The 71,430-nt window shown below is 44.4% G+C and overlaps 3 protein-coding genes and 1 long non-coding RNA gene across 24 annotated transcripts in view; 2 read left to right on the top strand and 2 right to left on the bottom strand.

Moving 5' to 3' along the window:
- LOC118366452 (probable serpin E3) overlaps positions 1 to 6,356 on the top strand; it is a 9,088-nt gene extending 2,732 nt beyond the window's left edge. For 2 of the 3 annotated variants that reach the window (XM_052477379.1, XM_035749083.2), the window contains exons 3-7: positions 3,073 to 3,540; positions 4,939 to 5,137; positions 5,287 to 5,387; positions 5,631 to 5,801; positions 5,961 to 6,356. In XM_052477379.1, the coding sequence (XP_052333339.1) occupies positions 3,073 to 3,540; positions 4,939 to 5,137; positions 5,287 to 5,387; positions 5,631 to 5,801; positions 5,961 to 6,013 (992 nt within the window). In that variant the 3' untranslated portion in view covers positions 6,014 to 6,356. The remainder of the gene's footprint in view (positions 1 to 3,072; positions 3,541 to 4,938; positions 5,138 to 5,286; positions 5,388 to 5,630; positions 5,802 to 5,960) is intronic. The other variant, XM_035749084.2, reaches the window with a different exon arrangement.
- Positions 6,357 to 22,158: 15,802 nt separating this feature from the next.
- On the top strand, positions 22,159 to 26,193 carry LOC127911087 (nucleoporin NUP35-like). The gene is made up of 6 exons (XM_052477356.1): positions 22,159 to 22,277; positions 23,620 to 23,677; positions 23,784 to 23,925; positions 25,368 to 25,437; positions 25,535 to 25,663; positions 25,981 to 26,193. Exons 1-6 carry the CDS (start codon positions 22,245 to 22,247, stop codon positions 26,191 to 26,193), a joined length of 645 nt encoding a protein of 214 aa, XP_052333316.1. The 5' UTR covers positions 22,159 to 22,244.
- Positions 26,194 to 26,290: 97 nt separating this feature from the next.
- Positions 26,291 to 27,286, bottom strand: LOC127911086 (uncharacterized). The gene is made up of 2 exons (XM_052477355.1): positions 27,272 to 27,286; positions 26,291 to 27,115 (listed from the first exon to the last, which is right to left on the bottom strand). The coding sequence occupies exons 1-2, from the start codon at positions 27,284 to 27,286 to the stop codon at positions 26,291 to 26,293; spliced, it is 840 nt and encodes a 279-aa protein (XP_052333315.1).
- Positions 27,287 to 28,482: 1,196 nt separating this feature from the next.
- LOC127911044 (uncharacterized) lies at positions 28,483 to 36,292 on the bottom strand. Of its 19 annotated transcripts, none has more exons than XR_008077460.1 (6): positions 36,043 to 36,185; positions 35,730 to 35,877; positions 33,368 to 33,648; positions 32,491 to 32,710; positions 30,710 to 30,857; positions 28,483 to 28,777 (listed from the first exon to the last, which is right to left on the bottom strand). It is a non-coding gene; the product is annotated as an uncharacterized LOC127911044 (long non-coding RNA). The 19 variants fall into 19 exon arrangements; XR_008077458.1 differs by lacking the exon at positions 28,483 to 28,777 and adding an exon at positions 30,351 to 30,605; XR_008077457.1 differs by lacking the exon at positions 28,483 to 28,777 and adding an exon at positions 30,351 to 30,538.
- Between the last annotated feature and the right edge of the window lie 35,138 nt (positions 36,293 to 71,430).

The following is a 71,430-nucleotide window of genomic DNA, read 5'->3' as shown; positions in this document are numbered from 1 at the left end:
ACAATGTACTATACTTTCAATCAAATAGAACCTATTATAAAAGGAGTGGGACTTCCCCAGAACCCACCACCAAGCAGAGCCCCTAAGAGTTCAAAAGGCATCCTGAGGAGTGCAGTAGGTTACTGGTTGGTCAGACTACTGGGTGGTCAGGTTACTGGGTGGTCAGGGTACTGGGCGGTCAGGCTACTGGGTGGTCAGGTTACTGGGTGGTCAGACTACTGGGTGGTCAGGTTACTGGGTGGTCAGGGTACTGGGCGGTCAGGCTACTGGGTGGTCAGGTTACTGGGTGGTCAGGCTACTGGGTGGTCAGGTTACTGGGTGGTCAGGTTACTGGGTGGTCAGGGTACTGGGCGGTCAGGCTACTGGGTGGTCAGGTTACTGGGCGGTCAGGCTACTGGGTGGTCAGACTACTGGGTGGTCAGGTTACTGGGCGGTCAGGCTACTGGGTGGTCAGACTACTGGGTGGTCAGACTACTGGGTGGTCAGACTACTCGGTGGTCAGGCTACTGGGTGGTCAGACTACTGGGTGGTCAGGTTACTGGGTGGTCAGGTTACTGGGTGGTCAGGGTACTGGGTGGTCAGACTACTGGGTGGTCAGATTACTGGGTGGTCAGGGTACTGGGTTGTCAGGCTACTGGGTGGTCAGACTACTGGGTGGTCAGGTTACTGGGTGGTCAGGTTACTGGGCGGTCAGGCTACTGGGTGGTCAGACTACTGGGTGGTCAGACTACTGGGTGGTCAGGCTACTGGGTGGTCAGGTTACTGGGTGGTCAGGTTACTGGGCGGTCAGGCTACTGGGTGGTCAGTGTACTGGGTGGTCAGGTTACTGGGTGGTCAGGTTACTGGGCGGTCAGGCTACTGGGTGGTCAGACTACTGGGTGGTCAGGTTACTGGGTGGTCAGACTACTGGGTGGTCAGGTTACTGGGTGGTCAGGTTACTGGGCGGTCAGGTTACTGGGCGGTCAGGCTACTGGGTGGTCAGACTACTGGGTGGTCAGACTACTGGGTGGTCAGGTTACTGGGTGGTCAGACTACTGGGTGGTCAGGTTACTGGGTGGTCAGGTTACTGGGCGGTCAGGCTACTGGGTGGTCAGGGTACTGGGTGGTCAGGTTACTGGGTGGTCAGACTACTGGGTGGTCAGGTTACTGGGCGGTCAGGTTACTATGCGGTCAGACTACTGGGTGGTCAGGTTACTGGGCGGTCAGACTACTGGGTGGTCAGGTTACTGGGTGGTCAGGTTACTGGGCGGTCAGACTACTGGGTGGTCAGGTTACTGGGTGGTCAGGTTACTGGGCGGTCAGGCTACTGGGTGGTCAGACTACTGGGTGGTCAGACTACTGGGTGGTCAGGCTACTGGGTGGTCAGACTACTGGGTGGTCAGGTTACTGGGTGGTCAGGTTACTGGGCGGTCAGGCTACTGGGTGGTCAGGGTACTGGGTGGTCAGGTTACTGGGTGGTCAGACTACTGGGTGGTCAGGTTACTGGGCGGTCAGGTTACTATGTGGTCAGACTACTGGGTGGTCAGGTTACTGGGCGGTCAGACTACTGGGTGGTCAGGTTACTGGGTGGTCAGGTTACTGGGCGGTCAGACTACTGTGTGGTCAGGCTACTGGGTGGTCAGGTCACTGGGTGGTCAGGGTACAGGGTGGTCAGACTACTGGGTGGTCAGGTCACTGGGTGGTCAGGTCACTGGATGGTCAGGTCACTGGGTGGTCAGACTACTGGGTGGTCAGGTCACTGGGTGGGCAGACTGCTGGGTGGTCAGGATGCTGGGTGGTCAGGTTACTGGGTGGTCAGGTCACTGGGTGGTCAGGTCACTGGGTGGTCAGGTCACTGGGTGGTCAGAATACTGGGTGGTCAGACTGCTGGGTGGTCAGGTCACTGGGTGGTCAGACTACTGGGTGGTCAGGTGACTGGGTGGTCAGGTCACTGGGTGGTCAGGTCACTGGGTGGTCAGGTTACTCGGTGGTCAGGTCACTGGGTGGTCAGGTTACTGGGTGGTCAGACTGCTGGGTGGTCAGACTGCTGGGTGGTCAGGTCACTGGGTGGTCAGGTTACTGGGTGGTCAGGATGTTGGGTGGTCAGGTTACTGGGTGGCCAGGTCTGGGTGGTCAGAATACTGGGTGGTCAGGTCACTGTGTGGTCAGGTCACTGGGTGGTCAGGTCACTGGGTGGTCAGGATGCTGGGTGTGTAGGCTTGTGTTCAAAGCCCATTACCAACACACCTTGTTCAACGAATCATGGTCTTAATGAGAAGTCGATTCTAAAGCAGTTTTAGTGCTGGGGTGGAACGAAACCCTGCATTTGTTTGCATACCCCTATTACTCTCCGGGACCAGTCAGTGGGGATGGGTGCCACAGCTGTTGATTGTTGGTATAACATGCTGTGCTGGTACAAAGACAGAGCACTTTAAGTAACATCTAAGTGTGGGGTTTATTGTGCTCTCTATTATTGTTAGTTCAAGTGTTTCTGGGTGTGTGCATACCATTCCTTTAAACTGGTGCTGGGCTATACCGTTGCTACGGGGCCCTGTGGGCCGGCTGGCCCAGGCAAGGTAGAGTAGAGTGGTGTCTGGAGCTCTAATACCTGCCCCTGCTCTATAATCTGATTATTCAGAGGGTAATACTGAGACTCTGGGGTCGAAAGGCCACCGTGTTACACTGCAATAGTGACAGGAGACACTAAACAAGTAGAGTTCACAAGTCATGGGAAGGACTTACTCCAGGCAGGGACATAATAACCTTTTCTCTTGATTTATTTAGCATACTTGATTGAACAACACAAAAAAAGGTGCAGGTGGTAAGGTGTCAGAGTGAAGAAAACCAAGGGTGTTATACATGTGGTATGGATCTGGTGCCTCAAGGGTGTTATACATGTGGTATGGATCTGGTGCCTCAAGGGTGTTATACATGTGGTATGAATCTGATGCCTCAAGTAGACCGAAATGAATTTACCAATGCAGACCTGGATTAAATTGGCTTGGCTGTGCCCTGGTCTCTTTTTCACTCATTGATTCTAGCGGGAACCTTTCCACTTGGCCTAGCCACTGATTCCACTTCCTGTCACTCCAGACATGCAGGTGCAGGACTTCCTGTTGCGGTCGCAGAGGGACGTGGGTAACTCCAGTCAAGGGGTGCGGCTCCAGCAGGCCTGCGCCCTATTCATCCAGACCGGCGTCCAGCTCCTTCCTGTTTTTACCCAGCATGCAGCAGCCCTGAGCAACAGCAGTCTGGTCCGAGCCAACTTCAGTCAGCACAACCAAACCCGCAGCCAGCTGCAACAGTGGGGACGTAACCACGGCACCGGTGAGCCGCTCCAGTCCGGTGGCAGCGGGGAGCTGTTTGGGTCTGGCGAGGCCCAGGGAGAGACCTCGTTGTGGGCCAAGCGGCTGCAGATGGCCCTGGTCAACACTGTAAACTTCCGGGGAGTGTGGCAGAAGCAGTTCCTCTTCACTGATACCCAGAACCTTCCCTTCACCCTGTCGGACGGCAGCACCATCAAGGTGCCCATGATGCACCAGGCCACAGAGGTCAACTTTGGTAAGTAGTAGTTTATTTTAAAGGGACCATGTGCAATTAAAAGCACAGTTCAGACAGTGAAATATGCACCAGTGTTCATTTTCACCCACAGTCCCTAGTGAGTACAGTACAGCAATAGCTTTCTGTCTGGACTTTTTTTGCTCTAGTTGAACTTGTCGGTTCATCCCTTACATACTTATTGATTCATTATCTTCATACTTATCAGTTCAACACTTACATACTTATCGATTCATTACCTACATACTTATCGGTTCATCCCTTACATACTTATTGATTCCTTATCTTCATACTTATCAGTTCAACACTTACATACTTATCGATTCATTACCTACATACTTATCGGTTCAACACTTACATACTTATTGATTCATTATCTACATACTTATCGGTTCAACACTTACATACTTATCGATTCATTATCTACATACTTATCGGTTCAACACTTACATACTTATCGATTCATTACCTACATACTTATCGGTTCAACACTTACATACGTATCGATTCATTACCTACATACTTATCGGTTCAACACTTACATACTTATCGATTCATTACCTACATACGTATCAGTTCATCACTTAGATACTTGTTGGTTCATCACTTAGATACTTGTTGGTTCATCACTTAGATACTTGTTGGTTCATCACTTAGATACTTGTTGGTTCATCACTTAGATACTTGTCAGTTCATCACTTAGATACTTGTCAGTTCATCACTTAGATACTTGTTGGTTCATCACTTAGATACTTGTCAGTTCATCACTTAGATACTTGTTGGTTCATCACTTAGATACTTGTCAGTTCATCACTTAGATACTTGTTGGTTCATCACTTAGATACTTGTCGGTTCATCACTTAGATACTTGTTGGTTCATCACTTAGATACTTGTCAGTTTATCACTTAGATACTTGTTGGTTCATCACTTAGATACTTGTTGGTTCATCACTTAGATACTTGTCAGTTCATCACTTAGATACTTGTCGGTTCATCACTTAGATACTTGTTGGTTCATCACTTAGATACTTGTCAGTTCATCACTTAGATACTTGTCAGTTCATCACTTAGATACTTGTCGGTTCATCACTTAGATACTTGTTGGTTCATCACTTAGATACTTGTCAGTTCATCACTTAGATACTTGTCAGTTCATCACTTACATACAGTCAAATAAAATCATCAAGCACAAAACAACACAATTAGAGTTTTGATTCATAGTATAGTAGACATTGTAAAGTGTTGATGTTTAGTGCTTCTGCCTGTGCATTGCTTCCTCTCTGGAGTTTTAGCCTGGGTATCTGTAAAGCACCTTGTGACAACTGATTATGTAAAAAGGGCTTTATAAAATAAATTATTTTATTTAAAACGGTCCATCCCTTGGTTTCCCTCTATGTGCAGGGCAGTTCCGCACCTTGTCAGACCAGCGTTACACAGTCCTGGAACTGCCGTACCTGGGCCGCTCCCTCAGTCTGCTGGTGGCCCTGCCCAGTGACAGGAAGACACCTCTGTCCTCGCTGGAATCCCAGATAACACCCCGCGCTGTAGCCACTTGGGACACTGGCCTCCGCAGAACAAAGATGGATGTCTTCCTCCCCAGGTGCACGTTGATCTCAATATGTATTTATCTGAACTTTAGTTATACCAGGGTAGTCGCTAAATAGATTTCCTAATCTTCATGATGTCTGATCTACTGTAGCATGGCAAAACAGGTGAATGGTAGAGTAATGGACTGGCTTTTACTTACAGGTTTAAAATGCAGAGTAGGTTCAACCTGAGGTTGGTTCTGCCGTCAATGGGGGTCAGAGACGCCTTCAACCCAATGGCAGCAGACTTCACCGGCATCTCAGGTACAGTACCCTCATTCAACTGCCTTATTCTGGGTTTTTATATGAGGTCCTGGTCCTAAGATCAGTTTGTGCATTTGCCTACTCCATTGTCAAGCCAATGTTGTTGTTTTTTGCATGATAATTCCCTAAGGATACTGGCTGTTGGCCAGCTAACAGACTGGCACCCAGGCTAGAGAGCCATGTCATCCTCAGGACAGATGACGGTCCAGGACTTACAGCATTGTGTTTGTTATCTCTCCACAGCAGAGGAAGGCCTGTATGTGTCAGATGCCTTTCATGAGGCCAGGATAGAGGTAACAGAGGACGGGACCAAGGCAGCGGCAGCAACCGCTATGGTGCTACTCAAACGATCCCGAGCTCCCGTCTTCAAAGCAGACAGACCTTTCTTCTTCCTCCTGCGACAAGTCAGCACAGGTAGGAGGCCTACCATACAAAAAATGGACAGATAGCTGACATGATCTACGTGATCACTGACGTCACAGGAAAAGGAGGGCACTATTTGGGCGTTTTATTGCCGTTACAACATCACCTTGTTAGTTTGGTCTTCTATTTATCATCTCTTTCTCTCTCCAGGATCTGTTCTATTTATGGGGCGTGTGATGAATCCAGCTGAACAGGCACCCTAGGACCTCCTCTACCACCCTAGGACCTCCTCAACCACCCTAGGACCTCCTCAACCACCCTAGGACCTCCTCAACCACCCTGGGACCCCCTCAACCACCCTGGGACCCCCTCCACCACCCTGGGACCCCCTCAACCACCCTAGGACCCCCTCCACCACCCTGGGACCCCCTCCACCACCCTAGGACCCCCTCAACCACCCTAGGACCCCCTCAACCACCCTAGGACCCGCTCCACCACCCTGGGACCTCCTCAACCACCCTGGGATCCCCTCCACCACCCTAGGACCCCCTCCACCACCCTATGACCCCCTCCACCACCCTAGGACCCCCTCCACCACCCTGGGACCCCCTCACCACCCTGGGACCCCTCAACCACCCTATGACCCCCCCACCCACCCCTATGACCCCCTCCACCACCCTGGGACCCCCTCCACCACCCTGGGACCTCCTCTACCACCCTGGGACCCCTCACCACCCTATGACCCCCCACCACCCTAGGACCTCCTCCCCCACCCTAGGACCTCCTCCACCACCCTATGACCTCCTCAACCACCCTGGGATCCCCTTACCCCCTCAACCACCCTGGAACCATACCTTACCTCATATTCAACCTCAACCATTCTAAAGATCTACTTTGACTGTATATAACAATATGAATATGTATATATGAATAGTGTGTAAATAGTATTTTTGTTGTCTCTTGGTGTCTTTATAAAACTATTCAATGTAACATCTCCTGTTGTTCTGTTCTATAACGGTTCTGTACTTTGTCATGTATTCGTACTCTTTATGTGGACCCCGGGAAGAGTAGCTGCTGCGTCTGCAGTAGCTAATGGGGATCCTAATAAACTAAACTACCTGTATTTATTGGTGACCAACAAGAGGGTCAAGACACTTCAGGAAGAGGAACAATATTTTTGTACATTGTAAATAAAATGTTAAAACTTTGTGTTTTGCACCAAAATGTTTTGGTCCATTTTTTTCCTGCAGCTGTATTATAGGCCTTCCACTTCCTGTCTGATGCATGGTGTCACTTCCTGTCTGATGCATGGTGCCACTTCCTGTCTGATGCATGGTGCCACTTCCTGTCTGATGCATGGTGCCACTTCCTGTCTGATGCATGGTGTCACTTCCTGTCTGATGCATGGTGCCACTTCCTGTCTGATGCATGGTGTCACTTCCTGGCTGATGCATGGTGTCACTTCCTGGCTGATGCATAGTGTCACTTCCCGGAACTGATGTGTGAGGGTTAAATCCAGTATTGCTAAGGTAACTGATGTGTGAGGGCTAAATCTACTACTGCTAAGGTAACTGATGTGTGAGGGCTAAATCTACTACTGCTAAGGTAACTGACGTGTGAGGGCTAAATCCAGTATTGCTAAGGTAACCGACGTGTGAGGGCTAAATCCAGTATTGCTAAGGTAACCGACGTGTGGGGGGCTAAATCTACTACTGCTAAGGATAACCGACGTGTGAGGGCTAAATCCAGTATTGCTAAGGTAACCGACGTGTGGGGCTAAATCTACTGCTGCTAAGATAAAACACACGTATCTACTCTTTGTAACGTTTCTGAGGTAGAAATATAGATTTTTTTAGACTGAAATCTAAACTGTGAAACACAAGCACAAACACTTGCCTCCAAATATGGAGTTGCATGAGAGTGAAATGTGGGCTTCAGTTTGGTTGTACAGATGCAGTATAGTTTAGATGCCAAGGGCCATGCCAGGCGCAGGAAGTCAAGAGTGAGGAAGATGGCCAACTCTTTCTATTGGTGAACACAGTAACATAGTGTGTTTCTATTGGTGAACACAGTAACAGAGTGTGTTTCTATTGGTGAACACAGTAACAGAGTGTGTTTCTATTGGTGATTACAGTAAAGTAGTAGGTTTATTGGTGGAGTGGAGTGGCCTATCACAATTCTCAGGGAATTGAGACCAAACAGGGACGTCCCCACATAGCAAAAATACATCAGAGAGACACAGAGAGACAGAGAGAGAGAGAGAGAGAGAGAGAGAGAGAGAGAGAGAGAGAGAGAGAGAGACAGAGACAGAGACAGAGGGATAAATATAAAGAGAGAGAGACAGAGAGACAGAGGGATGAATATAAAGAGAGAGAGACTGAGAGAGAGACAGAGGGATAAATATAAAGAGAGAGAGACAGAGAGAGAGAGAGACAGAGAGAGAGACAGAGAGAGAGACAGAGAGAGAGAGAGAGAGAGAGAGAGAGAGAGAGAGAGAGAGAGAGAGAGAGAGAGAGAGACAGAGGGATAAATATAAAGAGACAGAGACAGAGAGACAGAGGGATGAATATAAAGAGAGAGAGACAGAGAGAGAGACAGAGAGACAGAGGGATAAATATAAAGAGAGAGAGACAGAGAGAGAGAGAGAGAGAGAGAGAGAGAGAGAGAGAGAGAGAGAGAGAGGATGAATATAAAGAGACAGAGAGACAGAGGGATAAATATAAAGAGAGAGACAGAGACAGAGAGAGAGAGAGAGAGACAGAGAGAGAGAGAGAGAGAGAGAGAGAGAGAGAGAGAGAGAGAGAGAGAGAGAGAGAGAGAGAGAGAGAGACAGAGACAGAGAGACAGAGAGACAGAGGGATGAATATAAAGAGAGAGAAAAAAGGAAAGAAGACATTTCAAATCAGCCTTTCAAAGCACTTCATGGTTACAGACTTGAGTGCTACGGGATCGGTAGTCATTTAGGCAGGTTACCTTAAGTGTTCTTGGGCACAGGGACTGATACAGAAATAGTAGACAGACACACAGGATAGAGAGTCTAGTTGAACTAAACAGAGCAGAGAGGTTTTTCGTTGTAATCACGTCGTGGAGTTCAGGAGTCATGTAAAGTGACAAAGGTATAAATTGTAAACACATGCACACACACAATCTGTAAACACGGGCACCCTCATAGATATCCTTACAAACCTGCCTTCTAAATACACCTCTGCTGTCTTCAACCAGGGTCTCAGCGATCACTGCCTCATTGCCTGCCTCCGTAATGGGTCTGCGGTCAAACGACCACCCCTCATCACTGTCAAACGCTCCCTAAAACACTTCAGCGAGCAGGCCTTTCAAATCGACCTGGCCCGGGTATCCTGAAAGGATATTGACCTCATCTCGTCAGAAGAGGATGCCTGGTTGTTCTTAAAAGTGCTTTCCTCACCATTTTAAATAAGCATGCCCCATTAAAAAAAATGTAGAACCAGGAAAAGATATAGCCCTTGGTTCACTCCAAACTTGCCTGCCCTTGACCAGCACAAAAACATCCTGTGGCGTTCTGCATTAGCATCAAATAGCCCCCGTGATATGCAACTTTTCAGGGAAGTTAGGAACCAATATACACGGGCAGTTAGGAAAGCAAAGGCTAGCTTTTTTAAACAGAAATGTGCATCCTGTAGCACAAACTCCGAAAAGTTCCGGGACACTGTAAAGTCCATGGAGAATAAGAACACCTCCTCCCAGCTGCCCACTGCACTGAGACTAGGAAACACGGTCACCACCGATAAATCCATGATAATCGAGATTTTCAATAAGCATTTTTTTCTAAGGCTGGCCATGCTTTCCACCTGGCAACCTGTACCCCGGTCAACAGCTCTGCGCCCCCCGCAGCAACTTTCCCAAGCCTCCCCATTTCTCCTTCACCCAAATCCAGATAGCTGATCTTCTGAAAGAGCTGCAAAATCTGGACCCCTACAAAACAGCTAGGCGAGACAATCTGGACACTCTCTAAAATGATCCGCCACAAATGATTGCCTTCTTTTAGCTGCTAAGATAAGTTTAAAGGCTAGACACCCTAGACCCAAACTGTTACAGATCTATTGGCTTCTTACTGCATTTGCGTAACAAACAGATCCCGTGGATTACAATGAGAGGCAGATGGTGGTTAGACTGGTCACCTCAGAGCTGACAAGGTAAAAATCTGTAACTCGATAAAAGGCAGTTAACCCACCGTTCCTAGGCGGTCATTGAAAATAAGAATTTGTTCTTAGATCAAATTAAAACATTTAAAACAAATTAGGGGATACTTGAGGCCTGGAGCTGAAATAACAACAGGAATACGCGAAGAGATATTATACAGTTAACCTACTGGAGATCTATTTTAAGAATGTCAATTAGGAGAGAGGGTGAGGGGGCAGGGGGATGAGGAGAGGGAGAGAAACAGAGGGAGGGAGAGACAGATTCACCCCTTTGTGGGTACAGGAAATGGTTTTGATAGGGGTCGCGGTAATTAGTGTCAAGGGATGGGAGAGGGATTTTGTGTATTACACCATTTTTTCCCTTCATGCTGCATGTGTGTACATTACACACATTCCAATATACTTGTGGCTAACGTTAGCGAGGTGGCTAACTTTAAGGTTGGGGATTAGGTAACATGCTAGCTAAGTAGCTAAGGTTAGCAGTTAGGTTAGGCTTTGTTAACACGCAGTAGTAACCCACTGGGAAAACAATGGTAGAATTAATGTTGTGGCTAAAAGCTAGGTGGATAACTTTAAGGTTAGGGATTAGGTAACATGCTAGCTAAGTAGCTAAGGTTAGCAGTTAGGTTAGGGTTTGTTAATTAACATGCAAAGTAATTGAAAACTAACTCAACAAGTAGTAAACCACTGGGAAAACAATGGTAGAATTAATGTTGTTTCCCTTGACCCAAAGTGGAATAAATGTTGAATTGAAGCCTGTGCAGTGAGATGTCGTTGAATTGAAGTCTGTGCAGTGAGATGTCGTTGAATTGAAGCCTGTGCAGTGGAATGTCGTTGAATTGAAGCCTGTGCAGTGGAATAAATGTTGAATTGAAGTCTGTGCAGTGGAATAAATGTTGAATTGAAGCCTGTGCAGTGAGATGTCGTTGAATTGAAGTCTGTGCAGTGGAATAAACGTTGAATTGAAGCCTGTGCAGTGGAATGTTGTTGAATTGAAGCCTGTGCAGTGGAATAAATGTTGAATTGAAGCCTGTGCAGTGGAATGTCATTGAATTGAAGTCTGTGCAGTGGAATGTCATTGAATTGAAGCCTGTGCAGTGGAATGTTGTTGAATTGAAGCCTGTGCAGTGAGATGTCGTTGAATTGAAGTCTGTGCAGTGGAATAAACATTGAATTGAAGCCTGTGCAGTGGAACCTGTTGTTGAATTGAAGCCTGTGCAGTGGAATAAATGTTGAATTGAAGCCTGTGCAGTGGAATGTCATTGAATTGAAGTCTGTGCAGTGGAATGTTGTTGAATTGAAGTCTGTGCAGTGGAATAAATGTTGAATTGAAGCCTGTGCAGTGGAATGTCGTTGAATTGAAGCCTGTGCAGTGGAATGTCGTTGAATTGAAGTCTGTGCAGTGGAATGTCGTTGAATTGAAGCCTGTGCAGTGGAATGTTGTTGAATTGAAGTCTGTGCAGTGGAATAAATGTTGAATTGAAGCCTGTGCAGTGGAATGTCGTTGAATTGAAGCCTGTGCAGTGGAATGTTGTTGAATTGAAGCCTGTGTAGTGGAATAAATGTTGAATTGAAGTCTGTGCAGTGGAATAAATGTTGAATTGAAGTCTGTGCAGTGAGATGTAAATGTTGAATTGAAGTCTGTGCAGTGAGATGTTGTTGAATTGATTGTGTCTGTGCAGTGGAATACATGTTGAATTGAAGCCTGTGCAGTGGAATGTCGTTGAATTGAAGCCTGTGCAGTGGAATGTTTTGAATTGAAGTCTGTGCAGTGGAATAAATGTTGAATTGAAGCCTGTGCAGTGGAATGTCGTTGAATTGAAGCCTGTGCAGTGGAATGTCGTTGAATTGAAGCCTGTGCAGTGGAATGTCGTTGAATTGAAGCCTGTGCAGTGGAATAAATGTTGAATTGAAGTCTGTGCAGTGGAATAAATGTTGAATTGAAGTCTGTGCAGTGGAATGTCATTGAATTGAAGCCTGTGCAGTGGAATAAATGTTGAATTGAAGTCTGTGCAGTGGAATAAATGTTGAATTGAAGTCTGTGCAGTGGAATGTCGTTGAATTGAAGTCTGTGCAGTGGAATGTTGTTGAATTGAAGAGCCTGCGCAGTGGAATAAATGTTGAATTGAAGCCTGTGCAGTGGAATAAATGTTGAATTGAAGTCTGTGCAGTGGAATAAATGTTGAATTGAAGTCTGTGCAGTGGAATGTCGTTGAATTGAAGTCTGTGCAGTGGAATAAATGTTGAATTGAAGTCTGTGCAGTGGAATGTCGTTGAATTGAAGCCTGTGCAGTGGAATGTCGTTGAATTGAAGTCTGTGCAGTGAGATGTCGTTGAATTGAAGCCTGTGCAGTGGAATGTTGTTGAATTGAAGTCTGTGCAGTGGAATAAATGTTGAATTGAAGCCTGTGCAGTGGAATGTTGTTGAATTGAAGTCTGTGCAGTGAGATGTTGTTGAATTGAAGTCTGTGCAGTGGAATACATGTTGAATTGAAGCCTGTGCAGTGGAATAAGTGTTGAATTGAAGTCTGTGCAGTGGAATGTCGTTGAATTGAAGTCTGTGCAGTGGAATAAATGTTGAATTGAAGTCTGTGCAGTGGAATGTCGTTGAATTGAAGCCTGTGCAGTGGAATAAATGTTGAATTGAAGTCTGTGCAGTGGAATGTCGTTGAATTGAAGCCTGTGCAGTGGAATAAATGTTGAATTGAAGTCTGTGCAGTGGAATAAATGTTGAATTGAAGTCTGTGCAGTGGAATGTCATTGAATTGAAGCCTGTGCAGTGGAATAGATGTTGAATTGAAGTCTGTGCAGTGGAATAAATGTTGAATTGAAGCCTGTGCAGTGGAATAAATGTTGAATTGAAGTCTGTGCAGTGGAATGTTGTTGAATTGAAGTCTGTGCAGTGGAATGTTGTTGAATTGAAGCCTGCGCAGTGGAATAAATCTTGAATTGAAGCCTGTGCAGTGGAATAAATGTTGAATTGAAGCCTGTGCAGTGGAATAGATGTTGAATTGAAGCCTGCGCAGTGGAATGTTGTTGAATTGAAGCCTGTGCAGTGGAATAAATGTTGAATTGAAGCCTGTGCAGTGAGATGTCGTTGAATTGAAGTCTGTGCAGTGGAATGTCGTTGAATTGAAGCCTGTGCAGTGGAATAAATGTTGAATTGAAGCCTGTGCAGTGGAATAAATGTTGAATTGAAGTCTGTGCAGTGGAATGTCGTTGAATTGAAGCCTGTGCAGTGGAATAAATGTTGAATTGAAGTCTGTGCAGTGGAATGTCGTTGAATTGAAGCCTGTGCAGTGGAATAAATGTTGAATTGAAGTCTGTGCAGTGGAATGTCGTTGAATTGAAGTCTGTGCAGTGGAATGTTGTTGAATTGAAGCCTGTGCAGTGGAATAAATGTTGAATTGAAGTCTGTGCAGTGGAATGTTGTTGAATTGAAGCCTGTGCAGTGGAATGTCGTTGAATTGAAGCCTGTGCAGTGGAATAAATGTTGAATTGAAGCCTGTGCAGTGGAATAAATGTTGAATTGAAGCCTGTGCAGTGGAATAAATGTTGAATTGAAGTCTGTGCAGTGGAATGTCGTTGAATTGAAGCCTGTGCAGTGGAATGTTGTTGAATTGAAGCCTGTGCAGTGGAATAAATGTTGAATTGAAGCCTGTGCAGTGGAATAAATGTTGAATTGAAGTCTGTGCAGTGGAATGTCGTTGAATTGAAGTCTGTGCAGTGGAATAAATGTTGAATTGAAGTCTGTGCAGTGGAATAAATGTTGAATTGAAGCCTGTGCAGTGGAATAAATGTTGAATTGAAGTCTGTGCAGTGGAATAAATGTTGAATTGAAGTCTGTGCAGTGGAATGTCGTTGAATTGAAGCCTGTGCAGTGGAATGTTGTTGAATTGAAGTCTGTGCAGTGGAATAAATGTTGAATTGAAGCCTGTGCAGTGGAATAAATGTTGAATTGAAGCCTGTGCAGTGGAATGTGTTGAATTGAAGCCTGTGCAGTGGAATGTTGTTGAATTGAAGCCTGTGCAGTGGAATAAATGTTGAATTGAAGCCTGTGCAGTGGAATAAATGTTGAATTGAAGCCTGCGCAGTGGAATGTCGTTGAATTGAAGTCTGTGCAGTGGAATGTTGTTGAATTGAAGTCTGTGCAGTGGAATGTTGTTGCAGAGTTGCTAAAATGCAAAAAAGTTGTCCGTGATAAGATTCGAACAGGAAAAAATACACTTTTCCATGTGCATGTCACACATTTCCAATATAACAATTTGTGCCAGTGGGTTGAAATAGCGACAGCAGTCTGTAGGTACAGTCAGAGACTTACACCAACACCGGACTAAAACAAAAGGCTGTGATACTCTCCATTCACATAGAGCTGGGTAGTATACTGCATTTCGGTCGTGTATAATGTTTGTTTTTAATAGTTTACTCGTTTTCTACTTCAGTCGTCTTTCTCCCTCTCCTCCTGCTGTTGGCAGGCCCCTTGCCCCTTGTCACTCAAGGACAGAGCAGTTGCTCGACTACGGAGTCACGGGCATTTTCTTGTCATTCACTACAAGATGTTGGTGACATGCTTCTTTCCACAAGCGTTCTATAATTACACTATTAGTTAGTCTATTTTTAGTGTCTGCAAACAACCAACTAGTTTATATTCTTAGCACAGTGTGGCTAAAATAAATCTGGCTAGCCACCAATTCTAATTAGTTGGCTAGCTAGTTTGCTAAATGTTTAAGAGTGAGAGCAAATGTAGCTAGGTAATACAGCCCGGTACAATGCCCTGATGTAAAAATCAGAGAAGAAGAGGTGAAGCATGAATATGCTAGCTAGCTACATGCAGTGGCTATATGAGGTAAGAAAACATGTAATGTAACATGGTCCTTCTGTAGCTCAGTTGGTAGAGCATGGCGCTTGTAACGCCAGGGTAGTGGGTTCGATTCCCGGCACCACCCATACGTAGAATGTATGCACACATGACTGTAAGTCGCTTTGGATAAAAGCGTCTGCTAAATGGCATATATTATTATTATTATCTAATTAGGGTCACCTGGAAACATACCAACACTTTGGTTCCTATCCGGTCAATAATTCCTCCATTGGTTTACTCATTTGATATGTCAAACAATGTATTCAAGGTGCTGCCCACTATATTTCAACTATATAATTAGAATAGTCATTCTATTTCCATGATTCCAACAGTTCAACAATGAATTATGCCCTTTGAATTTTTTGCCCATATTATGCAGCCCTGCGTGGCACAGTGTGGAAATTATGAAAATAATATTCGTTTGAAGTTGGATTGATCAGTATAAAGCAATCCAAATGGAGAATGACCCGATTTAAATCTCTTATGTTTTAACCACCCGAGGGTGATGAACTACTCAAAGCATATTTACAACTTGTATGATTACCAAAAAAAACATGTAAAAAAAAAAAAATACTGTCAAATGTGAAAAATATTGTGATATGATATTTTGGTCATATCGACTCAGCGCTACCTATACATTGTAACGGCGTTCGTTTGTTGAAGGAGAAGCGGACCAAAATGCAGCGTGGTGGTTACTCATGTTCTTTTAATGAAGAATAGCGATACATGAAATAACTATAAATATTACAAAACAACAAACGGACCGTGAAAACCTATACAGCCTGTCTGGTGAATAACTAACACAGAGACAGGAACAATCACCCACAAAATACACAGTGAAACCCAGGCTACCTAAATATGGTTCCCAATCAGAGACAACGAGAATCACCTGACTCTGATTGAGAACCGCCTCAGGCAGCCAAGCCTATGCTAGACACACCCCTAATCAACCACAATCCCAATGCCTACAAAAACCCCAATACGACAATACAATAAGCCCATGTCACACCCTGGCCTGAACAAATAATTAAAGAAAACACAAAATACTAAGACCCCCCTTCTCCCCCAACAAGATTTAGATGCAAGTGGCTGTTCCACTGGTTGTCATAAGGTGTATGCACCAATTTGTAAGTCGCTCTGGATAAGAGCGTCTGCTAAATGACAAATGTAAAATGTAAATGTAAGGCGTGACATACATTATATAAACCACTCACTATGTCCTCTACTTAGCAAAACACATAACACTGTCTTGGCAAATCTAGGGGAACGATTTGTCCATTTATATAGAATGGCAAACTGCAGCCTCTAACACACTGCATAAGCCGGACAGCACGGACAACATGGATACTTGTTGGCGTTTACTGCTCTTTCCCCACTGGTGACTGTTCCCATCAACAGATCTATTCCTTTCTAACTCTTCATTCAGGCCAGACAGGGATTTTGTTGTTGTTGTTGTTGTTGTTGATGATGTTGTTGTGGTTGTTGTTGTTATTGTTGTTGATGATGTTGTTATTGTTGTTGATGATGTTGTTGTTGTTGTTGTTGTTATTGATGATGTTGTTGTTGTTGCTCAGTGATAAATTGGGAGTCTATAAACAGAGTTTAAAAAAACATAGCCGCAAACCCAGATGGACGAGTGAGGGTATCCATGACAACCTGGAGTTTTCCTTCAGAACGGTACTAATGATATCCTATTCAATCCCCTCCCTGCTGATCTGACTGAATAAGAAGTAGCAGCCAGAGACAACCCTGCAGGACGGATTTAGACTTAAACCAATATATTCATTAGAAAACACAAATATTAAAACAGAAGAACTTGGATGCCAGAGAAGATACATATTTACTCAGATCCTCATTGGAATCACTGTAAGTGTCCACAGCATGGAAATGGCTTCAGCTTGACACACTTCTAGACTTCAGCTTGACTGATGTAAATCCACTGGCCTGGCAGGGCAGGTGTGGGTGGTGAAGTGTTCCCTATGGGGTTGGCTCTCCGTCTATGTGCGTTGGCACGTTGCCTTGTCTACTAACATGTATAGACAGAGGTCATTAGATCTCAACGAGATGGGTTGCCATTTGTGCTCTCTCCCCCTCTCTCCTTCCTTCTCCCTCCCTCCCTCCCCCTCTGCCTCTCTCTCCCCTCCCCCTCTCCACTTCTCTCCTTCCCTCTCCATCTAGTGAAAATCAGTTCAGGTCCTGGATTACCCCCAGTTGGTTACGTCTCCTCCCACCCTCCCTCCCTCTCTCTAACACTCAATCTATCCTGGGAAGACTCGCTCAGACACCTGGCAACCTGAAGGGTGTTTCATCCCTGCACACAGTGTCTCCCACCACACCTCATCTCTCTTTCTCTCCTCTCTTTCCCCTCCTGTCTTTCTCTCCTCTATCTTTCCCTCCTCTCTCTTCCTCCTCTTCCTCCTGTCTTTCCCTCTCCTTCCCTTATCTTCTCATCTCTCTCTTTCCCTCCTGTCTTTCTCTTCCCTTTCCTGTCTTCTCTCCTCTTTCCTCCTGTCTTTCCCTCCTCTCTTTCTCCTCCTCTTTCCCTCCTGTCTTTCTCATCGTCTCTCTTTCCCTCCTGTCTTTCTCTCCTCTCTCTTTCCTCCTGTCTTTCTCATTGTCTCTTTCCCTCCTCTCTTCCCTCCTCTTTCCTCCTGTCTTTCTCACCTCTCTCTTTCCCTCCTGTCTTTCTCTCCTCTCTCTTTCCCTCCTCTCTTTCCCTCCTCTTTCTCTCCTCTCATTCCCTCCCTCTGCATTTGTCCAGCTCCCCCTCAGTGTGCATCTTTTGAGGTGGCTGAGTGCTAACAACGGCTCAACTTCACACAGCCTTGTCACCACCTCTGCTCCCAGGGTTACACACTAGTGTATGATATAAAGGACCAATGAGATAGGATAGGACTGAGTCACGCTAAGTATCTATTCTGTGATGATCCATTAAGTTGTTCCCTCATAGCGTTTACACATTCAGTATCGTTAACAGCTAGCTGACTGAGGCTTCGTTCACCCAGGCAGCCCTATTCTTTAAAAAAAAATTCCCCCAGTAATTGCTCTTTTGACCAATCACATCAGATCTTTTTTCAGAGATTTATTTGATTGGTCAAAAGACAAAATGAGTGAAAACATTTCAGATTTGGGATGCCTGTCTAAAGGAAGCCCAACTGCCATTCCACCCCGTTCTATCAAATCACAAATCAAATCAAATTGTGATAGTCACATGCGCTGAATACAACAGGTCTGTAGACCTCACAGTGAAATGCTGAATACAACAGGTGTAGTAGACCTTACAGTGAAATGCTGAATACAACAGGTGTAGTAGACCTTACAGTGAAATGCTGAATACAACGGGTGTAGTAGACCTTACAGTGAAATGCTGAATACAACAGGTGTAGGTAGACCTTACAGTGAAATGCTGAATACAACAGGTGTAGTAGACCTCACAGTGAAATGCTGAATACAACAGGTGTAGTAGACCTTACAGTGAAATGCTGAATACAACAGGTGTAGGTAGACCTCACAGTGAAATGCTTAATACAACAGGTGTAGTAGACCTTACAGTGAAATGCTGAATACAACAGGTGTAGTAGACCTCACAGTGAAATGCTGAATACAACAGGTGTAGTAGACCTCACAGTGAAATGCTGAATACAACAGGTGTAGTAGACCTTACAGTGAAATGCTGAATACAACGGGTGTAGTAGACCTTACAGTGAAATGCTGAATACAACAGGTGTAGTAGATCTCACAGTAAAATGCTGAATACAACAGGTGTAGTAGACCTCACAGTGAAATGCTGAATACAACAGGTCTGTAGACCTCACAGTGAAATGCAGAATACAACAGGTGTAGTAGACCTTACAGTGAAATGCTGAATACAACAGGTATAGTAGACCTTACAGTGAAATGCTGCATACAACAGGTGTAGTAGACCTTACAGTGAAATGCTGAATACAACAGGTGTAGTAGACCTTACAGTGAAATGCTGAATACAACAGGTATAGTAGACCTCACAGTGAAATGCTGAATACAACAGGTGTAGTAGACCTTACAGTGAAATGCTGAATACAACAGGTGTAGTAGACCTTACAGTGAAATGCTGAATACAACAGGTGTAGTAGACCTTACAGTGAAATGCTGAATACAACAGGTATAGTAGACCTTACAGTGAAATGCTGAATACAACAGGTGTAGTAGACCTTACAGTGAAATGCTGAATACAACAGGTATAGTAGACCTTACAGTGAAATGCTGAATACAACAGGTGTAGTAGTGTGAATACAACAGGTGTAGTAGACCTTACAGTGAAATGCTGAATACAACAGGTGTAGTAGACCTCACAGTGAAATGCTGAATACAACAGGTGTAGTAGACCTCACAGTGAAATGCTGAATACAACAGGTGTAGTAGACCTTACAGTGAAATGCTGAATACAACAGGTCTCGGGGCGGCAGGGTAGCCTAGTGGTTAGAGTGTAAAGGTGGCAGGGTAGCCTAGTGGTTAGAGTGTAGAGGCGGCAGGGTAGCCTAGTGGTTAGAGTGTAGAGGCGGCAGGGTAGCCTGGTGGTTAGAGTGTAGAGGCGGCAGGGTAGCCTAGTGGTTAGAGTGTAGAGGCGGCAGGGTAGCCTGGTGGTTAGAGTGTAGAGGCGGCAGGGTAGCCTGGTGGTTAGAGTGTAGAGGCGGCAGGGTAGCCTGGTGGTTAGAGTGTAGAGGCGGCAGGGTAGCCTGGTGGTTAGAGTGTAGAGGCGGCAGGGTAGCCTGGTGGTTAGAGTGTAGAGGCGGCAGGGTAGCCTGGTGGTTAGAGTGTAGAGGCGGCAGGGTAGCCTGGTGGTTAGAGTGTAGAGGCGGCAGGGTAGCCTGGTGGTTAGAGGTAGAGGCGGCAGGGTAGCCTGGTGGTTAGGTTAGAGGCGGCAGGGTAGAGTGGTTAGAGTGTAGAGGGGGCAGGGTAGCCTGGTGGTTAGAGTGTAGAGGCGGCAGGGTAGCCTAGTGGTTAGAGTGTAGAGGCGGCAGGGTAGCCTGGTGGTTAGAGTGTAGAGGCGGCAGGGTAGCCTGGTGGTTAGAGTGTAGAGGCGGCAGGGTAGCCTAGTGGTTAGAGTGTAGAGGCGGCAGGGTAGCCTAGTGGTTAGAGTGTAGAGGCGGCAGGGTAGCCTAGTGGATAGAGCGTTGGACTAGTAACTGGAAGGTTGCAAGTTCAAACCCCTGAGCTGACAAGGTACAAATCTGTCGTTCTTCCCCTGAACAAGCAGTTAACCCACTGTTCCTAGGCCGTCATTGAAAATAAGAGTTTGTTCTTAACTGACTTGCCTGGTTAAATAAAGGTAAAATAAAATAAAAATAAACAATAGGTCTGTAGACCTCACAGTGAAATGCTTTATTTACAAGCTCTTAACCAACAATGTAGTTTAAAAACAAAATACAGATAAGAGATAAAAGTAACAAGTAATTAAAGAGCAGCAGTGAAATAACAATAGCAAGACTGTATACAAAAGGTTACAGGTACAGAGTCAATGTGTGGGGGCACTGGTTAGTTGAGGTAGTATGTACATGTAGGTAGAGTTATTAAAGTGACTATGCATACATGATAACAACAGAGAACTAAACTGAACTAACAACACATTTCTTGATTTTAGAAATTACAAGCGGCGAGTTTAATAGCACAGCGTTTCAAAACGCAGCCACGGGAGGTTAGTGGCACCTTAATTGAGGACACCGGAACCAGTGGAACGGTATCATATACATGGTTTTCAAGTGTTTCCGTTTGCTCCTTTATAAAGAGACATTCTCCCCTCAGCAACCTCCTGTGCCAGATGGCAACATCGAGAGACTTCCAGGAACACTTGTCAAACACCAGGTTTGAGAAGTCAACGAGAGAAGTTAAACATTTCCCTTGGTTCATAATGTTATTACTCCAAACTCTTGAAAGTTACAAACTGACACGTTTTAAAACATTTCGCCTGCCTACAGAGGGACAATATCGGTCCGCTAATACAGGACAAGTAAAGGCCCAATGCACAACTTTTATAAAGAAAAAAATCAAATATATATATTTTTCTCCAATTTGTCAGGGGTTACTGCAGCACACCTACTTCCAGCGGCTTTAAACTTTCTAAAAATGACTAGTTTCTAGATAATAAATCAATGTTGCTTTTCCTGCCCTGAAGAAGGAAACAGTCCACCACGTGTGTCTGAATTACAGAACCAGATATCGTGAAACGCAGCTGCCGAACTAACGCGAGATTTCAGAATTCCGACCGTTTGAAAACTTGAGTTGGGGTCTTCAACTTTATTAGCTTCTCTGGTGTCTAGCTGTTCACCAGGTTTTGTATAATCGGTGGTCTTTAAGTTTAGGATGGAATTTCAAGGTGGGTAAATAATTCATTTTTTTCTCTCTCTCTCTCAATCTAACAAGCTAAACAGATACAGAAACATTGCACGTTAGTTCTAAGCTAGCTAGCTAGCTAACGACGTTAGCATGGTCACATGAGTTAGCCAACTAGTTGGTTTTCTGTACCACTAACGTTAGTGTCTTAGAGTAAGTACAATGTTTACTTTTGAGCCCAACATTCAGAGAATGTCAACAAACAAAAGCCATCTCTGGTGGCCAAAGTTAAGTTAGCCAGTGAAGCGAACCAACTAACGTTAGCTAGCTAACACGTTTGACATGGTGACTGGTCAGTTAGCTACATTAGCTAGCTAGTTATTGTTGGAATGTTTTTATAGTTAGCTCAAAGTCAGCAACTAAGGTTGCCAGTTAGTGACTTTGATTATTAGCTAAAAGCAGAGTTTTGAAATCAGCATCTGATCTATTTTGCTAACCGTGTGGAGGAAGGCAAGGGTATAGACTAAGTAAGTAGTTAGCTAATAACAAAAGAGCCATAGCGAGGTACCTGTATGCTAACAACTAGCTAGCTTACTTATTCATTAACTTCTCTATCTAACGTTATCTGCCATCTGTCCCTAGGCACGGAACCAATGACTCTGGGTTCCCCGACATCACCCAAGCCCGGCCCGGGTGCCCAGTTTCTCCCGGGTTTTGATGGGGATCTGCCAGCGCCTATCACACCCCAGCCTCGGTCATTTGGAGTCATGGATATGAGGTCACCACTTCAAACAGGTGAGTGATGTTTTACTTTTGGGGGTAATTTATCATTCACTACTACAATTAAATAGCTAGCTGACTTTCTAATCTATCATATATAATTACCCCCCTTAGTTTAAAACAACTACTTTTGAGGTTACTATCAGATCTGTTACATTCACTTTCTGTGTTGTAATATGGCAACATATAGAGCCACCTAACAGTCTCTCCTCTCAGCAATATTTCCAATTGATTCCTGACTGTTTCTCTAACTCTTTCTCTGTTAGGTGGCTCTCCCCTCAACCTGTGGTTCCTACACCCAAAGACAAGAGTGGGGCCCCTCCAGTCAGGAGTATCTATGATGACCTCTCCAGTCCCGCTGTCGGGATGTCCATGTCCCCTATGGGTGCACATAAACAGGTATGTGTTAACAGAGTAGGTTTCATCCCTCTCCTGACCTGGGCATGAACCCAGGACCTTGTGTACAACAACACTTTACATTCACAGACAGTGGTCTAATAGCCTGGTCACTGGTCTGGACACTTTACACTCACAGACAGTGGTCTAATAGCCTGGTCACTGGTCTGGACACTTTACACTCACAGACAGTGGTCTAATAGCCTGGTCACTGGTCTGGACACTTTACACTCACAGACAGTGGTCTAATAGCCTGGTCACTGGTCTGGACACTTTATACTCACAGACAGTGGTCTAATAGCCTGGTCACTGGTCTGGACACTTTACACTCACAGACAGTGGTCTAATAGCCTGGTCACTGGTCTGGACACTTTACACTCACAGACAGTGGTCTAATAGCCTGGTCACTGGTCTGGACACTTTATACTCACAGACAGTGGTCTAATAGCCTCGTCACTGGTCTGGACACTTTACACTCACAGACAGTGGTCTAATAGCCTGGTCACTGGTCTGGACACTTTACACTCACAGACAGTGGTTTAGCCTAGTCACTGGTCTGGACACTTTACACTCACAGACAGTGGTCTAATAGCCTGGTCACTGGTCTGGACATTTTACACTCACAGACAGTGGTCTAATAGCCTGGTCACTGGTCTGGACACTTTATACTCACAGACAGTGGTCTAATAGCCTGGTCACTGGTCTGGACACTTTACACTCACAGACAGTGGTCTAATAGCCTGGTCACTGGTCTGGACAGTGAGCAGGAAAGCTGTGGACCCACTGGTCTGGTAAGCCCTTCCTTTTGGCTTTGAAGCGGGCGCATTGATTGGTTCTCTAACTTTTTTCCCATGGGGGATTGAGGCCGCTCGGTTGTAAATCAAGGTGGTGGCACTCCCGGGTGCTGTGTGTTGGTTTTTGAGTGAGTGACACAGAGGTGAACCAATAGTACAGCTCCCTTCATTTTCGATCCCATCAAAAAGTCTATTCAGACTCTGGAGTCACCACCCCCACCACCCCCCTTTAGCCAGGGAAGTGTTCTAACCAATCGCTAGTTTTATTTTTTTATTTTACCTTTATTTAACCAGGCAAGTCAGTTAAGAACCAATTCTTATTTTCAATGACGGCCCTAGGAACAGTGGGTGAACTGCCTGTTCAGGGGCAGAACGACAGATTTGTACCTTGTCAGCTCAACCTTCAGGTTACTAGTCCAACACTCTAACCACTAGGCTACCCTGCCGCTAGTGATTCATGCTACATTAGCATCTCACCAGAAGCGTTTGATTTTGAGTAGTGTGTCTGCATCAGGAGGACATGTAATCACCTGGGTGTTTTCTTCTCTCAGCCATTCTCAATGATGCACACCCCGATGTCTGCCTATATGGCTGTCACACCAGGAACAGGTGAGATTTATTTATTATTTCTTCACACTTGTTTGTACCAACTTGTCTTTTAGATTTACTACGAGAGGGAATTCATAGGTATGTCCTAATGTCGTCCGCTGTTCAGCGTCCAGTTTATTTAGTCCTACTACCATCGGGCAGCAGGCGAAGTCAACAATGTCTCCAGCCCAAGTAGACCCTTTCTTCACTCAGGGAGACGCACTGTCTTCTGAAGACCATCTAGATGATACATGGATCACTGTATTTGGGTAAGTTCCTGGTAATGTACCCTCTAATATCTACAGGTGACTGCCTAAAAACAAGGTGTCTCGTTAAGAGCCAACGCACCGATCCTGCATGTGATCCTCTGTTGCTCATTAAGAAACATGAATATTTCAGTCTTTGGGGGGGGGTTGTGGTTCAATGTTGTAGTTACTGGTGTTTGTCCACCAAGAGACACCGTAGAAACAAAGCCAGTATTACTTCCTCAAAAATAATCAGAATCTAAGATGAGGCTGTACTGATGGGGCAGGTCTGTCCCACTGTCTAGTATTCTGCAGTCGGATTGGATAGCGCACAATCGTATGGCTGTGTACCCCGTGTTGGTGAGCATTGAATAAAACAAGCCTTTTTACACTTGGTAGTCAATTTGGACAATATAATACATTTTTCTGTCTATTATCAATGCCACATAGAAAACAGGCTATCAGAAGTTGTTTATTGCCTTCAATTGCTCTTTAGTAGGACGTTGGGCCTCCACCAATCAGAACAACTTCAACCCACCTTGGTATAGATTCTACAAGTGTCTAGAACTCTATTGGAGGGATGTGACATCATTCTTCCCATGAGAAATGCCATCATTTGGTGTTTGGTTGAAGGATGGTGGAAACCACTAGTCTCAGGTGTCGCTCCACAGTCTCCCGTAAAAGTGTTCAATTGGGTTTGAGATCTGGTGACTGAGACGGCAATGACCTATTGTTTACATGTTTTTTCATGCTCATCAAATCATTCAGTGACCATCCCTGTGGATTGCGGCAATTTTTAAACCTTTATTTAGCGAGGCAAGTCAGTTAAGAACAAATTCTTATTTTCAATGACGGTCTAGGGACAGTGGGTTAACTGGTCTAGGAACAGTGGGTTAACTGCCTGTTCAGGGGCAGAACGACAGATTTGTACCTTGTCAGCTCGGGGTTTGAACTTGCAACCTTCCGCTTACTAGTCCAACGCTCTAACCACTAGGCTACGCTGCCGCCCCATTGTCATCCTATGGGACCATAGCCATGGTATCCAAAATAATGGCCTGCCCAGCATTTTACACATGACCCCAAGCATGTATACTGAACTCGGAAATCCCTCCTTTCAATATAGTTTGTATCCCTCGTTCACTCGAGTGTTTCCTTTATTTGGGCAGTTGCCTGTACCTTTTTTAACTGTTGAAATAATGGGTGTGTTAGTTTTTTTAGCTCACCTGGTTTCCCAGAGGGCCGGAGTTTTCACTGTCGGACCAATCAAATTTGTCTCCCAACGTGCAAACTCCGATTCACTTGCTGCCCTGGGTGACCTTAAGCAGATGCACCGAATGTGTCTGATCTGTAGATGACAATGCTGCACCTCTGGAAAGGATATCTATTGTTGAGGTTAGTTAGAACTTCCTGTATGTATAATACTCTTTTTTTATTATTGTTTTTTTATAATAAAAAAAAAAAACCAGGTTTCCTCCTGCCTCTGCTTCTTATATTCTGCTGCAGTTCGCCCAGTATGGAAACATAACGAAACACGTGGTAAGAATATTTGCATTCTTTGAAAAGGACATTTTAAATGTGTGTGTGTGTGTGAGTGTATGTTCTGTCACACCGTTCTGTTCTCTTGTTCTACTAGATGTCCAACACAGGTAACTGGATGCACATTCAATATCAGTCTAGACTCCAAGCAAGAAAAGCTCTTAGTAAAGACGGGAAGATTTTTGCCGAGGCTATAATGATTGGTGTTAAACCATGCATCGATAAGGTAAGTCGCACATTGGGTACATTTTTTAAATTAGGAACACTCATTAGTGATAATATAAATTTGAATTTGGCTGAATAATTTTGCACGCCCAATTTTTCAGTTTTTGATTTGTTAAAAAAGTTTGAAATGTCCAATAAATGTCGTTCCACTTCATGATTGTGTCCCACTTGTTGTTGATTCTTCACAAAAAAATACAGTTTTACATCTTTATGTTTGATGCCTGAAATGTGGCAAAAGGTCGCAAAGTTCAAGGGGGCCGAATACTTTCGCAAGGCACTGTATCTAATGATTAATTAAGATTTGTGTGTGTCTCTCAGAATGTGATGGAGATCTCAGACCGAGGCTCTAGCTCCTCTGGCTCAGTGTTTACTCCTCCAGTCAGAAATGGAACCCCCAGCCACCATGTCTCCACACCTCGCTCCTCAATGAGGCCCCTCAGTGCAGCCTACAAGGCCTCCAGCAGTGACTACCAGGTAGGATCGGGGGGTTTCGTCATTAAATACTGTTGCCAAACCAACAGAAGTTGTTAAGGCCGTCTTAAAGACGAGGACCAAGGAACTCTTCGTCATATAATTAAAATGCCGTTATTGTCACGGCATGAACACGGCATGAACACGGAATAAACATTTAAAAAAACTCTTGACGGGCTGTGTGTCCGCTGGGGGGGGCTGCTGTGTGTCCGCTGGGGGGCTGTGTGTCCACTGGGGTGGGGCTGTGTGTCCTCTGGGGGTGGGGCTGTGTGTCCCTCTGGGGGTGGGGCTGTGTGTCCACTGGGGGGAGGGCTGTGTCCACTGGGGAGGGGCTGTGTGTCCACTGGGGTGGGGCTGTGTGTCCACTGGGGTGGGGCTGTGTGTCCACTGGGGTGGGGCTGTGTGTCCTCTGGGGGTGGGGCTGTGTGTCCTCTGGGGGGGGCTGTGTGTCCACTGGGGTGGGGCTGTGTGTCCTCTGGGGGTGGGGCTGTGTGTCCTCTGGGGTGGGGCTGTGTCCACTGGGGAGGGGGCTGTGTGTCCACTGGGGAGGGGCTGTGTGTCCACTGGGGGCTGTGTGTCCACTGGGGGGCTGTGTGTCCTCTGGGGGGCTGTGTGTCCTCTGGGGGTGGGGCTGTGTGTCCTCTGGGGGTGGGGCTGTGTGTCCTCTGGGGGTGGGGCTGTGTGTCCTCTGGGGTGGGGCTGTGTGTCCTCTGGGGGGGGGCTGTGTGTCCGCTGGGGAGGGGCTGTGTGTCCGCTGGGGAGGGGCTGTGTGTCCGCTGGGGAGGGGCTGTGTGTCCGCTGGGGCTGTGTGTCCGCTGGGGGGCTGTGTGTCCGCTGGGGGGCTGTGTGTCCACTGGGGGCTGTGTGTCCACTGGGGGGCTGTGTGTCCGCTGGGGGGCTGTGTGTCCACTGGGGGGCTGTGTGTCCACTGGGGGGCTGTGTCCGCTGGGGGGCTGTGTGTCCTCTTGGGGGGCTGTGTCCACTAGAGGACAGCAAAGCGACGGCTCTGTATAAAAATATTCCCAAACCTCAATGTGTACAATGCACATTATTTATAATAGTTAAAAGTAGTGTGCGGATTGGTTTCCTTTTTAAAATGTAACAATACATTTCAGTCCTAATGTCATGGAGTGATCACTGTTTCTATGGGCATGGGGACCGACGTGGAATTCACCAACCGTGTTGCACTTTTTGGTTTCAGGTGGTGGCAGACAACAGACCCCAGGAAAGACGACAGTTTGGTTTCTAAGCGATGGAGTACATGTTTGGCTGGTGAGACGGTCTCCTCCGATTGGCCGAGCGCTTTTATATTATTAAAAACTGGGGGGGACCCAACAGCAGCCTTCTGTCATCACCGTGTTGTGGATCTGTGTCCTAAATGGTACCTAATGGCCCAATTGACCTGGTCCAAAAGTAGTGCACTACACAGGGAATAGGGTTCCATAGGGCTCTGGTCTAAAGTAGTGCACTACATAGGGAATAGGGTTCCATAGGGCTCTGGTCTAAAGTAGTGCACTACATAGGGAATAGGGTTCCATAGGGCTCTGGTCACAAGTAGTGCACTACATAGGGAACAGGGGGTACCGTTTGGGGATCATCCAGTATGTCAGTGATTTGGGGGAACCAAGCCGATGTGGATTTCCTCAACCCTGCGTGACTATACATTATGTGGGGATTTGAGTGGACGGGATTTTGACTAAACAAACGCCGGATATTGTATGTTGACATTGAATGAAGTGTTGTTGTTTTTGTGTGTACAGACGTCACAGTGTTGACCTGAAGAACATATCACTACATATTTTCTTATTTGCTATTTGTCCTCTTGAGGATTATTATTATTTTTTTTAAAGGCTCTTTCATATGAGTTGATGTGAATGAATCCCCGTAAAATCAAGACATTGTTGTTATTTCTCAAATGTTCCCATTTCCTACGTAGTCGTGTACTACTGTTGACCAGTACCCATAAGGGTCTGAATAGGGACTAGGGTGCCATTTTGGATGCCCACATGGCCCGTCTACAGTATCTTAACTAAGTGCTGCTTTGACAGGTGGATGTCAAGGCAGAACATCACTATCCTCTGTTTGATGGTGCAGGTTTCTTTTGAAAATAATTTTCCTAAGTGGTTCATTAGTAAACAACGGTAAATATAACCGGATCAGAGTTAAGAATTGTGATTTTATACGAAATGTATTTTTTGTCTGCTGTCAAATATTTAAGTGTTTAAAAAAAGAAAATAGAAAAAAAAAAGATGTTCTCACAAAACTGTTGGTGTACCAAGTGTCTGGTCTTATATCCATTTAAAACTATTGGTCTGTTTCGGACTTCTGTCAGCTGTCTCTACTCTCTGTCAGCTGTCTCTACTCTGTCTGCTGTTTTTAATGTCTCTGTTTAGTATTTCTACAGTCTCCTCTGTCAGCTGTCTCTGTTTAGTATTTCTCCAGTCTCCTCTGTCAGCTGTCTCTGTTTAGTATTTCTACAGTCTCCTCTGTCAGCTGTCTCTACTCTCTGTCTGCCGTTTTTAATGTCTCTGTTTAGTATTTCTCCAGTCTCCTCTGTCAGCTGTCTCTACTCTCTGTCTGCTGTTTTTAATGTCTCTGTTTAGTATTTCTCCAGTCTCCTCTGTCAGCTGTCTCTACTCTCTGTCTGCCGTTTTTACTGTCTCTGTTTAGTATTTCTACAGTCTCCTCTCTCAGCTGTCTCTGTTTAGTATTTCTCCAGTCTCCTCTGTCAGCTGTCTCTACTCTCTGTCTGCTGTTTTTACTGTCTCTGTTTAGTATTTCTCCAGTCTCCTCTGTCAGCTGTCTCTGTTTAGTATTTCTACAGTCTCCTCTGTCAGCTGTCTCTGTTTAGTATTTCTCCAGTCTCCTCTGTCAGCTGTCTCTACTCTCTGTCTGCCGTTTTTACTGTCTCTGTTTAGTATTTCTCCAGTCTCCTCTGTCAGCTGTCTCTGTTTAGTATTTCTACAGTCTCCTCTGTCAGCTGTCTCTGTTTAGTATTTCTCCAGTCTCCTCTGTCAGCTGTCTCTACTCTCTGTCTGCTGTTTTTACTGTCTCTGTTTAGTATTTCTCCAGTCTCCTCTGTCAGCTGTCTCTACTCTCTGTCTGCTGTTTTTAATGTCTCTGTTTAGTATTTCTCCAGTCTCCTCTGTCAGCTGTCTCTGTTTAGTATTTCTCCAGTCTCCTCTGTCAGCTGTCTCTACTCTCTGTCTGCTGTTTTTAATGTCTCTGTTTAGTATTTCTCCAGTCTCCTCTGTCAGCTGTCTCTACTCTCTGTCTGCCGTTTTTACTGTCTCTGTTTAGTATTTCTCCAGTCTCCTCTGTCAGCTGTCTCTGTTTAGTATTTCTACAGTCTCCTCTGTCAGCTGTCTCTGTTTAGTATTTCTCAGTCTCCTCTGTCAGCTGTCTCTACTCTCTGTCTGCTGTTTTTAATGTCTCTGTTTAGTATTTCTACAGTCTCCTCTGTCAGCTGTCTCTGTTTAGTATTTCTACAGTCTCCTCTGTCAGCTGTCTCTGTTTAGTATTCTACAGTCTCCTCTGTCAGCTGTCTCTACTCTCTGTCTGCTGTTTTTAATGTCTCTGTTTAGTATTTCTACAGTCTCCTCTGTCAGCTGTCTCTGTTTAGTATTTCTACAGTCTCCTCTGTCAGCTGTCTCTACTCTCTGTCTGCTGTTTTTAATGTCTCTGTTTAGTATTTCTACAGTCTCCTCTGTCAGCTGTCTCTGTTTAGTATTTCTCCAGTCTCCTCTGTCAGCTGTCTCTACTCTCTGTCTGCTGTTTTTAATGTCTCTGTTTAGTATTTCTACAGTCTCCTCTGTCAGCTGTCTCTGTTTAGTATTTCTACAGTCTCCTCTGTCAGCTGTCTCTACTCTCTGTCTGCTGTTTTTAATGTCTCTGTTTAGTATTTCTACAGTCTCCTCTGTCAGCTGTCTCTGTTTAGTATTTCTACAGTCTCCTCTGTCAGCTGTCTCTACTCTCTGTCTGCTGTTTTTAATGTCTCTGTTTAGTATTTCTACAGTCTCCTCTGTCAGCTGTCTCTGTTTAGTATTTCTACAGTCTCCACTGTCAGCTGTCTCTACTCTCTGTCTGCTGTTTTTAATGTCTCTGTTTAGTATTTCTACAGTCTCCTCTGTCAGCTGTCTCTACTCTCTGTCTGCTGTTTTTAATGTCTCTGTTTAGTATTTCTACAGTCTCCTCTCTCTCAGCTGTCTCTACTCTACTCTCTGTCTGCCGTTTTTAATGTCTCTGTTTAGTATTTCTACAGTCTCCTCTGTCTGCTGTTTTTAATGTCTCTGTTTAGTATTTCTCCAGTCTCCTCTGTCAGCTGTCTCTACTCTCTGTCTGCTGTTTTTAATGTCTCTGTTTAGTATTTCTCCAGTCTCCTCTGTCAGCTGTCTCTACTCTCTGTCTGCTGTTTTTAATGTCTCTGTTTAGTATTTCTCCAGTCTCCTCTGTCAGCTGTCTCTACTCTCTGTCTGCTGTTTTAATGTCTCTGTTTAGTATTTCTCCAGTCTCCTCTGTCAGCTGTCTCTGTTTAGTATTTCTCCAGTCTCCTCTGTCAGCTGTCTCTACTCTCTACTCTCTGTCTGCCGTTTTTAATGTCTCTGTTTAGTATTTCTCCAGTCTCCTCTGTCAGCTGTCTCTACTCTCTACTCTCTGTCTGCTGTTTTTAATGTCTCTGTTTAGTATTTCTCCAGTCTCCTCTGTCAGCTGTCTCTACTCTCTGTCTGCTGTTTTTAATGTCTCTGTTTAGTATTTCTACAGTCTCCTCTGTCAGCTGTCTCTACTCTCTGTCTGCTGTTTTTAATGTCTCTGTTTAGTATTTCTACAGTCTCCTCTGTCAGCTGTCTCTACTCTCTGTCTGCTGTTTTTAATGTCTCTGTTTAGTATTTCTCCAGTCTCCTCTGTCAGCTGTCTCTACTCTCTGTCTGCTGTTTTTAATGTCTCTGTTTAGTATTTCTACAGTCTCCTCTGTCAGCTGTCTCTGTTTAGTATTTCTACAGTCTCCTCTGTCAGCTGTCTCACTCTCTGTCTGCTGTTTTTAATGTCTCTGTTTAGTATTTCTACAGTCTCCTCTGTCAGCTGTCTCTACTCTCTGTCTGCTGTTTTTAATGTCTCTGTTTAGTATTTCTACAGTCTCCTCTGTCAGCTGTCTCTACTCTCTGTCTGCTGTTTTTAATGTCTCTGTTTAGTATTTCTCCAGTCTCCTCTGTCAGCTGTCTCTACTCTCTGTCTGCTGTTTTTAATGTCTCTGTTTAGTATTTCTACAGTCTCCTCTGTCAGCTGTCTCTGTTTAGTATTTCTCCAGTCTCCTCTGTCAGCTGTCTCTACTCTCTGTCTGCTGTTTTTAATGTCTCTGTTTAGTATTTCTCCAGTCTCCTCTGTCAGCTGTCTCTACTCTCTGTCTGCTGTTTTTAAATGTCTCTGTTTAGTATTTCTACAGTCTCTCTGTCAGCTGTCTCTGTTTAGTATTTCTCCAGTCTCCTCTGTCAGCTGTCTCTACTCTCTGTCTGCCGTTTTTAATGTCTCTGTTTAGTATTTCTACAGTCTCCTCTGTCAGCTGTCTCTACTCTCTGTCTGCCGTTTTTAATGTCTCTGTTTAGTATTTCTACAGTCTCCTCTGTCAGCTGTCTCTACTCTCTGTCTGCCGTTTTTAATGTCTCTGTTTAGTATTTCTCCAGTCTCCTCTGTCAGCTGTCTCTGTCTCTACTCTCTGTCTGCTGTTTTTAATGTCTCTGTTTAGTATTTCTACAGTCTCCTCTGTCAGCTGTCTCTACTCTCTGTCTGCTGTTTTTAATGTCTCTGTTTAGTATTTCTCCAGTCTCCTCTGTCAGCTGTCTCTACTCTCTGTCTGCTGTTTTTAATGTCTCTGTTTAGTATTTCTACAGTCTCCTCTGTCAGCTGTCTCTGTTTAGTATTTCTCCAGTCTCCTCTGTCAGCTGTCTCTACTCTCTGTCTGCTGTTTTTAATGTCTCTGTTTAGTATTTCTCCAGTCTCCTCTGTCAGCTGTCTCTACTCTCTGTCTGCTGTTTTTAATGTCTCTGTTTAGTATTTCTACAGTCTCCTCTGTCAGCTGTCTCTGTTTAGTATTTCTCCAGTCTCCTCTGTCAGCTGTCTCTACTCTCTGTCTGCTGTTTTTAATGTCTCTGTTTAGTATTTCTCCAGTCTCCTCTGTCAGCTGTCTCTACTCTCTGTCTGCTGTTTTTAATGTCTCTGTTTAGTATTTCTACAGTCTCCTCTGTCAGCTGTCTCTGTTTAGTATTTCTCCAGTCTCCTCTGTCAGCTGTCTCTACTCTCTGTCTGCTGTTTTTAATGTCTCTGTTTAGTATTTCTACAGTCTCCTCTGTCAGCTGTCTCTACTCTCTGTCTGCTGTTTTTAATGTCTCTGTTTAGTATTTCTACAGTCTCCTCTGTCAGCTGTCTCTACTCTCTACTCTGTCTGCTGTTTTTAATGTCTCTGTTTAGTATTTCTCCAGTCTCCTCTGTCAGCTGTCTCTACTCTCTACTCTCTGTCTGCTGTTTTTAATGTCTCTGTTTAGTATTTCTACAGTCTCCTCTGTCAGCTGTCTCTACTCTCTGTCTGCTGTTTTTAATGTCTCTGTTTAGTATTTCTCCAGTCTCCTCTGTCAGCTGTCTCTACTCTCTGTCTGCTGTTTTTAATGTCTCTGTTTAGTATTTCTACAGTCTCCTCTGTCAGTTGTCTCTACTCTCTACTATGTCTGCTGTTTTTAATATCTCTGTTTAGTATTTCTACAGTCTCCTCTGTCAGCTGTCTCTGTTTAGTATTTCTACAGTCTCCTCTGTCAGCTGTCTCTACTCTCTGTCTGCTGTTTTTAATGTCTCTGTTTAGTATTTCTACAGTCTCCTCTGTCAGCTGTCTCTGTTTAGTATTTCTACAGTCTCCTCTGTCAGCTGTCTCTACTCTCTGTCTGCTGTTTTTAATGTCTCTGTTTAGTATTTCTACAGTCTCCTCTGTCAGCTGTCTCTGTTTAGTATTTCTCCAGTCTCCTCTGTCAGCTGTCTCTACTCTCTGTCTGCTGTTTTTAATGTCTCTGTTTAGTATTTCTACAGTCTCCTCTGTCAGCTGTCTCTGTTTAGTATTTCTACAGTCTCCTCTGTCAGCTGTCTCTACTCTCTGTCTGCTGTTTTTAATGTCTCTGTTTAGTATTTCTACAGTCTCCTCTGTCAGCTGTCTCTGTTTAGTATTTCTACAGTCTCCACTGTCAGCTGTCTCTACTCTCTGTCTGCTGTTTTTAATGTCTCTGTTTAGTATTTCTACAGTCTCCTCTGTCAGCTGTCTCTACTCTCTGTCTGCTGTTTTTAATGTCTCTGTTTAGTATTTCTACAGTCTCCTCTCTCAGCTGTCTCTACTCTCTACTCTCTGTCTGCCGTTTTAATGTCTCTGTTTAGTATTTCTACAGTCTCCTCTGTCAGCTGTCTCTACTCTCTGTCTGCTGTTTTTAATGTCTCTGTTTAGTATTTCTCCAGTCTCCTCTGTCAGCTGTCTCTACTCTCTGTCTGCTGTTTTTAATGTGTCTGTTTAGTATTTCTCCAGTCTCCTCTGTCAGCTGTCTCTACTCTCTGTCTGCTGTTTTTAATGTCTCTGTTTAGTATTTCTCCAGTCTCCTCTGTCAGCTGTCTCTACTCTCGGTCTGCTGTTTTTAATGTCTCTGTTTAGTATTTCTACAGTCTCCTCTGTCAGCTGTCTCTGTTTAGTATTTCTCCAGTCTCCTCTGTCAGCTGTCTCTACTCTCTGTCTGCCGTTTTTAATGTCTCTGTTTAGTATTTCTACAGTCTCCTCTGTCAGCTGTCTCTACTCTCTGTCTGCCGTTTTTAATGTCTCTGTTTAGTATTTCTACAGTCTCCTCTGTCAGCTGTCTCTACTCTCTGTCTGCCGTTTTTAATGTCTCTGTTTAGTATTTCTCCAGTCTCCTCTGTCAGCTGTCTCTACTCTCTACTCTGTCTGCTGTTTTTAATGTCTCTGTTTAGTATTTCTACAGTCTCCTCTGTCAGCTGTCTCTACTCTCTGTCTGCTGTTTTTAATGTCTCTGTTTAGTATTTCTACAGTCTCCTCTGTCAGCTGTCTCTACTCTCTGTCTGCTGTTTTTAATGTCTCTGTTTAGTATTTCTACAGTCTCCTCTGTCAGCTGTCTCTGTTTAGTATTTCTACAGTCTCCTCTGTCAGCTGTCTCTACTCTCTGTCTGCTGTTTTTAATGTCTCTGTTTAGTATTTCTACAGTCTCCTCTGTCAGCTGTCTCTACTCTCTGTCTGCTGTTTTTAATGTCTCTGTTTAGTATTTCTACAGTCTCCTCTGTCAGCTGTCTCTACTCTCTGTCTGCTGTTTTTAATGTCTCTGTTTAGTATTTCTCCAGTCTCCTCTGTCAGCTGTCTCTACTCTCTGTCTGCTGTTTTTAATGTCTCTGTTTAGTATTTCTACAGTCTCCTCTGTCAGCTGTCTCTGTTTAGTATTTCTCCAGTCTCCTCTGTCAGCTGTCTCTACTCTCTGTCTGCTGTTTTTAATGTCTCTGTTTAGTATTTCTCCAGTCTCCTCTGTCAGCTGTCTCTACTCTCTGTCTGCTGTTTTTAAATGTCTCTGTTTAGTATTTCTACAGTCTCCTCTGTCAGCTGTCTCTGTTTAGTATTTCTCCAGTCTCCTCTGTCAGCTGTCTCTACTCTCTGTCTGCCGTTTTTAATGTCTCTGTTTAGTATTTCTACAGTCTCCTCTGTCAGCTGTCTCTACTCTCTGTCTGCCGTTTTTAATGTCTCTGTTTAGTATTTCTACAGTCTCCTCTGTCAGCTGTCTCTACTCTCTGTCTGCCGTTTTTAATGTCTCTGTTTAGTATTTCTCCAGTCTCCTCTGTCAGCTGTCTCTACTCTCTACTCTCTGTCTGCTGTTTTTAATGTCTCTGTTTAGTATTTCTACAGTCTCCTCTGTCAGCTGTCTCTACTCTCTGTCTGCTGTTTTTAATGTCTCTGTTTAGTATTTCTCCAGTCTCCTCTGTCAGCTGTCTCTACTCTCTGTCTGCTGTTTTTAATGTCTCTGTTTAGTATTTCTACAGTCTCCTCTGTCAGCTGTCTCTGTTTAGTATTTCTCCAGTCTCCTCTGTCAGCTGTCTCTACTCTCTGTCTGCTGTTTTTAATGTCTCTGTTTAGTATTTCTCCAGTCTCCTCTGTCAGCTGTCTCTACTCTCTGTCTGCTGTTTTTAATGTCTCTGTTTAGTATTTCTACAGTCTCCTCTGTCAGCTGTCTCTGTTTAGTATTTCTCCAGTCTCCTCTGTCAGCTGTCTCTACTCTCTGTCTGCTGTTTTTAATGTCTCTGTTTAGTATTTCTCCAGTCTCCTCTGTCAGCTGTCTCTACTCTCTGTCTGCTGTTTTTAATGTCTCTGTTTAGTATTTCTACAGTCTCCTCTGTCAGCTGTCTCTGTTTAGTATTTCTCCAGTCTCCTCTGTCAGCTGTCTCTACTCTCTGTCTGCCGTTTTTAATGTCTCTGTTTAGTATTTCTACAGTCTCCTCTGTCAGCTGTCTCTACTCTCTGTCTGCCGTTTTTAATGTCTCTGTTTAGTATTTCTACAGTCTCCTCTGTCAGCTGTCTCTACTCTCTGTCTGCTGTTTTTAATGTCTCTGTTTAGTATTTCTCCAGTCTCCTCTGTCAGCTGTCTCTACTCTCTACTCTCTGTCTGCTGTTTTTAATGTCTCTGTTTAGTATTTCTACAGTCTCCTCTGTCAGCTGTCTCTACTCTCTGTCTGCTGTTTTTAATGTCTCTGTTTAGTATTTCTCCAGTCTCCTCTGTCAGCTGTCTCTACTCTCTGTCTGCTGTTTTTAATGTCTCTGTTTAGTATTTCTACAGTCTCCTCTGTCAGCTGTCTCTGTTTAGTATTTCTACAGTCTCCTCTGTCAGCTGTCTCTACTCTCTGTCTGCTGTTTTTAATGTCTCTGTTTAGTATTTCTACAGTCTCCTCTGTCAGCTGTCTCTACTCTCTGTCTGCTGTTTTTAATGTCTCTGTTTAGTATTTCTACAGTCTCCTCTGTCAGCTGTCTCTACTCTCTGTCTGCTGTTTTTAATGTCTCTGTTTAGTATTTCTACAGTCTCCTCTGTCAGCTGTCTCTACTCTCTGTCTGCTGTTTTTAATGTCTCTGTTTAGTATTTCTACAGTCTCCTCTGTCAGTTGTCTCTACTCTCTACTATGTCTGCTGTTTTTAATGTCTCTGTTTAGTATTTCTACAGTCTCCTCTGTCAGCTGTCTCTACTCTCTACTATGTCTGCTGTTTTTAATGTCTCTGTCACTTGCTTACTATTTTTGTCAAATAAATGTCACAATTTGAATACCAGTTGGGTGTTTGGTAGTTTTTTATATGGCAACGATGAACTATATAGTGTTTGCGTTTACCATAAAGACTTCTGACTCCGTTTCAGTGTTAGTCTGTCATGACATTCTGTAGTTAGTATTCCAGCCAGAGCAGTAAGGAAGAGTGTTTCATATTTCAGACACCGTCTGGTGCCTATTCGGAGTAAGTGTTTTTAATATTCAAGACACCGTCTGGTGCCTATTCGAAAGTAGTGTGTTTAATATTCAAGACACCGTCTGGTGCCTATTCGGAGTAAGTGTTTAATATTCAAGACACCGTCTGGTGCCTATTCAGAGGAAGAGTGTTTAATATTCGAGACACCGTCTGGTGCCTATTCGAGAGTAGAGTGTTTAATATTCAAGACACCGTCTGGTGCCTATTCAAAAGTAGTGTGTTTAATATTTGAGACACCGTCTGGTGCCTATTCAGAGGAAGAGTGTTTAATATTTGAGACACCGTCTGGTGCCTATTCGAAAGTAGTGTGTTTAATATTTGAGACACCGTCTGGTGCCTATTCAGAGGAAGAGTGTTTAATATTTGAGACACCGTCTGGTGCCTATTCAGAGTAAGAGTGTTTAATATTTGAGACACCGCCTGGTGCCTATTCTAAAGTAGTGTGTTTAATATTTCAGACACCGTCTGGTGCCTATTCTAAAGTAGTGTATTTAATATTTCAGACACCGTCTGGTGCCTATTCAGAGGAAGAGTGTTTAATATTTCAGACACCGTCTGGTGCCTATTCTAAAGTAGTGTGTTTAATATTTCAGACACCGTCTGGTTTCTATTCTAAAGTAGTGTGTTTTAGGGTTCCACTTGTGGCGTGACCATTAATATGCACATTTAAAGCCTCCACTTGTTTAGGGTATAAGCCCTGCGTCTGTATTTGAAGGTTATGCAGGTGAGGCTAGAGGCGTGTTGTGTGAGTCTAGAGTAGAGGTCGACCAATTAATCGGAATGGCCAATTTTAAATTATGTTTTGACCTATTTTTTTTATTTTTTTTATATTTTTTATAAAAAATTATTATTTTATACCTTTTTATTTAACTAGGCAAGTCAGTTAAGAACACATTCTTATTTTCAATGACTGCCTTGGAACGGTGGGTTAACTGCCTGTTCAGGGGCAGAAGGACAGATTTTCACCTTGTCAGCTCGGGGGATCCAATCTTGCAACCTTACAGTTAACTAGTCCAACTCTCTAACCACCCGCCTCTCATTGTACTCCACGAGGAGCCTGCCTGTTACGCTAATGCAGTAGAAGCCAAGGTAAGTTGCTAGCTAGCATTAAACTTATCTTTATAAAAACAATCAATCAATCAAAATCACTAGTTAACTACACATGGTTGATATTACTAGTTTATCTAGCGTGTCCTGCGTGGCATATAATCGATGCAGCGCAGGGGGATGATTTTTTTTATGTGCTTTTTTTCTCGCAAATTCGCTTAAAAAATAAATCGTTGGACAACTGTACCCAACCATAAACACCAATGCCTTTCTTAAAATCAGTACACAGAAGTATATATTTTTAAATCTGCATATTTAGCCAAAATAAATCCAGGTTAGCAGGCAATGTTAACCAGGTGAAATTGTAATTTCTCTTGCGTTCGTTGCACGCAGAGTCAGGGTATATGCAACAGTTTGGGCCGCCTGGCTCTTTGCGAACTAATTTGCCAGAATTTTGCGTAATTATGACAACATTGAAGGTTGTGCAGTGTAACAGGAATATTTAGACTTCGGGATGCCACCCGTTAGATAAAATACCGAACTCTTCCGTAATTTACTGAAATAATAAACGTTTTGTTTTCAAAATGATAGTTTCGGATTTGACCATATTAATGACCAAAGGCTCGTATTTCTGTGTGTTATTATGTTATAACTAAGTCTATGATTTGATATTTGATAGAGCAGTCTGACTGAGCGATGGTAGGCAGCAGCAGGCTGTAAGCCTTCATTCAAACAGCACTTTCGTGCGTTTTGCCAGCAGCTCTTCGCAAGCACAGCGCTGTTTATGACTTCAAGCCTATCAGCCTAATGGCTGGTGTAACCGATGTGAAATGGCTAGCTAGTTAGCGGGGTGCGCGCTAATAGCGTTTCAAACGTCACTCACTCAGACCTTGAGGTAGTTATTCCCCCTTGCTCTGCAAGGGCCACGGCTTTGTGGAGCGATGGGTAACGCTGCTTCGAGTGTGGCTGTTGTCGTTGTGTTCCTGGTTTGAGCCCAGGTAGGGCGAGGAGAGGGACGGAAGCTATACTGTTACACTGGCAATACTAAAGTGCCTGTAAGAACATCCAATAGTCAAAGATATATGAAATACAAATGGTATAGAGAGAAATAGTCCTATAAATACTATATTAACTAAAACCTCTTACCTTGGAATATTGAAGTCTCATGTTAAAAGGAACCACCAACTTTCATATGTTCTGAGCAAGGAACTGAAACGTTAAGCTTTTTTACATGGCACATATTGCACTTTTACTTCTCCAGCACTTTGTTTTTGCATTATTTAAACCAAATTGAACATGTTTCATTATTTATTTGAGGCTAAATAGATTTTTATTGATGTATTATATTAAGTTACTGTAAAATAAGTGTTCATTCAGTATTGTTGTAATTATCATTATTACAAATACATTTTTCAAAAATCGTCAGATTAATCGGTATTGGCCTTTTTTGGTCCTCCAATAATTGGTATTGGCATTGAAAAAATCATAATCGGTCGACCTCCAGGATAGAGGCATGTTGTGTGAGTCTCCTGCTTCAGTCTGAGATGTGTTGGAACAAGTGGTGCTGGCATACGGTTGAAGGTGACACTGATCTGCTGTTCTCCCTCCATCCCTCCTTTCATATCGGCCTCTCTCCCTCCATTACTCCTTTCATATCGGCCTCTCTCCACCCATCCCTCACTCTTGAGACTTTCACCTGCGTCCCTCCCTATGAGGCTAATTCGCCCCCCTTCATCACGCTCCCTCACTACCTCTTGAGACTGATTCTCCCTCCCTCTGAGGTTGATTCAGAGAGGCAGGTCCAGTCCAGGTGAGATGTTTTCCGGGATGCAGGGTACCTGAGGGGGATGATGTAGCGAGAATGAATCCTGATCAGTTGTCTCATCTTTTTATTTTTATTCTGCCCTTCCCTCCTGGGGCTGATGCTAGGCTAGATGACCTACAACCTTGAAATAGGTGTTTTCACCTCAACACACGATTGTCCAGTAAAACATTTACTTGAAGCCTGAAGGTACGTACTATGATGCATACTGTAGAATGCACTGTCGACCGAACGTTCTATTGGCTGACACATGGATGTAATTAGACAGGTCAACCAACACCAAGAACATGTAACCTCAGCAAACAAAAAAATAGAAACGTCCTCTCACTGTCAACTGCGTTCATTTTCAGCAAACATAAACATGTAAATATTTGTATGAACATAAGATTCAACAACTGAGACATAAACTGAACAAGTTCCACAGACATGTGACTAACCGAAATTGAATAATGTGTCCCTGAACAAAGGGGGGTTCAAAATCAAAAGTAACAGTCAGTATCTGGTGTGGCCACCAGCTGCATTAAGTACTGCAGTGCATGTTCTCCTCATGGACTACACCAGGTTTGCCAGTTCTTGCTGTGAGATGTAACATCTCCCACTCTTTCACTAAGGCACCTGCAAGTTCCTGGACATTTCTGGGGGGGAACGGCCCTAGCCCTCACCCTCCAATACAACAGGTCCCAGACGTGCTCAATGGGATTGAGATCCGGGCTCTTCGCTGGCCATGGCAGAACATTGACATTCCCTGACTTGCAGGAAATCACACACAGAACGAGCAGTATGGCTGGTGGCATTATCATGCTGGAGGGTCATGTCAGGATGAGCTTGCAGGAAGGGTACCACATGAGTGAGGAGGATGTCTTCCCTGTAACGCACAGCGTTGAGATTGCCTGCAATGACAACAAGCTCAGTCCGATGATGCTGTGACACACCGTCCCAGACCATGACGGACCCTCCACCTCCAAATCGATCCCACTTCAGAGTACAGGCCTCGGTGTAGCGCTCATTCCTTGGATGATAAACGTGAATCTGACCATCACCCCTGGTAAGACCGAACCACGACTCAGTGAAGAGCACTTTTTGCCAGTCCTGTCTGGTCCAGCGACAGTGGATTTGTGCCCATAGGTAACGTTGTTGCTGGTGATGTCTGGTGAGGACCTGCCTTACAACAGACCTATACAAGCCCTCAGTCCAGCATCTCTCAGCCTAGTGAGGACAGTCTGAGCACTGATGGAGGGATTGTGTGTTCCTGGTGTAACTCGGGCGGTTGTTGTTGCCATCCTGTACCTGTCCAGCAGGTGTGATGTACCGACCCTGTGCAGGTGTTGTTAAACGTGGTCTGCCACTACGAGTACGATCAGCTGTCCGTCCGGTCTCCCTGTAGCACTGTCTTACAGTCTTGCAGTACGGACATGGCAATTTATTGCCCTGGACACATCTGCAGTCCTCATGCCTCCTTGCAGCATGCCTAAGGCACGTTCACACAGATGAGCAGGGACCCTGGGCATCTTTCTTTTGATGTTTTTCAGAGTCAGTAGAAAGGTCTCTTTAGTGTCCTAAGTTTTCATAACTGTGACCTTAATTGCCGACCGTCTGTAAGCTGTTAGTGTCTTAACGACAGTTTCCACAGGTGCATGTTCATTATTTGTTTATGGTTCCTTGAACAAGCATGGGAAACAGTGTTTCAACCCTTTACAATGAAGATAATTCATAAAAATCCAAATATCTTTTAAGGACAGGGTCTCGAAAAGGGATTTTTTTATTTTTTTCCTGAGTTGATAAGATGCTGCTCGCTACCCCAACATCAACATGACCAATCCATGTTGGAAAATTAAAGTGTCCAGTAGATGGCAGTATTGCCTTTACTGAACTGTACCCCCACCCCTCCAGGCATTGTTTAACACCATGTAATCTTCATGTGTCCACTAGATGGCAGTATCTCCCATCACTGAGCATGTGGTCTGAAGTTGGAGCAATTGCCACTTCCACCTCCTGTATTACAATACAACTCAACGGGGTACATTTGTACCTGATGTGGATATGGCCTGTGTTATTTTATAGCCTACTCTATTTTGTTTCAGTGCACCCTTACTGTAAGGAGACATTGGATTTATAAAGCATCTAGGCTCCAAGACTTCTGTGATTTTAGAATTAATAAATTCATAGCCGTCTATATTGCATCCCAGATGTATTATCAAGTCTTGGCATGCCCTATACCCTGCCCTGACTGCTGTGCCCTGACTGCCATATGCCCTGCCCTCACTGCCCTATACCCTGCCCTGACTGCCCTGCCCTGACTGCCATATGCCCTGCCCTGACTGCCATATGCCCTGCCCTGCCCTGACTGCCATATGCCCTGACTGCCCTATGCCCTGCCCTGACTGCCCTATGCCCTGCCTGCCCTATGCCCTATGCCCTGACTGCCCTATGCCCTGACTGCCATATACCCTGCCCTGACTGCTCTATACCCTGCCCTCACTGCACTATGCTCTGCCCTGACTGCCCTGCCCTGACTGCCCTATGCCCTGACCTGACTGCCATATGCCCTGCGCTGACTGCCCTGCGCTGACTGCCCTGCCCTGACTGCCCTATGCCCTGCCCTGACTGCCCAGACTGCCATTCCCTGACTGCCATATGCCTTGACTGCCCTGCCCTGACTGCCATATGCCCTGCCCTCACTGCCCTATACCCTGCCCTGACTGCCCTGCCCTGACTGCCATATGCCCTGCCCTGACTGCCATCTGCCCTGCCCTGACTGCCATATGCCCTGCCCTGACTGCCCTGACTGCCATATGCCCTGCCCTGACTGCCATATGCCCTGCACTGACTGCCCTATGCCCTGACTGCCCTATGCCCTGCCCTGACTGCCCTATGCCCTGACTGCCCTATGCCCTGACTGCCCTATGCCCTGACTGCCATATACCCTGCCCTGACTGCTCTATACCCTGCCCTGACTGCACTATGCTCTGCCCTGACTGCCCTGCCCTATGCCCTGACCTGACTGCCATATGCCCTGCGCTGACTGCCCTGCGCTGACTGCCCTGCGCTGACTGCCATTCCCTGACTGCCATATGCCTTGACTGCCCTGCCCTGACTGCCATATGCCCTGCCCTCACTGCCCTATACCCTGCCCTGACTGCCCTGCCCTGACTTCCATATGCCCTGCCCTGACTGCCATATGCCCTGCCCTGACTGCCATATGCCCTGCCCTGACTGCCCTGACTGCCATATGCCCTGCCCTGACTGCCCTATGCCCTGCCCTGACTGCCCTATGCCCTGCCCTGACTGCCCTATGCCCTGACTGCCCTATGCCCTGACTGCCCTATGCCCTGACTGCCCTGACTGCCCTATGCCCTGACTGCCATATACCCTGCCCTGACTGCTCTATACCCTGCCCTGACTGCCATATACCCTGCCCTGACTGCTCTATACCCTGCCCTGACTGCCATATGCCCTGACTGCCCTGACTGCCCTGCCCTGACTGCCCTATGCCCTGACCTGACTGCCATATGCCCTGCGCTGACTGCCCTGCCCTGACTGCCCTATGCCCTGCCCTGACTGCCTAGACTGCCATTCCCTGACTGCCATATGCCTTGACTGCCCTGCCCTGACTGCCATATGCCCTGCCCAGACTGCCCAGCCCTGACTGCCTTATGCCCTGACTGCCCTATGCCCTGCCCTGACTGCCTTATGCCCTGACTGCCCTATGCCCTGCCCTGACTGCCCTATGCCCTGCCCTGACTGCCCTATGCTCTGCCCTGCCCTGACTGCCATATGCCCTGCCCTGACTGCCCTGACTGCCATATGCCCTGACTGCCCTGCCCTGACTGCCGTATGCCCTGACTGCCCTGCCCTGACTGCCCTATGCCCTGACTGCCCTGACTGCCATATACCCTGCCCTGACTGCTCTATACCCTGCCCTGACTGCCCTATACCCTGCCCTGACTGCTCTATACCCTGCCCTGACTGCCCTATGCCCTGACTGCCCTGACTGCCCTGCCCTGACTGCCATATGCCCTGACCTGACTGCCATATGCCCTGCGCTGACTGCCCTATGCCCTGCCCTGACTGCCTAGACTGCCATTCCCTGACTGCCATATGCCTTGACTGCCCTGCCCTGACTGCCATATGCCCTGCCCAGACTGCCCAGCCCTGACTGCCTTATGCCCTGACTGCCCTATGCCCTGCCCTGACTGCCTTATGCCCTGACTGCCCTATGCCCTGCCCTATGCCCTGCCCTGACTGCCATCTGCCCTATGCCCTGCCCTGACTGCCCTATGCTCTGCCCTGCCCTGACTGCCATATGCCCTGCCCTGACTGCCCTGACTGCCCTATGCCCTGACTGCCCTGCCCTGACTGCCATATGCCCTGACTGCCCTGCCCTGACTGCCCTATGCCCTGACTGCCCTGACTGCCATATACCCTGCCCTGACTGCTCTATACCCCTGCCCTGACTGCCCTATACCCTGCCCTGACTGCCATATGCCCTGACTGCCCTATGCCCTGCCCTGACTGCCATCTGCCCTGACTGTCATATGCCTTGACTGTCATATGCCCTGAATGCCCTGCCCTGACTTCTATATGCCCTGCCCTGACTGCCCTGCCCTGACTGCCATATGCCCTGCCCTGACTGCCCTATGCCCTGCCCTGACTGCCCTGCCCTGACTGCCATATGCCCTGCCCAGACTGCCCAGCCCTGACTGCCTTATGCCCTGACTGCCCTATGCCCTGCCCTGACTGCCCTATGCCCTGCCCTGACTGCCCTATGCCCTGCCCTGACTGCCCCATGCCCTGCCCTGACTGCCCTATGCCCTGTCCTGACTGTCCTGTCCTGCCCTGACTGCCCTATGCCCTGCCCTGACTGCCCTATGCCCTGACTGCCCTATACCCTGCCCAGACTGCCCTATGCCCTGCCCTGACATACCTTAAGGGAACATTTTGACACTTACCCTGCCATATGCCCTGACTGCCCTATGCCCTGCCCTAACTGCCATATGCCCTGATTGCCATATGCCCTGCCCTGACTGCCCTATCCTGACTGTCCTGACTGCCATATGCCCTGACCTAACTGCCATATGTGCCCTGCCCTGACTGCCCTATGCCCTGCCCTGCCTAACATCTGCCCTGAATAACATCTGCCCTGACTAACATCTGCCCTGACTGCCCTGCCCTGACTGCCATATGCCCTTACTGCCCTATGCCCTTACTGCCCTATGCCCTGCCCTTACTGCCCTATGCCCTGACTGCCCTGCCCTTACTGCCATATGCCCTGCCCTGACTGCCCTATGTCCTGCCCAAAATCAATGACTCCCAATACATTTCCAAAGGGTGAAATTAAAGCAACTAGGCTTTTGACACGATGACTCTGCAGTTCAATTTAATGCATTTCCAAGATGTTCTTGCACAAACAAAACAGGAACAACTCACACCAGGGGACAGGGGGTAAGATATAGGATATTCATTCTACGCTGATATAGCCTACAATGCCCTGACTGCCATATGCCCTGATTGCCATATGCCCTGCCCTGACTGCCGTGCCCTGACTGCCATATGCCCTGACTGCCCTATGCCCTGCCCTAACTGCCATATGCCCTGCCCTGACTGCCCTACCCTGACTGCCCTATGCCCTGCCCTGACTAACATATGCCCTTACTGCCCTATGCCCTTACTGCCCTATGCCCTGCCCTGACTGCCCTGCCCTTACTGCCCTATGCCCTGCCCTGACTGCCCTATGCCCTGCCCTGACTGCCCTGCCCTTACTGCCATATGCCCTGCCCTGACTGCCCTATGCCCTGCCCAAAATCAATGTCTCCCAATACATTTCCAAAGGGGGAAATTAAAGCAACTAGGCTTTTGACACGATGACTCTGCAGTTCAATTTAATGCATTTCCAAGATGTTCTTGCACAAACAAAACAGGAACAACTCACACCAGGGGACAGGGGGGTAAGATATAGGATATTCATTCTACGCTGATATAGCCTACAATGCCCTGACTGCCCTGCCCTGCCCTGACTGCCATATGCCCTTACTGCCCTATGCCCTATGCCCTGCCCTGACTGCCCTGCCCTTACTGCCCTATGCCCTGCCCTATGCCCTGCCCTATGCCCTGCCCTGACTGCCCTGCCCTGACTGCCCTATGCCCTGCCCTGACTGCCCTATGCCCTGCCCTGACTGCCATATGCCCTGCACTGACTCCTATATGCCCTGCACTGACTCCCATATGCCCTGCCCTGACTCCCATATGCCCTGCCCTGACTGCCATATGCCCTGCCCTGACTGCCATATGCCCTGACTGCCATATGCCCTGACTGTCCTGCCCTGACTGCCCTATGCCCTGCCCTGACTGCCCTGACTGCCATATGCCCTGCCCTGACTGCCCTATGTGCCTACAAGCCTACAATGTGTCACCGAAAGCAAAATTACACACGGCATGTACACACGGCATACACACACGGCATGTACACACGGCATGTACACACGGCATGCACACGGCATGTACACACGGCATGTACACACGGCATGTACACACGGCATGCACACGGCATGTACACACTGCATGTACACACGGCATGTACACACGGCATGTACACACGGCATGTACACACGGCATGTACACACGGCATGTACACACGGCATGCACACACGGCATGCACACACGGCATGTACACACGGCATGTACACACGGCATGTACACACGGCATGTACACACGGCATGCACACGGCATGTACACACGGCATGCACACACGGCATGCACACACGGCATGCACACACGGCATGCACACACGGCATGCACACACGGCATGTACACACGGCATGTACACACGGCATGTACACACGGCATGTACACACGGCATACACACGGCATACACACGGCATGTACACACGGCATGTACACACTGCATGTACACACGGCATGTACACACGGCATACACACACGGCATGTACACACGGCATGCACACGGCATACACACGGCATGCACACGGCAAGTACACACGGCATGCACACGGCATACACACGGCATGTACACACTGCATGTACACACGGCATGTACACACGGCATGTACACACGGCATGTACACACGGCATGTACACACGGCATGTACTCACGGCATGTACATGAAGAGAAGACAAAACAAGCGTGGTATAATTTTAGCATCATGACCCGGCAGGGACATCATGATGTCAGTGTCTGCCGTCCATCTCCTTCCATATGGGACCTAATTGACAGTAAGTGTGCTTTGGGGGGGGGGGGGGGTGGTATATGAGCTCTAATACGAAACAGGCAGGATGCAAGGCCTTGTTAGGCTCGGACTAATCTTATATGAGAGTGATCACAATTAAATTAAAGGAGGTTTACTCTTGCAATAACATTAGGCCCATATTACGCCGACCACTACTTTTACAGATGTAATGGCATCTGGAAATGCATTAATTCAGTGAGGATGAACACTATCGATTGATTGGAGGAATCTGAAGCGAGAACACGACACACACACACACACACACACACACACACACACACACACAGTGTCGTCAACAACAGAACTCTCAGAGGAAATGCCTCAGCAGCCTGAACTCTGTAATGAGGAAAAGTGAATTAAAGTCTGCCAGAGAGAGAGCCAAAGTACCGTTCCTATACTGCAATGAATTGATCCTTTATTTACCACACAATGGAATAAGGTTTTTGGAGAGAGACGATCAATACTAATACCTCCCGATCATAATCGTCAAGATTTACTTCTTTGTTGAAATGATTCTCATCAATTCCCTAAAGAGAGAGACAGGCCTGTGAAAGATCAATACAACTATGGTGCTGTGGTTTCTTAGCTTAATTCATTCAGGACTCATATTGCGTGTTGGCCTGCCGTGCCGTGAGGATCATATAATATTACAGAGAAACTTAATTTCTAGTGAATAAAATAAATTATCAATGTTGGGGTCAGAGCAGTAGTCAGGGTAGAGTTAGTATACTAGCTGAAGGTTAGGTAGAGTTAGTATACTAGCTGAAGGTTAGGGTAAGGGTAGAGTTAGTATACTAGCTGAAGGTTAGGGCTGAGTTAGTATACTAGCTGAAGGTTAGGGGTAGAGTTAGTATACTAGCTGAAGGTTAGGGCTGAGTTAGTATACTAGCTGAAGGTTAGGGTTAGGGTAGAGTTAGTATACTAGCTGAAGGTTAGGGCTGAGTTAGTATACTAGCTGAAGGTTAGGGTAGAGTTAGTATACTAGCTGAAGGTTAGGGCTGAGTTAGTATACTAGCTGAAGGTTAGGGTTAGGGTAGAGTTAGTATACTAGCTGAAGATTAGGGCTGAGTTAGTATACTAACTGAAGGTAAGGGAATACCCCTGTATTGGACAAAAATGAATGGCATGTCATTGGCATCGGACAAACCATATACACATTGGCCAATACCACCCAATTCGGCGTTGATTCATGCAAAGTGTATTGCAAATGCCATATGGTAATTGCCAGTTGTAACACTTTAAAAATTCAACAGGGGGCAAATGCGCTCCACCGGGGTTTTTCATATTGGAGATGTAACCCAAATTAATGTCCAAAAGTAAAATTTTGAAAAAATGAACTTTTTTCAAAAACTTATCACCCCTTAAAAAGTGCTTTCTGGACCGTTTTTCGAAATTCTTTCGATTTTTTGTCAATTACACATGTGTAAGAACTGTATGAATATACTTTTGTCCAATTTTATTATCATAATTTTTTTTTTTTTTTATATGCGCATAAGGAATATGTTTTGTCCAATTCCAATATGATTTCATAGGAAGTCAAAAGTCAAAAGTCAAAAATGTCAAAATTTTGTAAAAAACTTCACACACCCATAAAAAGTGCTTTCTGGACCGTTTTTCGAAATTCTTTCGATTTTTGTCAATTACACATGTGTAAGAACTGTATGAATATACTTTTGTCCAATTTTATTATCATAATTTTTTTTTTTTTTACATGCGCATAAGGAATATGTTTTGTCCAATTCCAATATGATTTCATAGGAAGTCAAAAGTCAAAAGTCAAAAATGTCAAAATTTTGTAAAAACTTCACACACCCTTAAAAAGTGCTTTCTGGACCGTTTTGAAATTCTTTCAATTTTTTGTCAATTACACATGTGTAAGAACTGTATGAATATACTTTTGTCCAATTTTATTATCATATTTTTTTATATTTTTTTAAATTGTGCATAAGGATTTTTTTGTGGGCCAAATGACGTAAGAAATTTGACATGCTCAAAATCCTGCAGAAATGCAAAATTGACTGGCCTGATTTCGGGATGGCCGGGCAGTGATAGTTGTTCCTTTCCATCACTCGTTGTGTTGACTTCATCATGTCCATTTTGTGATGTTTTTCACTATATAATCATATTGCAAGTGCACGTGCATTTGCAATATGTTTCAATGCATTTACCATATGAAATTTGACCTTGCTCAAAAATGCAAAATTGACTGGTCTGATGAACACAGGATGGCCGAGCAGTGATAGTTGTACATTTCCATCACTCGTTGTGTTGATTTCATCATCTCCGTTAGGTGATGTTTTTACACTATAGAATCATATTGCAAATGCACGTGCATTGTTGTGCAACTGGTAACCCAAAAATAAAAATATGGTTGTAAATGCATTTACCTGTCATTCTGATATTAATGCTCGCTATGGGAACACAGGATGGCCGGGCAGTGATAGTTGTACATTTCCATCACTCGTTGTGTTGATTTCATCATGTCCATTAGGTGATGTTTTTACACTATAGAATCATATTGCAAGTGCGCGCGCATTTGCAATATGTTTCAATGTGCATTTACCATATGAAATTTGACATGCTCAAAAATGCAAAATTGACTGGTCTGATGGACACAGGATGGCCGAGCAGTGATAGTTGTACATTTCCATCACTCGTTGTGTTGATTTCATCATGTCCATTAGGTGATGTTTTTTCACTATAGAATCATATTGCAAGTGCGCGCGCATTTGCAATATGTTTCAATGTGCATTTACCATATGAAATTTGACATGCTCAAAAATGCAAAATTGACTGGTCTGATGAACACAGGATGGCCGAGCAGTGATAGTTGTACATTTCCATCACTCGTTGTGTTGATTTCATCATCTCCGTTAGGTGATGTTTTTACACTATAGAATCATATTGCAAATGCACGTGCATTGTTGTGCAACTGGTAACCCAAAAATAAAAATATGGTTGTAAATGCATTTACCGGTCATTCTGATATTAATGCTCGCTATGGGAACACAGGATGGCCGGGCAGTGATAGTTGTACATTTCCATCACTCGTTGTGTTGATTTCATCATGTCCATTAGGTGATGTTTTTACACTATAGAATCATATTGCAAGTGCGCGCGCATTTGCAATATGTTTCAATGTGCATTTACCATATGAAATTTGACATGCTCAAAAATGCAAAATTGACTGGTCTGATGGACACAGGATGGCCGAGCAGTGATAGTTGTACATTTCCATCACTCGTTGTGTTGATTTCATCATGTCCATTAGGTGATGTTTTTTCACTATAGAATCATATTGCAAGTGCACGCGCATTTGCAATATGTTTCAATGTGCATTTACCATATGAAATTTGACATGCTCAAAAATGCAAAATTGACTGGTCTGATGAACACAGGATGGCTGAGCAGTGATAGTTGTACATTTCCATCACCTGTTGTGTTGATTTCATCATGTCCATTTGTTTATGTTTTCTCACTTTTGCAAAGTCACTGTGCATTTGCAATATGGTTCAATGGGCAGGTACCATCACGAATTTGTCATGCTATAAAAATCCTGCAGGAATGTGAAATTGACTGGTCTGATGAACACAGGATGGCCGAGCAGTGATAGTTGTACATTTCCATCACTTGTTGTGTTGATTTCATCATGTCCATTAGGTGATGTTTTTCACTATAGAATCATATTGCAAATGCACGTGCATTGTTGTGCAACTAGTAACCCAAAAATTAAAATATGGTTGTAAATGCATTTACCGGTCATTCTGACTCGCTATTATCACAGGATGGCCGGGCAGGGAGTAGTTGTACATTTCCCTCTATCTCGTTGTGTTGATTTCATCATGTCCATTAGGTGACTGTTTTATTCTATGGAATCATGTTGTGCAACTGGTGATTTGCACCTATGTTTCAAAAATGAAAATATGGTTTGAATGCATTTCCGGTCATTCTGATATTGACTGGTCTGATGGAACACAGGATGGCCGAGCAGTGATAGTTGTACATTTCCATCACTCGTTGTGTTGATTTCATCATGTCCATTAGGTGATGTTTTTCACTATAGAATCATATTGCAAATGCACGTGCATTGCAATATGTTTCAACTGGTTACCAAATATAAAAAATTTGACATGCTCAAAAATGCAAAATTGACTGGTCTGATGGACACAGGATGGCCGAGCAGTGATAGTTGTACATTTCCATCACTCGTTGTGTTGATTTCATCATGTCCATTAGGTGATGTTTTTCACTATAGAATCATATTGCAAATGCACGCATTTGCATTGTTGTGCACTGGTAACCCAAAAATAAAAATATGGTTGACATGCTCAAAAATGCAATATTAACTGGTCTGATTGGAACACAGGATGGCTGAGCAGTGATAGTTGTACATTTCCATCACTGTTGTGTTGATTTCATCATGTCCATTTGTTGATGTTTTTCACTATAGAATTTTGCAAAGTCACTGTGCATTTGCAATATGGTTCAATGGGCATTTACCATATGAAATTTGACATGCTAAAAATGCAGGAAAAATTGACTGGTCTGATGGACACAGGATGGCCGAGCAGTGATAGTTGTACATTTCCATCACTTGTTGTGTTGATTTCATCATGTCCATTAGGTGATGTTTTTCACTATAGAATCATATTGCAAATGCACGTGCATTGTTGTGCAACTGGTGCATTTAAAAATAAAAATTTGGTTGTAAAAATGTCAAAATTGACTGGCTATGGGACACAGGATGGCCGGGCAGTGATAGTTGTACATTTCCATCACTCGTTGTGTTGATTTCATCATGTCCATTAGGTGATGTTTTTACACTATAGAATCATATTGCAAGTGCGCGCGCATTTGCAATATGTTTCAATGTGCATTTACCATATGAAATTTGACATGCTCAAAAATGCAAAATTGACTGGTCTGATGGACACAGGATGGCCGAGCAGTGATAGTTGTACATTTCCATCACTCGTTGTGTTGATTTCATCATGTCCATTAGGTGATGTTTTTCACTATAGAATCATATTGCAAATGCACGCATTTGCAATATGTTTGCAACTGGTGCAATTACCATATGGTTGTAAATGCATTTGACATGTCAAAATGCAAAATGACTGGTCTGATGGACACAGGATGGCCGGGCAGTGATAGTTGTACATTTCCATCACTCGTTGTGTTGATTTCATCATGTCCATTAGGTGATGTTTTTCACTATAGAATCATATTGCAAGTGCGCGCGCATTTTGCAATATGTTTCAATGTGCATTTACCATATGAAATTTGACATGCTCAAAAATGCAAAATTGACTGGTCTGATGAACACAGGATGGCTGAGCAGTGATAGTTGTACATTTCCATCACTCGTTGTGTTGATTTCATCATGTCCATTTGTTTATGTTTTCTCACTTTTGCAAAGTCACTGTGCATTTGCAATATGGTTCAATGGGCAGGTACCATCACGAATTTGTCATGCTATAAAAATCCTGCAGGAATGTGAAATTGACTGGCCCGATGAACTCGGGATAGCTGGGCAGTGATTCTGGTTCATCTCCATGGCTCGTTAGGGTTGATTTCAGAATGTCACTTTTGGTGATGGTCCCTCTCCGTTTAAACATATTGCTAATGTACAAAAGTCAATTAGCAAGTCAGTGTCCATCAGTCAATTAGATGTCATTTTGACACCAAACTGATACCAATTGACACCAAACCCACTTTTTCCAACTCATTTAGAAGCCAACTATCATATATGTCAGAGCAGGCCCATAATTCACAGCGCCTTTAGTTTAAAACATAATAAAAACGTAAAACACATAGTTACGTTCTAGCTGCGGGTCCAGGTCAGACATTATGTGAAGGCCTATGTGAGGCGACCCCGAATCGAGTTTCGGCTCGATAGGTCCTTCGGTGCCCGAGTAAAACCCTAATTGGTGCTGAAAATCCACTTTTTTCCATGCCTTGCTATGGGGTCCTTGAATGAGCTATCGGACCGAAACGTTAGGGGTCCGTCTCTATGGGCCGAGCCGGTTCCAATGCACCTAGTCTTGTGTCTCTGAGACTTTTCTAAATGTCGCCATTTTCGTAATGGTCAAAATGAATTGAAATCATTGCAAATGTACGAGGCTATTTCTCGGTCGAGAACCTTCTAGAGCCACCTAACTCACCACGCACTATCGACCCGAGGTCTAGAACAGGTTTCTAAAGTTTGAACTCTAGGTCTGACGGTTCTTTTAGCTCGAACAAAGCTAACTATTGGAGGCACTGTCTGTCTCTACAACCCCCAATACGTCCCTCCTTCCAAGTTGTGTGTCTGTGTGATTTAGTTTTCCTTTGAAATTTTATGGGAAAAATGACTGATTTACAGTTCATGGGGGTTGCCTAATCACACATATGAAGTTTTGGACAGATCTGACTTTTTAACCCCTCGAAACAGCCCCTGAGACACCAATTAAGGCACTTCCGGTTGTCACAGGAAGCTATAAGTCAACACATATCCTCACTGGGCTATGCTTTTACAGAATCCTGTGTTTTAAGTCCTTACGTTAAGAATTGACTGATTTACACAGGGTTGAATGCACTATGTCTATCAAACTGCAGGCAGGTAATGGAAAAACACTTTTAGGGTGATTTTAACCACTTCCGGTTGGTCCAGGAAGCCTAGAATCAACACAGGTAGACCTCATACTGGCCTGATGGACTGTTATCAAAGACAGGTTCATACGGCATTCATAACCCATATAGACTTCAGGTTGAATTTAGGGGTGCAGGCAATGTATTCCTATGGGGAGAGAAGTCAATGCAAACTATTTGAAGTAAACACCTTCTTTTAACTATTAAGGGTTAATGCCACACGGTCAAGGTTAGGCTTGCACGGATCGGAAGGACCTTAGGAACGTACCTGAGGTCGAATTGTGCTTCTCACCCTAACGGTTCTCTCACTGTCACCCAAAAGCAAATGACGTTGTGGGGCAGGCTTCATTTGGGCCTACTTTTCTAATGGTCGCTGCGCTCAGACCGAGCGAGCTACGGTCAGCGGGATATCTCGTTGAACTCGGCACGGCCTAGACATTATGTTTATGCCATTGCCTGCTCTCTGTGTCTTTAAGAACCACACTTTTCCTCCATCCTTGCTGTGTGTGCGTGTGAGAGCTTTTCTTTGACATCTGTTGGGAGAAATGACTGATTTACAGTTCATGAGGTTACCTAGTCACACATATGAAGTTTTGAAAAGATCTGACCTTTTTTAACCCTTGAAACTGCCACTGTGACATCATTAAATGCACTTCCGGTTGGCACAGGAAGCTATAAGTAAACCCATGTCTTGATTGACATAGAAACTTACAGAATCCTGAGTTTTAAGTCCTTACGTTAAGAATTGACTGATTTACACAGGGTTGAATGCACTATGTCTATCAAACTGCAGGCAGGTAATGGAAAAACAATTTTAGGGTGATTTTAACCACTTCCGGTTGGTCCAGGAAGCCTAGAATCAACACAGGTAGACCTCATACTGGCCTGATGGACTGTTACCAAAGACAGGTTCATACGGCATTCATAACCCATATAGACTTCAGGTTGAATTTAGGGGTGCAGGCAATGTATTCCTATGGGGAGAGAAATCAATGCAAACTATTTGAAGTAAACACCTTCTTTTAACTATTAAGGGTTAATGCCACACGGTCAACGTTAGGCTTGCACGGATCGGAAGGACCTTAGGAACGTACCTGAGGTCGAATTGTGCTTCTCACCTAACGGTTCTCTCACTGTCACCCAAAAGCAAATGACGTTGTGGGGCAGGCTTCATTTTGGGCCTACTTTTCTAATGGTCGCTGCGCTCAGACCGGCGAGCTACGGTCAAGCGGGATATCTCGTTGAACTCGGCACGGCCTAGAGATTATGTTTATGCCATTGCCTGCTCTCTGTGTCTTTGAGAACCACACTTTTTCACTCCATCCTTGCTGTGTGTGCGTGTGAGAGCTTTTCTTTGACATCTGCTGGGAGAAATGACTGATTTACAGTTTAGGAGGGTTACCTGGTCACACATATGAAGTTTTGGAGAGATGTGACTTTTCTAACCCTTCAAAACAGACAGTGTGACCCAATTAAAGGCACTTCCGGTTGGCACAGGAAGCTATAAGTAAACACATGTCTTGATTGACATAGCCACTTACAGAATCCTGAGTTTTAAGTCTTTAAGTTAAGAATTGACTGATCTACACAGGGTTGAATGCACTATTCTATCCTGCATGCAGTGTATGGATCAACACTGATAAGGTGATTTCAACCACTTCCGGTTGCTCCAGGAAGCTTATAATTGGCACAGGTAGACCTCATAGTGGTCTGATGGACTGTCATAGAAGACAGGTTCATAAGTCATTCATAACCCACATAGGCTTCAGGTTGAATTTAGGGGTGCAGGCAATGTATTCCTATGGGGAGAGAAGTCAATGCAAACTCTTTGAAGTAAACACCTTATTTTAACTATTAAGGGTTAATGCCACATGGTCAAGGTTAGGCTTGCACGGATCGGGAGGACCTCAGGAACGTACCTGAGGTCGAGGTGTGCTTCTCACCTAACGGTTCTCTCACTGTCACCCAAAAGCAAATGACATTGAGGGCCAGGCTTCCTTTTGCGCCTTCTTTTTTCAAGGTCGCTGCACTCAGAGCGAGCTACGGTCAAGCGGGCGTCTCGTTGAACTCTGCACAGCCTGGAGACTATGGTGATGCCATTTTTGTGTTGATTTCAGAATGCCATTTTGGTGATGGTCCCTCTCCGTTTAAACATATTGCTAATGTACAAAAGTCAACTAGCAAGTCAGTGTCCACCAGTCAATTAGATGTCATTCTGACACCAAACTGATACCAATTGACACCAAACCCACTTTTTCCAACTCATTTAGAAGCCAACTATCACATATGTCAGAGCAGGCCCATAATTCACAGCGCCATTAGTTTAAAACATAATAAAAACGTAAAACACATAGTTACGTTCTAGCTGCGGGTCCAGGTCAGACATTATGTGAAGGCCTATGTGAGGCGACCCCGAATCCCGAGTTTCGGCTCGATAGGTCCTTCGGTGCCCGAGTAAAACCCTAATTGGTGCTGAAAATCCACTTTTTCCATGCCTTGCTATGGGGTCCTTGAATGAGCTATCGGACCGAAACGTTAGGGTCCGTCTCTATGGCCCGAGCCGGTTCCAATGCACCTAGTCTTGTGTCTCTGAGACTTTTCTAAATGTCGCCATTTTCGTAATGGTCAAAATGAATTGAAATCATTGCAAATGTACGAGGCTATTTCTCGGTCCGAGAACCTTCTAGAGCCACCTAACTCACCACGCACTATCGACCCGAGGTCTAGAACAGGTTTCTAAAGTTTCGGAACTCTAGGTCTGACGGTTCTTTTTTAGCTCGAACAAAGCTAACTATTGGAGGCACTGTCTGTCTCTACAACCCCCAATACGTCCCTCCTTCCAAGTTGTGTGTCTGTGTGATTTAGTTTTCCTTTGAAATTTTATGGGAAAAATGACTGATTTACAGTTCATGGGGTTGCCTAATCACACATATGAAGTTTTGGACAGATCTGACTTTTTAACCCCTCGAAACAGCCCCTGAGACACCAATTAAGGCACTTCCGGTTGTCACAGGAAGCTATAAGTCAACACATATCCTCACTGGGCTATGCTTTTACAGAATCCTGAGTTTTAAGTCCTTACGTTAAGAATTGACTGATTTACACAGGGTTGAATGCACTATGTCTATCAAACTGCAGGCAGGTAATGGAAAAACACTTTTAGGGTGATTTTAACCACTTCCGGTTGGTCCAGGAAGCTTAGAATCAACACAGGTAGACCTCATACTGGCCTGATGGACTGTTACCAAAGACAGGTTCATACGGCATTCATAACCCATATAGACTTCAGGTTGAATTTAGGGGTAAAGGCAATGTATTCCTATGGGGAGAGAAATCAATGCAAACTTTTTGAAGTAAACACCATCTTTTAACTATTAAGGGTTAATGCCACACTGTCAACGTTAGGCTTGCACGGATCGGAAGGACCTTAGGAACATACCTGAGGTCGAATTGTGCTTCTCACCCTAACGGTTCTCTCACTGTCACCCAAAAGCAAATGACGTTGTGGGGCAGGCTTCATTTTGGGCCTACTTTTCTAATGGTCGCTGCGCTCAGACCGAGCGAGCTACGGTCAAGCGGGATATCTCGTTGAACTCGGCACGGCCTAGACATTATGTTTATGCCATTGCCTGCTCTCTGTGTCTTTAAGAACCACACTTTTTCACTCCATCCTTGCTGTGTGTGCGTGTGAGAGCTTTTCTTTGACATCTGCTGGGAGAAATGACTGATTTACAGTTCACGAGGGTTACCTAGTCACACATATGAAGTTTTGAAAAGATCTGACCTTTTTAACCCATGGAAACTGCCACTGTGACACCATTAAAGGCACTTCCGGTTGGCACAGGAAGCTATAAATAAACTCATATCATGATTGGGGTATGCCTTTACAGAATCCCGAGTTTTAAGTCTTTACGTTAAGAACTGAGTTATTTACGGAGGGTTTAGTGAGTGTGTGTTATTTCAGAAAATCATAGAAAATCACAGAAATCTCGCAGAGCTCCGCAGCACACTTTAAAAAGATTCGTAAGAACAACCTGCAACTGGATCTGTAACCGTTGAAAAAAAAACACCTATCCGTGAACATCACCAAGGTGTCGTTATGCGATTTCTCTTAAATGACGATAGATAAATGGCTGGTTCTTTTTTATTGACACCGGAGGCTCCTTGACTTTGACGTGAAGTGGAAAAATAATTTCTCTATTTTCATTTTGGACCTTTAATCCCAGATAAATGGCCATAACTCAAAAACCGTTGAGGCCTAGACGCCATCTTGTTCGGGGCCAACTGCCCATTATGCCGCCCCTACGCTCACCGAGTTTCGGCTTCTAAATATTTTCAGTTTTCGAGATAAGGCCCCGTCGTGAATCGTGATGTTTTGTAGCAATAGCCATATGATTGCTTATGCCCTCTTGTGGGAATTTCCGGGACATGGGAAAAATGACATAAATCTTATTATTTTTGTAAAACGGAAACCGAATGTCCGACAACGTTCATTTGATGACTTCCTGGTAGGTCCGGCCCTGCCGCTCGGCCCGACGCCGTCCGCGAATTTTACAAACGATTTCGGACGTCTAGTAAGGGACCGTACATTTGCAATATGGACTTTCTCACTAACCATACAGGTACTGCCGAATTCTTCCCTTAAGGTATGTAAGGCTCTGATAGCGCTGAACAGGTGGGAGACTCCGACAGCGCAGGAGGGAAGGAAGGCTCTGGCTGTGCTGAACAGGTGAGAGACTCTGACAGCGCAGGAGGGAAGGAAGGCTCTGGCTGTGCTGAACAGGCGAGGCGCACAGAAGGCCTGGTGCGTGGTGCTGGAACTGGTGCTACAGGATGGAGGACACGCACAGGAAGCCTGGTGCGGGGAGTTGCTACCGGAGGACTGGTGTGTGGAGGTGGCTCTGGATAGACCGGACCGTGCAGGCGCACTGGAGCTCTTGAGCACCGAGCCTGCCCAAGCTTACCTGGCTCGATGCCCACTCTAGCCCGGCCAATACGAAGGGCTGGTATGTGCCGCACCGGGCTATGCAACCGCACTGGAAACACCGTGCACTCCATAGCATAACACGGTGCCTGCCCGGTCTCTCTAGCCCACCGGTAAGCACAGGGAGTTTGCGCAGGTCTCCTACCTGGCATAGCCATACTCCATTTAAGCCCCCCCCCAATAATTTCTTTGGGCTGCTTTTCGGGCTTCCAACCGCGTCGCCGTGCTGCCTCCTCATACCAGCGCCTCTCCGCTTCAGACGCCTCTATTTCTTCCTTGGGGCGGCGATATTCACCAGGCTGAGCCCAGGGTCCTTTTCCGTCCAGTTCGTCCTCCCATGTCCAATTCTCCAAGTGGTGCAGCCTCTCCCACTGCAACTGCTCTTCACGATTAACAGGGAGAGTAGGCTCAGGTCTGACTCCTGACTCAGCCACTCTCTCTCTGAGCCCTCCCCCAATAAATATTTGGGCGGTTACTTTCGGTTTTCACTCTGCGCCGCCATGTTTTTCTTTTAGACTCCATTCGCCTATAGCCCTCTTCGCACTGCACCAGCGAATCCCAGGCGGGCTCCTGCACTCTCTCTGGGTCGGCCGCCCACCTGTCTATTTCTTCCCACGTCGTATACTCCATGCCTCTGCTATCCATAACGTCCTCCCTTCGCTGTTCAAGCTGTCGCTGCCTGTTAACACGCTGCTCGGTCCGTGTGTGGTGGGTGATTCTGTAACATCGTTCTTCGTTTGTAGAAAGAGAGTCGGACCGAAATGCAGCGTGGTGGTTACTCATGACTTTAATGAAAAGTGACACATGAAATAACTAAACAAAATACAAAAACAACAAACGGAACATGAAACCTAATTACAGCCTATCTGGTGAAACTACACAGAGACAGGAACAATCACCCACGAAATACAAAGCGAAACCAGGCTACCTAAATACGGTTCCCAATCAGAGACAACGAGAATCACCTGACTCTGACTGAGAACCGCCTCAGGCAGCCAAGCCTATACAACACCCCTAATCAGCCGCGATCCCAAATACTACAAACCCCAATACGAACATACAATATAACATAAACCCATGTCACACCTGATCAAATAATAAAGAAAACACAAAATACTAAGACCAAGGCGTGACAACAATGAGAAGTTCAACTACAAAATACTAGTCTTCTCCCATTTTTTTAACCATTGCCTCCACCCACAAGATGTATAAACGACAACAATAAATAAGAATAAGATAACAGGTGAAGAACATAAATCAATCAACTTTAATTAGCACATTTAGGACAGCATGCAAGTGTGTGTGCATGGACTTGCAGATGTATTTCTCACATGTGCAGCACATAGTATTTGTTTTACAGTCCTTCTTTGGGGGGCATTATTGGCATCTCCTCCTTTTACCTGCCCCAGCTGCAGCCTCAGGTGGATCAGGACAGGATTCAGCCCCTGAACAGCTTTCACAAGCGCTGCAGAGGCTGCTGTGCAGGGGAGGCGCTCCCTTCTTTGAATGTGCTTATCAGGCATCCAGTATGGTGGAAAATTGCAAGATTATGTTATAATACTTTTATTGCATCAAAGAGTTGTTTTATGCAACAGAATAGAGTATTCTTATAAGTATTGTGTGTGTGTTCTACTGAGGATGGGCCTTTGGGATATAACACTGACAGGAGATGTATGATGTCTTTTGGATGCTAAAACCTAAAGAGACCGCATTCCAGAGCATGAGTTAATGTTTCTGTTCTATATGGTACCAGGGCCAGATCCTTGTCTGTACACAAAGATGACTGTTTTTACAGCAGATACTGTCTGCTGTGAATTTTAGGTATCTTTCATACAAATCTTAACCTTATGACCCATTCTATATATCTGTTGTTCGTCATGTAGGTTGAAAGGGGTGGAATATTGGCTATAAAATACCTTTGTACTTTTGTCTTGGGGCTCTCAACGAATCATCTGAGGGTGATTTGTTGACCAGCCATCCCTATTGTAAAGCTCTCACTAATAAAGACTTAGTTTAAAAGTATAACTCTGACTTGTGTGATAAGTTTGTCTCTCCTCATTTGATAGTAAAGAAATTAACCACCACACCAGGAGGGTGGATCTTGTTCCATATCACGAAGGCATTGTATGAGGACACATTATGATGTTATGGAAGATGACCAGGGGCCAGCGGGCAGTCATCCTCCTGCAGCTGTAAGTTCCAATCACCTTGTCCAGGTTGTCCATGCCTCTTTTGTTATGGTTGTAGTCCAGGATGATGGCTGGCTTCCTGTCCTCACGATCACTGATCTCAGCTATTTTGTTATTGTTCCTCTTTGGGAGGTAAGAAACTAGAGTGGTGGTGGGGGTGAAGTCAAACTTTGATGAGAAGGCCTCTGTCCCCCTTGTTGTCAGGAGTGCAGGGTGGAGCTCAAGCTTGTTCTTTCTAACTGTGCCAACCATGGTGATCTTCATCTTCAGAAGCTGCTGGCTGAGTTCATAAGAGATTAAGAAATTGTCACACGTGACATTGTGCCCCCTCAGTCCATCTGTCACATCAAGCACAACCCGCAGCCCATGGTTCTTCTCTGGGACTCCACTGGTTGTCTTCCCTGTGTAGACTTGCATCTTCAAGCGTTGCTGGATTGTGCGTCACATGACACCCATATCTTGATGCCAAACTTTGCTGGCTTGCTGGGCATATACTGCCGGAGAGGACAGCGACCTTTTGACAAAAGAGATCACTATCAGTAATTAGTATCAGTGTCACAGAAAACAATTTCATAAATCATTTATATTACAGCAATACATAATACAATTAACAGTGAAAATCATAAACATGTAACTCTGAATGGAACAAGTTTCTCATCCACTGTTACGTCAGGCACAGGTTTGTAGATGTATGGCAGATGCTCCACCCACTTCTCCCAGACCTTTCTTATGGCCACCAGTTTGTTTCTCATACATCTTGCAGGTCTTGACTCGTGGTTATCAAATCGTAGCATTCCTGAGAAAGTGTGAAAGACTTTCAGTGGCTTTATGGCAAGGACAATCGCCCTTCCACTCAGCGTCCCAGAGACTACATGTAGCCTCACCTCGGGCCCTATACGCAGCCCTATGTAGGCACGCAGTTCAGTTTCATCCATCCCTTTCCAGTTGTCTCCATATTAAATGGAAACCCTCCAAATTTGTCATCTCCAGGATGATTTTCTTGATGGCTGGTGTGATGAACAGAGCCTTCCACAAGCTTCCCACAATAAGTTGGGTGAAGTTTGGCCCATTGCTCCTGACAGAGCTGGTGTAACCGAGTCAGGTTTGTAGACCTCCTTGCTCGCACACACTTTTTCAGTTCTGCCCACAAATGTTCTATAAAATTGAGGTCAGGGCTTTGTGATGCCCACTCCAATACCTTGACTTTGTTGTCCTTAAACCATTTTGCCACAACTTTGGAAGTATGCTGGGGGTCATTGTCCATTTGGAAGACCCATTTGCAACCAAGCTTTAACTTCCTGAATGATGTCTTGAGATGTTGCTTCAATATATCCACATCATTTTCCATCGTCATGATGCCATCTATTTTGTGAAGTGCACCAGTCCCTCCTGCATCAAAGCATCCCCACAACATGATGCTGCCACCCCCGTGCTTCACGGTTGGGATGGTGTTCTTCAACTTGCAAGCCTCCCCCTTTTTCCTCCAAACATAACAATGGTCATTATGGCCAAACAGATATATTTTTGTTTCATCAGACCAGAGGACATTTCTCCAAAAAGTACGATCTTTGTCCCCATGTGCAGTTGCAAACCATAGTCAGGCTTTTATCCTTTTAGGGAGTTTTATTCCTCTGCTGGTAGCGTGACTACAGCTCAAGCTCATTACCATAACGCACAATGCGCAAAAATATTCCTAAAAATATTTAACCTCCACACATTAACAAGTAAAATAGCTCAAATGAAAGATAAACAAGTTGTTTATCTAGCCAGCAAGTCAGATTTCTAAAATGTTTTACGGCGAAAACATAGCACATATTTATGTCAAACCACCACCGCAGACATAGCTCATTAGCATAGCCAAGTAGGAAAAAATATGCAATCAACAAACGCAGGATTAAAGAAAAATCATTTCACTAACCTTTTGAAATCTTCTTCAGATGACAGTAATATAACATGTTACACAGTACATTCATTTTTTTCAATAATATGCTATATATATCCATAAATCTCTGTTTACAATGATGCATCGTTCAAAAAATGCTACCCAAATGTCCTGAGAAATGACGATAGCCCCGGCAGATAACGTCAGCTAACAAGGAATACACATCATAAACTTTGACTAAATATGCATGTTTTACATATGTATAGCAAGATACACTTCTTCTAAATGCAATTGCATTGTTACATTTAATTTTAACGTTACATTTTGCGTTCACTAGACTATAATATGGAGTCGGCGCTCCCACAGTAGCATAATGACTCCTCTATCTTGGAGTCGACAGAAACCCAAAATTAATACATTAAATATTCCCTTACCTTTGTTATTCTTCCATCAAACGACCTGTAAGGGATTATACTCACCAAATTAGCGTTCAGTTTTCAAGTCTGCGTCTTTCGGTTCTCAAAATAGCCTGATTTTGGTAAAAATGTAGTCAAAATTGAAGTGGTTGCGCACCAAAACTTTGAAAGTATATATAATATGTCGAGTAAACTTGTCAAACTAACTTCATAATCAAGCTTTAACATGTTATAAAGGTGTACAGCAATTTTGAGAACAAACAGAAACACAGGCACCGTTCAATCGATCTTGGAAAAGAGAGAGGACTTGACCATTGCGCACAGAAAAGTGACAGATTTTTTTGAGTGACTGAGAGCTTACCGTGTGCTCAAACTCTCGCGAGCGGGCGATTCTCACAATGAGAAGCCCCATTGAAAGCTGAGATCACGCTGAACACGTGGAGACTGTTCCTGGCGCTGTAACTGTTTGGGGAGGGTGTTTGCGATGAGGTCAAAGGTGACCCAACTTTTCAGATGAGAAGAGATAGTTTGGGAGAATGCAGATTTTGAGAGTTCTGCTTTACATAGAGACATAATTTAAACGGTTTTAAAAGCTTTAGAGTGTTTTCTATTCGATAATATTTTTTATTTGCATATATTAGCAACTTTTGACAAATGTATCATGTTTTATATGGGTACCCAAATCCTCCAGAAGGGGCAGTAAACCGTGGTATCCTGAACAGGTTAAATTGCGGTTTTGGAGCAGTGGCTTCTTTCTTGCTGAGCGGCCATTCATGTTATGTCGATAAATGACTCGTTTTACTGTGGATGTAGATACTTTTGCACCTGTTTCCTTCAGCATCTTCACAAGGTCCTTTGCTGTTGTTCTGGGATTGATTTGCACTTTTTGCACCAAAGTACATTGATCTCTAGGAGACATAACACGTCTCCTTCCTGAGCGGTATGGCGGCTGCGTGGTCCCATGGTGTTTATACTTGCGTACTATTGTTTGTACAGATGAACGTGGTACCTTCAGGCGTTTGGAAATTGCTCCCAAGGATGCACCAGACTTGTGGAGGTCTTTTCTGAGGTCTTGGCTGATTTATTTTGATGTTCCCATGATCCAAGTAAAGAGGCACTGAGTTGAAAGGTAGGCCTTGAAATACATCCACAGGTACACCTCCAATTGACTCAAATGATCTCAATTATCCTATCAAAAGCATCTAAAGCCATGATATAATTTTCTGAAATATTCCAAGCTGTTTAAACTTCTTAAGGATGACGCAGAATATAGTTCCCATGCAGGAACATCAGAGCGCGACCTATAGTTTTTGATAAAACTCAAACTTTCATTAAAACACACATTCAAGGTAATGAATTAAAGCTACACTCGTTGTGAATCTATCCACCAAGTCAGATTTGTAAAATGCTTTTCGGCAAAGCATGAGAAGCTATTATCTGATAGCATGCACCCCCCTAAATACCGCAACGTCACCTTAAACGACAGATTTTGCGGTAGCCGGCACTACCCAAAACGCAGAAATAAAATATAAAACATTCATTACCTTTGACGAGCTTCTTTCTTGGCACTCCTAGATGTCCCATAAACATCACTATTGGGTCTTTTTTTCGATTAAATCTGTCCATATATAGCCTAGATATCGATCTATGAAGACTGTGTAATCAAGGAAAAAACTGAGTTTGATAACGCAACGTCATTTTTTAAAATTAAAAAAGTCGACAATAAACTTTCACAAAACACTTCGAAATACTTTTGTAATGCAACTTTAGGTATTAGTAAACGTTAATAATCTATCAAAATGATCACGGGGCGATGTATATTCAATAGCTCCACGTCCTGATATGTCCAAATATTTCTCAACCAAAACATCCGGTCGGAGACCGGAAGAAATGCGCTGCCTTGTGTCCGTTTGACCAAGAAACAAATCCGAGACAAATGACAAGACTGTTGACATCGTGTGGAAGCTGTAGGTATTGCAACCTCGGCCCCATTTAATGTGGTTTCTTTTCAACAATACATTCAAGTGGCGCATAGATATATTTTCCAGTTTTCAGTGATCAGATTTTCCTGCGCTTTTCGATGAAACGCACGTTCTGTTATAGTCACAGCAGTGATTTAACCAGTTTTAGAAACGTCGAAGTGTTTTCGATCCACACATACTAATCATATGCATATACTATATCCCTGGCATGAGTAGCAGGACACTGAAATGTTGCGCGATTTTTAACAAAAAGCTGCGAAAATGCGCAGGATCCATAACAGGTTTTAAAGGCAGTCAACTTACTGTATGTAAACTTCTGACCCACTGGAATTGTGATACAGTGATTTATAAGTGAAATAATCTGTCTGTAAACAATTGTTGCAAATATTACTTATGTCTTTCACAAGGTAGATGTCCTAACAGACTTGCCAAAACTATAGTTTGTTAACAAGAAATTTGTGGAGTGGTTGAAAAACGACTTTTAATTATTCCAACCTAAGTGTATGTAAACGTCTGACATCAACTGTAAATATAGGAAAAACTGAATTGACCTTCACTGCGTTACTCCCAGGAAGAGCCCACGCGAAGACCCTGAGGTTGTGCTATATGGTTGCTGATACAGTATATTTAGCTGATGCATAAATGTGATAAAGATATTGTTTTTTTTACCTTTTATTTTACTAGGCAAGTCAGTTAAGAACATATTCTTATTTTCAATGACGGCCCAGGAACAGTGGGTTAATTGCCTGTTCAGGGGCAGAACGTCAGCTGGGGGATTTGAACTTGCAACCTTTCTGTTACTTGTCCAACGCTCTAACCACTAGGCTACCCTGCCGCCACATTGTAAGATAATATCAGCTGTTATATACAGATATAATATGGATGGGACACCGGAAAGTCTTCACGACTTTCAAAATGTGAAATATGTACTGTAGAAAACAGCATTTACTCCACATGCCCTGTGAATGCTGGATAAAATCTAACACAATGAAACCTTAACAAACTCTCTCTGGCTTTCTCCCAGTAAGCTGCGTTCCCTGTGGCTAGCATACCTGTGCTTTTTATAGAACAGCAAGGAAGTAGAGGAACATTCAATTTGCATGTAATTATCCTTTTGCCCCTTTTGTGATATCATGGGAGAAAGCCTGCATTTGTATTACTTTGTATCTGAACGACTGTAATAAAATGTACTATTATATTGTGCTACTACAGTAGTATAGTAGTACACTCCAATAATGTGTGATGGACTGTTTTTGAATAATTGTCAGTCTTTTTGTCAGAGCTACAGTACTGCATGTAACAATTTATCTCTCGAACTACAGTAGAAATGCCTATTTTGATATTGTCTCTTGTTACATTTGTTCCAACTATTGGTCCCTTTTTGATGTCGATGTGTGAAAAGCAAAGCTGGGCTGATTATTAAATTGTTCTCTAACCTACATATGGTGAACATTGTTTGTCAGGAACTAGATTGATATGGGAATTGAATGGACAACCGTAAATTAAAGTATGAAATTGCAGCCGCTTGGTGCGAATGTTTAATTCATGCCCTTGGGTTATTCTGAGGACTACCAGAAAAGCAACACAATTGTTCAAAATACGAGAAAAGGGAAAGGGATTTAAAGAGCCACCCACTGCCGATTCATTCAAACGACACATCGGGGTTTATTCTATTCTTTACGAAAGACGTTTTTACCCCTCACAGCATCAGCAGAAATCATATTTGCCTATCCGTTTCTTTCCTGAGATTCTTACAGTATAGCTCAGGTCAATACTAAGCACATTTTTTTGTTCATGCTGTTGAAGGGGTTGTGGGTCAAATTGACATATCTAAAGGTATTAGTACGGGCAACTCAGGAAATGTTGAGTAGGAGATTAGAGTAACTCAACTCTTCCGATCCAGTGTAGAAATGCAGTAGAATCCATGAGACTGGGGAGGAGCTGTCTCTGATTGATTAAATACAGCATGTGGTGTAATATGGGAGGCCGAGTGAGTGGGATGAAAGTAAGGGATCACATGCGCTAAGAAACATATTTAATCCACACATGTCATGTATTATTAGTCCATAATGTATTGTTTCTCTTCTACGACTCTGAAGTTCATACAAAACTACCTCCTGAAATGCGCCGAGGAGGTTTGATGTGCTTCTGGGAGAGACAGGCAGAGGGACACCTGGAAACCTGCAAGCGCAGGAATTTATGATTACCTCTCAAGTTGGATGAGAAAACACTGATCATATTGTCTTCTGATAGTATCCTGTAGGAGCATGACACTGGAGTTCTTGAGCGAGCATCTCTCGGAGACGTTCATCTATGGGAAATTAGATCGAGATTGCATCCCACGCCCCTCTCCTAATACACTCAACTGGGGCTGTGCTGCTGTTTCTGGGTGATGGGATCAATGCAGACATGCAGGTGTGGAGGGAGGTAGGGGAAAGTACAGTGAGTTGCAGGAGGAAAAGAAAAGAGAAAGAGAAATGCGAAAAAGAAAGGAGAAGAGCGGAAATTGAAAGACAATGAAAGGAGAAAGGAGAACTTCAAGAGAAGAGATGAGATAAAGAAAGATCAGAAGTAAAGGGATGATATGAAGGATTACGAGTGACTTCTAATGGGTATTTCTGCTCCTTCTGAGAGGTGGCTGATTATTATGATTTATTCTGATCATTAAACCATCCTGTGGTTTCAGATATAGTGACATCACTGACATATTCACTGAGGAGCAGATACTGATTGAAGTACTTATAGTGCCCTCCCAGAGTGCAAAGAACCTTGGCATGACCCTGTCGTTCTCTGCAAACATCAAATCAGTGACCCACTCCTGCATGTTCATGCTCTGCAACATCTGTAGAGTACGACCCTACCTCACACAGGAAGCGGCGTAGATTCTAATCCAGGCGCCCTTCCTCTCCCGTCTGGACTACTGCAACTCGCTGTTTGGTTGGCTCCCCGCTTGTGTCATCAAACCCCTGCAACTTATCCAAAATGCTGCATCCCGCTTGGTTTTCAACCTTCCCAATTTCTCTCATGTCACTCTCATTTCGCTCCTCTGCACACTCCACTGACTTCCAGTTGAAGATCAAATCCACTACAACACCATGGTGCCTACCTACAGAGCAGCAAGAGGACCTGCCCCGCCCTACCTTCAGGCTAAGCTCAAACCCTACACCCCAACCAGAGCACTCCGTTCTGCCACCTCAGGTCTCTTGGCCCAGCTCTCGCTCAGCCCAGTTCAATCTATTCTCTGTCCTGGCACCCCAATGGTGGAACCAGCTTCCCCCTGAGCTAGGACAACAGAGTCTCTGCCCATCTTCCAAAAACATCCGAAACCCTACCTCTTCAAACCACATCTTAAATAATCCTCCTCCTCCTCACCTCAACCCCCCAAAAAAAAAAAACAACAACAAAAACACTTGACCACCACCCCCTTCTAGCTCTGACTCTACTGAGGAAATATATATTTTTATGCCTGTGATATGTGATATCTTAAGATGAATGCACTAACTGTAAGTTGCTCTGGATAAGAGTGTCTGCTATAAATGATTAAAATGTAAATACCTTCAGATAGTACCCCCCTACCCCTTGAATTATTCCACATTTTGTTGTATTACAGCCTGAATTCAAAATTGATTAAAACACATTTTTTTCACACATCTACACACAATACCCCATTATGACAAAGTAAAAACATGTTTTTATTTCATTTTTGCAAATGTATGACAATGAAATACATAAGTATTCACACCCCTGAGTGAATACTTTGTAGAAGCACAGTTGGCAGCGATTACACCTGTGAGTCTTTCTGGATAAGTCTCTAAAAAGCTTTCCACATCTGGATTGTGCAACATTAGACCATTTTTTTTTTTTTATTATTCAAGCTCTGTCAAATTGGTTGTTGATCATTGCCAGACAACCATTTTCAGGTCTTGCAATAGATTTTCAAGTAGATTTATGTCAAAACTGTAACTCGGCCAATCAGGAACATTCACTGTTATCTTGGTAAGTAACTCCAGTGTAGATGTGTCCTTTTTGTTTTAGGTCATCTGTGCTGAAAGGTGAATTAATCTCCCAGTGTCTGGTGGAAAGCAGAGTGAACAAGGTTTCCCTCCACGCAATTTGCCTGTGCCTAGCTCCATTATGTTTTTTTATCCTGAAAAACTCAACAGTCCATAACGATTACAAGCATACCCATAACACGATGCAGCCATTATGATGCTTAAAGATATGGCGAGTGGTACTCAGTATTGTGGTGTATTGGATTTGCCCCAAACATAACACTTTTTATTCAGGCCAGGTAATTGCTTTGCCACATTATTTGCAGTATTACCTTAGTGCCTTGTTGCAAACAGGATGCATGTTTTAGAATATTTGTATTCTGTACAGGCTTCCTTCTTTTCACTCTGTCTATTAGGTTAGCATTGTGGAGTAATTACAATGTTGTTGATTCATCTTCAGTTTTCTCCTATCATAGCCATTAAACTCTGTAATTGTTTTAAAGTCACCATTGGCCTCATGGTGAAATCCCTGAGCGGTTACCTTCTTCTACGGCAACTGAATTAGGAAGGACGCCTGTGTCTTTATAGTGACTGGGTGTATTGATACACCATCCAAAGTGTAATGAATAATAATCAAAGGGATGTTCATGTCTGCTTTTTGTATTTTTTGCCTATCTACCAATAGGTGTCCTTCTCTGTCAAGCATCGGAATACTTCCCTGGTCTTTGATGTTAAATCTGTGCTTGAAATTCACTGCTCGACTGATGGACCTTACAGATTTTTGTATGTGTGGGGTACAGAGATGAGGTAGTCATTCAAAAATCATGTTAAACACTATTGCACACAGAGTGAGTCCAATTGAAGGCACTGGAAGAAGACCTCTGTGATGTAATCTCAGCATGCAGTTCTAGATCAAGGTAGCAACTCCAAACTTCAAGTGCAAAGAAAAGAGATGGCAGTGGAGCTCCTCTTCACCGCCAGTGGTGTAAGCCAACCAAAGGTAGTAGAATGTGTTGTGTTGTCTCTATTTCACCGGGTTTCAAAAGAGACAAACAGCCTGAGGAATGGAGGATATTCTCTAGTCTAAGGTCACCTTGGCGACTGGAAGACCGCTCATCATGCTCAAACGCAAGGCCTTACACATGAAACTGCCTGAAAAAAAACAATCTGTCTGAGATTGACTCTGTAGACAAAGAAAATATTTGTGTTTCATTATTATGTTAGTGTGTGTTTAAAAACAGAGCACAGGGGAGTTTGGAGGGGAAAAATAAGAAATGATAAAATATGAGACCACCGGGCCAATATTTCAAGAAAAGCTTGTTCCCCTCCTTGCTGGCATAAAGACACATTAACGTACACAAAACAATGAGTTTATTTTTATTGCTCGGAACCTTTGCTCTGAGCCTCCGAGACTTTATATCTATCAGTGGCATGTATTCATGGATGCCAAGAGAAGCTGGGCTTCCCCCAAAAATGGACCCTCTTATCTTTCGTCTCTCTGTGTGTCATAATTATCCATAAATTCTCAAAAGGCTGAATATATCTCACCGGAGAAAGCATCCGAGCGAGTGAAACAGCACCCCTCAGTCTCTGTATATGTAGCCCATTGATCTGATGCTTTCTGGTCAAAAAGAATAGGATGTTGTTGCCGCTCATAGCATTGAATGCAAAGGTAGCCAGCAAGCATTTGGCCTCCCTTGATAAAAAAAAATAAGTTTACCATAATAGACCATCAGCATTGAGCTAAACTGAGTGAGCTCAACTGTGAATGGTCCTGGTGCACCAAAAAGCACCAAGGGAAGCCAGTTTGGATTTGGCTTCACACAAATCAAAAGCAAAACGTGATTGACAGAAAAAAAAATGATTTGCATCTTGTGTCGTTGTCCTCCGGTGGCTGGCTAGCTAGCTATCTATCTTCAGTATGTAGCTAGATGTAGTAGGCTAATGTTAACTAGCTGGCTCATCATTGCCCATGAAAGGAAGTTAGGCTAGGGAACAAGCATTTTAGCCAGGTAACCTGGGACAACAAAAACGTAAAAGCGTGTACTGTATGACAGAGTAATAGACCGTTTTGTCACCATGAAAGAGAGAAGGATGGCATTGGTTGAGTCAACACGTTTTTTTTCTACTAGCTCAAACGCACGCACACACAGAGAAATCAGAAATATGGACAACCACATCATATTTAGCTTACGATGATTGGACTAAATTGTTTTTGGTGTCTTTTAGCTGCATTAGACTAAGCATGGGTGATTTTGATGAAGTTGAAATTATGCTGGAATAGTAGTGGAAGCTATTGTTTTCTTTGTGACTTGTGGTAACTCTCCATAGTTATAAATCAATAGCTGTTTAGTCATTTGAAAATGTCATAAACATTAACTTGCTTGACCATGCTGTAGGTCATGTAACTGTTTGTTACATGTAATATGCTTTACGGACTTCTCCGGACAGAGGTTGCTCTCTGGTTTTGTTATTAAACTAAGGTGTGGTCGAATTTTGTTCTTTAACTGTGTCTTCTTATGGTCTGGGCCTTAGGCCTATATATCATGCTGTGACTTTCAGTGCCGTTTAAAAGATGAGGGAGGA

This window comes from Oncorhynchus keta, chromosome 23 (genome assembly GCF_023373465.1).
Source record: "Oncorhynchus keta strain PuntledgeMale-10-30-2019 chromosome 23, Oket_V2, whole genome shotgun sequence".
In the NCBI taxonomy this organism is placed as follows: domain Eukaryota; kingdom Metazoa; phylum Chordata; class Actinopteri; order Salmoniformes; family Salmonidae; genus Oncorhynchus; species Oncorhynchus keta.
The sequence above is the reverse complement of the archived record's forward strand: the minus strand, read 5'-3'. Positions and strand labels throughout refer to the sequence as shown.

Coding starts and splice junctions, on each gene's coding strand:
- LOC127911087 (XM_052477356.1), top strand. CDS start 22,245: ATGTCCATGTCCCCTATGGGTGCACATAAACAG. Junction 22,278..23,619: donor CTATGGGTGCACATAAACAG/GTATGTGTTAAC, acceptor TTCTTCTCTCAG/CCATTCTCAATGATGCACAC. Junction 25,664..25,980: donor TTAAACCATGCATCGATAAG/GTAAGTCGCACA, acceptor TGTGTCTCTCAG/AATGTGATGGAGATCTCAGA.